This window comes from Epinephelus fuscoguttatus, linkage group LG6 (assembly GCF_011397635.1).
Source record: "Epinephelus fuscoguttatus linkage group LG6, E.fuscoguttatus.final_Chr_v1".
In the NCBI taxonomy this organism is placed as follows: domain Eukaryota; kingdom Metazoa; phylum Chordata; class Actinopteri; order Perciformes; family Serranidae; genus Epinephelus; species Epinephelus fuscoguttatus.
In genome coordinates this window covers 40,089,456-40,160,744 of record NC_064757.1, presented here as the reverse complement: position 1 = coordinate 40,160,744, position 71,289 = coordinate 40,089,456, and the positions used below count along the sequence as shown (strand labels likewise).

General features: G+C 39.6%; 7 protein-coding genes and 1 long non-coding RNA gene across 10 annotated transcripts in view; 1 reads left to right on the top strand and 7 right to left on the bottom strand.

The window, feature by feature from the left end:
- mapk1 (mitogen-activated protein kinase 1) overlaps window positions 1–26,600 on the bottom strand; it is a 36,896-nt gene extending 10,296 nt beyond the window's left edge. The window contains exons 1-2 of the mRNA XM_049578609.1: window positions 26,191–26,600; window positions 2,345–2,527 (exon numbers count right to left, since the gene is read on the bottom strand). Coding sequence (XP_049434566.1) covers window positions 2,345–2,527; window positions 26,191–26,336 — 329 coding nt within the window. The 5' untranslated portion in view covers window positions 26,337–26,600. The remainder of the gene's footprint in view (window positions 1–2,344; window positions 2,528–26,190) is intronic.
- Window positions 26,601–34,236: 7,636 nt separating this feature from the next.
- On the bottom strand, window positions 34,237–35,676 carry LOC125890166 (uncharacterized). Its single transcript, XR_007449512.1, has 3 exons — window positions 35,379–35,676; window positions 34,629–34,715; window positions 34,237–34,514 (listed from the first exon to the last, which is right to left on the bottom strand). It is a non-coding gene; the product is annotated as an uncharacterized LOC125890166 (long non-coding RNA).
- Window positions 35,677–36,777: 1,101 nt separating this feature from the next.
- Window positions 36,778–39,269, top strand: LOC125889683 (UDP-glucuronosyltransferase 2B20-like). The gene is made up of 2 exons (XM_049577726.1): window positions 36,778–36,833; window positions 38,747–39,269. Exons 1-2 carry the CDS (start codon window positions 36,778–36,780, stop codon window positions 39,267–39,269), a joined length of 579 nt encoding a protein of 192 aa, XP_049433683.1.
- Window positions 39,270–39,389: 120 nt separating this feature from the next.
- On the bottom strand, window positions 39,390–47,892 carry LOC125890104 (nuclear factor 7, brain-like). Its single transcript, XM_049578580.1, has 2 exons — window positions 46,191–47,892; window positions 39,390–40,345 (listed from the first exon to the last, which is right to left on the bottom strand). Exon 1 carries the CDS (start codon window positions 47,754–47,756, stop codon window positions 46,332–46,334), a length of 1,425 nt encoding a protein of 474 aa, XP_049434537.1. The 5' UTR covers window positions 47,757–47,892; the 3' UTR covers window positions 39,390–40,345; window positions 46,191–46,331.
- Window positions 40,334–42,041, bottom strand: LOC125890100 (nuclear factor 7, brain-like). Its single transcript, XM_049578576.1, has one exon. The coding sequence runs from the start codon at window positions 41,915–41,917 to the stop codon at window positions 40,487–40,489; it is 1,431 nt and encodes a 476-aa protein (XP_049434533.1). The 5' UTR covers window positions 41,918–42,041; the 3' UTR covers window positions 40,334–40,486.
- A 3,409-nt stretch (window positions 47,893–51,301) lies between the features above and the next one.
- On the bottom strand, window positions 51,302–64,847 carry LOC125890098 (gastrula zinc finger protein XlCGF57.1-like). Of its 3 annotated transcripts, XM_049578574.1 has the most exons (3): window positions 64,570–64,847; window positions 64,379–64,419; window positions 51,302–52,817 (listed from the first exon to the last, which is right to left on the bottom strand). In XM_049578574.1, the coding sequence occupies exons 1-3, from the start codon at window positions 64,739–64,741 to the stop codon at window positions 52,617–52,619; spliced, it is 414 nt and encodes a 137-aa protein (XP_049434531.1). In that variant the 5' UTR covers window positions 64,742–64,847; the 3' UTR covers window positions 51,302–52,616. The 3 variants fall into 3 exon arrangements, with proteins under 3 accessions (XP_049434531.1, XP_049434532.1, XP_049434530.1); XM_049578575.1 differs by lacking the exons at window positions 64,379–64,419; window positions 64,570–64,847 and adding an exon at window positions 53,127–53,392 and having other exon boundaries at window positions 51,302–52,849; XM_049578573.1 differs by lacking the exon at window positions 51,302–52,817 and having other exon boundaries at window positions 61,904–64,419.
- Window positions 56,809–59,445, bottom strand: LOC125890123 (zinc finger protein 286A-like). Its single transcript, XM_049578607.1, has 2 exons — window positions 59,163–59,445; window positions 56,809–59,001 (listed from the first exon to the last, which is right to left on the bottom strand). Exons 1-2 carry the CDS (start codon window positions 59,332–59,334, stop codon window positions 57,980–57,982), a joined length of 1,194 nt encoding a protein of 397 aa, XP_049434564.1. The 5' UTR covers window positions 59,335–59,445; the 3' UTR covers window positions 56,809–57,979.
- A 2,010-nt stretch (window positions 64,848–66,857) lies between the features above and the next one.
- LOC125890114 (zinc finger and SCAN domain-containing protein 2-like) lies at window positions 66,858–71,025 on the bottom strand. Its single transcript, XM_049578592.1, has 2 exons — window positions 70,667–71,025; window positions 66,858–70,506 (listed from the first exon to the last, which is right to left on the bottom strand). Exons 1-2 carry the CDS (start codon window positions 70,836–70,838, stop codon window positions 69,320–69,322), a joined length of 1,359 nt encoding a protein of 452 aa, XP_049434549.1. The 5' UTR covers window positions 70,839–71,025; the 3' UTR covers window positions 66,858–69,319.
- Window positions 71,026–71,289: the final 264 nt, after the last annotated feature.

The window sequence follows — 71,289 nt, the reverse complement described above, 5'->3', positions numbered from 1 at the left end:
GCAGATAAGCGTGCCATCCCTTCTGTTAAAGCCTCATGTAATGACAAAAAATCCTGCAAAGAAGGTTGCTATTCCAGCATTGGCAACCACTGCTTAAACTGCAAAGCAACCCAAAAACAGAAGATGGACTTATCAAAAAAAGACTGACAAAAAAAAACGCAATAAAATGTGTCAATATTGGCAAAGCATTTTAGAGATGGAGAGATAATGTTGCTCATAGTTTAGCCTTTTGCTAACTGCAGCAGCTTCATGTTTATGTAGCCAGCGTTAGATAGAGCCACAAATCATAGTTTGTCATCTAAAAAGGGCTTCTTATGAAATCGCTGCTATATAACGTCATCATGATCACTATCACAACCGGGATGACTGAAACCAATGAATAGCACTCATACAGGTTTCTGCATGAACTGTGGGCACATGCCCATGCTCATTGATGGGATGGACTTAGGACAGAAGAGAGTCTATTTTCAAATTCTGAGTTATTAGGGTTTTGGTTTTTTTTTAGCCTTTTCCAGATAAATGCCATCGCAAGATTTAAATGAGCTGGTGCTCTTGTAGCTACAATGTAGTGAGACCATGTTTGGCCTTCCCTAAATAACTAGGTGACAGAAAGCTTGTCTCTGTGTAAGAGAGATATTTTATCTTGAAGGGTTTATTGTTTTGTTTGGGTGAATGCTCATCTGATCTGGCAAGCAGGAAGCAGTGAGCTGAGTAGCTGCAGGCTTCGGCAACAGCCATTTCTTTTAACTGAGGCAGAGTGTAAAACTACACACACGGCGTTATGAAACTGACAGTAACTATCCACTCTACCAGTTTGCTACTGTTGCTACTGGGCTACAGTGAAGAGCGTCTCTGCCAAATATATGGTGACAGGTGGTTATTATGTAATGAAACACAACGAAAACCTCTACTCAACTACAAATGCTGGAGTGTAAGACCAACTTCACTGGTAACACAAAAAGTAATTTTAAATGTTGGAAGTATATTAGAATCAATGCACAAATATCTGTGGAAATACAAATACTTGCGAACATGTTATAAACAACCTCAAAATGGCAAGAAAAGACTATTAATGCCATTATGGACTAACCTGAAGATGAAAAATTAAACTGCAGACACAAGGAAATACTTTCTTTTGTGCACCAGACCGTCGTGATGAAGAAGGAGCTGAGTCAGAAGGCCAAGTTTCAGATTTATCAGTCAATCTACACTCCAACCCTCACCTATGGTCATGTGCTTGGGGTAGCGAACAAATGAATGAATGAAATCGCAGATCCAAGCAGACGAAATTAGTTTCTTCCACAAGGCGGCTGGGCTCAGCCTTAGAGAAAGAGTGAGTAGAGTCGCTGCTCCTTTGCAATGAAAGGAGCCAGTTGAGGTGGTTCAGGCGCAGGCACGTCCAACTGGTAGGAGGCCCTTGGGCAGACCCAGAACATGCTGGAGGGATTATGTATCTTATCTGGCCTGGAAACGCCTTGAAATCCTCCTGGAGGAGCTGTAAAGCATTACTGTGGGGAGAGGGATGTCTGGAGTACTTGGGGCAGCAGGCCGAGCAAACGACATGGCCCCAGATACATGGATGAAAATGGATGAATGGACGGATATAATTTTCACTGCACCATTTTCACTGCACCATTATCTGTTTTATGACAGTTTAAATATGTTATAATGTAATTTGAGCTGACTTGCCCTTTAATTTTCTCAAGAACTGAACAGTACAATTATTTTGAATTTCATATGGTCAGTCGGGGTCAGATTACATTAAAATTCTTAGCGAACCTCTGAAAGAAAATATTATTAATTTAATATAAGAGACTTTAAAAATGAGGACATACAATATCATTTGAGCTAAATTCTCTGTACAGTATTGTGCAGTAAAAATACTTCAAATTTTATACATTCATAGAAGCATTTTGTACAGCTTCTCAGCAAGCCTTACATGGAAACATGTTTATCATATGAGGACTTCTTTGCTGATGTTAATATATGATGTGTTTTTGGCCACTCTAACTATCGGTATCATAACAGCACAAATAGACACGCCTCAAAATTAAAACAGTGGCTGGCTTGACTGGGTGCTGTTTTATTTGTTATTCTACTGCGTGCATGAGAAACCTAGGGGTGTCTGAGTGCTCTCATCTGAGACTATGAGGGGTGGCAGCCCTGAACAACATATTTTCTGTACTGAGTTACGTGCACCGATGCATGTAGACTTGAGAACTAGGTGCACAGCTCAAATTTTGCATGCACTACTTTACATATGCATGTGGTATCTTGAGGCTTGCACATAAAATACATTGGAACACATCTAAATCAATCAAGGGAAGTGTACATAAAAGGATACACGTCCTTCATCTGGTCAATCGTTGGTGTGCGGATGATGTCGTTGATGCTGATGATGTTCTCATGTTTGAAGCGGAGAAGGATTTTGATCTCTCTCAGGGTGCGTTGGCAGTATGTCTGGTGCTCAAAAGGGCTGATCTTCTTAATGGCCACACGGATCTTGTTGTCCCGGTCATAAGCAGAGCTGTATGATCAAAAAAACAAAAGACAAAAGCAATCAATCAGACATGAATGTTGAAGGAGCAAAATACTTAAAAACCATTAAAACGCCGTCAGTACAGCATTATCAAAACTAAATTTTTCCCCATTCAATCTAGTGTCTCCTCCTCTGAACCAGGAACAGTGATACTTAAGTTTTAAATTCCTGTTCTGTGTATTTTTACTCATCTGCACAGCTGAAGCCTGTCTCACTAATACCCACAATCCTTGCTCCAGATATCTCTTCAATAGGTGCCAATAATGTCAGTTTCCATGTGGTTCGGGTACTACTCCGAGCTGCATCATGAGCAAATGTGCTAACTGCTTCAAGTCAAGTCCATAAAACAAAGAAAGGTGCACCAAAAGTTGCTAAGTTTCATGACATTTTGGAGCTTCTCTGATTTATACAAACTGCAATAAGCACTCGTGGCAGTTCCTTCTTTCACTATGACCCTTCGTAATATGTTTAAATGATCCACTGAATTGAAAAGACCAGAAAAAATAAATAATATCTTCCTGTGCAGACAAAGTTTTACTGAGCAGCAGCAGTCGGGCAGCTTCCTGTGGTTTGCCAGTGGAAAGCTTTTAATGTGAAGAAGCAACGGCAGGAAATGTTCGGGTTGCATTAGCAGTATCTTAACACTACAAATAAACCTCTGATACAGTGTGGAGTGTTAGAAGAGAAATAAAAGTAGGAATGTAGCAGTCAAACAAAACTCCCATCCGTAAAATCTTATTCTACGGAAGAGCTAATCAAGTACTGATACCTGAAAATTTAGCACACAAATTCATGACACACAGCTCAGTTAAGTTTAGAGATCATTCCGGCTTGATCCAGTTACCAAGCATGTCCACAATATTGCAGATCAGCTGAGAGGATGCAGTGAAATAACTTTGGATCAAGCCGTGCCACTGCTCAACACACCATAGTACATCTAAAGTGTGCTGCACTGTGTCAGAGGGAAAGAGACAAAGGAGCTTGATCAAGATAAGCTCACCTCACTCTGGTTTCCCACACCTTTTATGAGTCCATGTGCAAAGTATGACGCAACGTAAAACTGTAGTTGTGACAATGGATCATACTTTGTTTGGACTGGAGCTTAAGAGGTAACATTTGAAAATAATGTGTTTCTAAATGTGACTATTTTAAATGTATGCTCAAACAAAAAGACAGAAGTATCTGGTAAATCTATATCAATTGCAGATATTCTTTATCAATATCGCTCTCAGTAATGCCAGTGACAATTCATCTGGTTGATTGAGTATGAATGTTAGCAGGCAGCTCATCTCCAATTTGCGATATTGGCATCTGTAATCACATACAGGATATAAAGTATGTTTGCATGCATGGGATGCCTGAGTCGGGTGGATCTCACACTAAAGCCAGACCGGCAGAAGGGGCAATAAGTTAATGCACAGAGCTGAGGAGGTATGTGCCTTCCACATCACGCACACTGCACAACAGAGGTGATTTATAGTCAATCAACCCTTTTCAAAAGCTGAGAGTGGTGTTATATATACACTACTAAAAGAGTAAAAGAAAAGGTTTAGTTTATTATAAAAACTAAAAAAGTGGATTAGTTTCAGTCTACATCCAGGCTGGAAAAACACATATTTGCTAATCTTTTCTACTTGCCCACTGAGCCCACCATCATTTTGCTTTTTTTTGTTTTAATCAATACTTAGATGAAAGTATCTGCTTTGTACAGCAGCAGCAGAGTCCCAGCACAGATAGCAGGAGTCAGATTTTGCTTGTCATGTGACCAGAGCAATGCAAACAACACACCAAGCATTGTAGTGCCGTACAGTGTCTATGGAAAGCTGCGGCGGCTGCTCCAAACTGCGGCCTTTTGATTCTGCAGTGAGACGCGGCCAAACTAAAAGTTGGGATAGTTAATTTTGAGCTGCAAATTTCTGCCAGAGAATACCCATTTCCAATTCCTCCGTCCACATAAAAATGTAATTGTTGCGGTGAGCTGCTGCTTGGTGTGTTTATGGCGTAAGGAAAGCTGACCTAAAAGGCAATGGCGTTTTATAAATATTTCAGATTTAAACATCAATACTAATAGGGAACCTCACAATGTTAACAATGGAAAAGGAACTGGTTAAATTGCAAGAAGTTGGAGGTGAGCAGCTCTTCATCTAATAGTTCAATGTGGCTGCTTCTTGTTCCTTTACTCACTGCAGGTTTCAAACTGATCCACTGCCCAAAAAAATGCTAGAAATGGCCACTATCTTATTTTGCAGATGCATTTTTGATAAACGATGGCAGTAGTGCTAACATTAGTGACAAACACACTGCATTTTATGAGTACTACATAGTAAAAGTAAAATATTATGCATGTTTCGCCAGTTAAATGCTTTTACTGTGAAGCTGCAGCAGTATGAAATGTTGGGGTTGCAGTAGCATAACTTTATACAGCGATCTACTGACACTGAGCGTCATCAACAAACATTTTTTCTTGTAAAATGTCCAGTGTGATCGGTAACACCGATGGGAAAAGGTCCTCACACTGGCATCCCTAGAATGTGATTTAAAAAGACTATCAAGATAAAGGGTATTATGGCATTTTGACACAGACAAAACTCGTGTGTATGATCAGAGGTATACAGGAAGAAAAATTCCAGCATGCCCTTTGGCATTAAGAGGAGGCATAAATCAAACTGCCTGCTGGTCCTTCCTTTTACTAATTTGCATCAACAAGTTTTAACGTGTTCCATGATCCCTAAGGTCTTTTGAGAGCATTAGATTTTTGTTTACTCTGCTTGCTTTTAATTGTTTTCTGTTGTGCCACCGTGCTGAGCCGGCATTTTCTTTTTTAGCAGCTGGCAGGTTCAGGTGCATGATGGGAGCTTGGGAATGATGATTACGTTACTGTTGTACAAAACCATGTTGTTCAAATTAATGATTCCAAGCAAACTGCAATAAAAGCTAACAAAAGGAGTCACTGTCTGAGTGTGTCTACACCCAGCAGACTAATTGTTCAATTCCACTTTGAAATCTTGGCCCTGCCTGTGGTGAGACACCTCCTCCACACCATCCCAGGTACAGACATGTCCACTGTTGAATTTCTGGCTCTTTTCACTGGCTTAATGGCCGTCTCAACTTCCCCACACTCACTGAGCCTGAGATATTTTAAATTCCCGCACTAGGGTCGCCTAAACCGGCATCCTGCCTGCCAACTTTAACTCCCAAAAGCCATCATCTTGGTATTGTTTTTAAATCCAATAAAATGGGAATAAAAACATGCCTGGGTGTTGCATTCAAGTGCTGTGTGACTAACGCATTCATATCCTTTTTAGTTATTTTTACAGTTTCATGAAAATATTGGGTTCTTGATCATTAAAGAACATTGAGGTTTTTATGCAATGACAGGAATTCAGTCCACCTATTTGGAAGTCTGTCACAAAGAATGACAATTTATATTGTAGTCTGTTGTTGGGTAGGCAAACTGGCCAGACATCTTCAGAGCACAGGAACTGACACATCAAAACCAAGTCCAAACACACCACGTTCTGCCAAGAAATGCAAATTACGGCTTCCAGCTTCCAAGATTTTCTGGATTTCTAAGTCAGCTGCTCTCTCACTGTTGCAAGTTAGCTGCCACTCGGTACCATCATAAAACCAAAATTGCCCAATAAAGCCGTAGCTTCAGGATAACAAATTTAGAAGACCATAAGTTCTCTAACTTCATCATTTACATCTACAGCCAAGAGTGATTTTATTTCTGCACATTACAAACAACAGAGATGACTGAAAAACACCCACGTAGTATGACAAAATAAGAAAATGAGTTGCTATAGTGATGGGGGTGTAGGGACTGAAATGTAAACACAAGTGTGCCAGTCTTCTGCGAGGGAAATATGAGTGACCTTCCTTTCCACTTGTGAGAGGAATGTGTGTGTGTGTGTGTGTGTGTGTGTGTGTGTGTGTGTACGTGTGGGAGGAAATAGCTCTCCATATTACTGTTCTACACCAGCAGATACCCTCGTGTAAGAGAAGCAGGGAGCTACAAGACTTATTCATCAAAGCTAAAATCTGATCCAGGGCAGCAGAGCCAGTTTTGCACAGACATATCCTCAGATTGTTTTTAGAACAGTCAGTGGTACACAGTAGCCTCCACCAATTTTTGACACAGCACAATATTTTCTCATGCACGATGTAAACTCACAAGCAGAACGTCTCTGCAACACTATACTAATTCCACATATATGAAAAGAAGAATGCAATTTAGGTACATTTATTTCTGCATAATTTAAAAAAGTTAAAGATAAAATGTGTGCCTAATTTGGCTTGTACACAGCACTGTGCATTAGGGCTGCAACTAACAATTATTTTCATTGTTGACTAATCTGTCGATTATTTCTTCTATTAGTCGACTAATCATTGTATCGTAAAATGTGTTAAAATGTTGAAAAATGTCGGCCTGTCTCTCCCAAACCTCAAAATTATGTCATCTAATGTCTTGTTTCGTACTCACGCCAAAGGGTTTTAGTTCACCGTCATGGGAGAGGGTGTAAAGTTGCCAATATCTGAACATAAGAAGCTGCCATAAGAGTATTTTGGGGTACTTTAATATTAGTTTTCTATGAAAAATGACTCAAACCGATTAGTGGACTACTAAAATAGTCACCGATTATTTTAATAGTCGATTAGTCATCGATAAGTCTACTAATCATTGCAGCCTTACTGTGCACCAGTTGCAAAAATGTCGGTATTTTTTGGCATGTTTTGTGCTGAAACGATCAGTTATCAATCAACAAAATTTATAATCGATTGACTGTTCTGTCACATGTGATGATTGGCTGATTTTGACTTTTTGGGATTGGACCAGGACATCACGATACAGGACAAATGTATATCAATACTTTGAAAACTCCTCTAAACTACTGTAGACTACTTAAATACCAAACGACGAAATAACCTACTGTTACAATTAAGCTAAAATGCTGTTACAATAAAGTTGAAAAAAGTCCTATTATAATGAAATAAAGCTAAACCACTGGTGCTTTTATTCTGAAGCAGCCGGCTCTACTCGGGCCAGAGGCGTGATGTTTTTGCTGTGAACTTGAAAGCTTCTAGTCAACGCTTAGCAGTTAGCAATAAGTTAAACCATTACAGTGTCTAAACGTGGTTTATTCTCTGTGAGCGGGAAACAAACTAAAAGCTCTCCAGTTCATATATTATTAATATTTTCAAGTCACACTGGTGCTCCGTGGTCACAAAATGCCACTAAATGCTCGCGGTCTGGAGCCCTGCAGATACAAGAACACATGCCTCGCTTCACACACTATCACCCAGGAGAGAGAGGTCTGGATGGGCGACAGATCGGTGACGCACCATGTTTGTGAGACTTATCTTTTATTTTGTGTCTTTGACAGGGTGAGAGCACGAGAACTGAAACACCAAAGCGAGTCCTATGCCAATGGCTTAAAAAGTTGACCTGATTATTTGTACTTGATGTTTGTGATATAGTTATTTTCTCCCAAGTCGAACAAGCCGCAATACATTGAGTGTAACTGATATATCACCCACCCCTAGGTCAGACTGGCGGTCAGAGAACTAAGACGAGATGATGTCTTGGGCTTGGGGAGAAGTTAATTGACAATTTTTGTTTTTTTCTTACTTTCTTTGTGTTAGAGAGCAAATAAACACACAGATTAACTGACAATAAATAACAGTTATTAGTTGCAGCCCTACGCTAGTCATTTATCAAGCAACAATGACAAATATTCTCTGGTTCAAGCTCTTCAAATGCATGGGTTTGCTGCCAATAACAAAAAATATCCTTGGGTTTTATGACTGTTGGCTGGATGCAACCCTGTGCTTGGGGAAACTGACACTTTTTTTCATTCTATAGTTTGCAAATAATGAAAAAATAATTGTTAAATCCCTAGCTGAGGCCCTATTTATAAACACTTTAAAATACTCTTAATGTGTATTATGGTATCTGTCTTATGGTAATGCACATTAAATCAAGTCTGTCATTTTACCACACATCTCTGTGTAAGGCTGAATGAGAGAGCTTTTCTCTGGGATCAAGGTGCAACATAAATAACACTATATACAATGCCAATATATAATGGCACTTTCTGATGTGCTGCAAAATCGTAACACTTAAGATGAAGTGCTTGCATGTTACACAAGGAAATCAGTAGCTGTGTTTTTTGCAGCGATTCGCGAGGACAATCTTAGTTCACACTACATTTCATTATGTTTACTGAGGCCAAGCCCATCAGTTCCTTGTCAGTTTGTCCAGGTGTGTAACAGAAGGAACTTACTGAGGAAGTACAAAGTACACTGAGCTGAGTGTGTAGGATTAAAGTGCTCGCCTCAGTGTACAGTGAGAGTCTTGACCTGCTCAGCCTTATCACTGAAGGCCTGACTTTCATTTCTGAGAATTGCGCTTTCAGGCACACAGGAGTTTTGAACTCCAACTTCATGCATGGTTTTGAATTTTACTGATGTGAATTTGCTATGTCTGGTGAGAAGTTAAACCAAACCTGGGTTAATGCTCATAACCGGCTGCACCTGTCTAACACAGCTGACTGTAACTCCTCACTGTGAAAACACAAGCAAAGCTCTACTTAGCAGCTTGATCCAGTAGGATGCAGCATGCAAACTGTTGCTGAAGAGAGAGCTAAGAGAAAGTTAATCAGCCACAATCAGTTAATCTTTGACGCCATTTTAAATCAAAACTTCACCCAAAATTCAGTGGGTCCAGCTTCACAAATGTGAATACTTTCTGGTTTTCTATGACAGAAAATGAATTACATTCAGGTTCTGGACGAGAAGTAAGTATAGAGCGGTGCAAGGGTGACATTTATTTGTAGTTAACTTCGCTCTGGTTCCCTCGACAAAAAGCCAATGGGATTTTTCCAGTGGATTCAGAAGTTGGGTATTTACTCACGCAATTAATGTCGTATTAAAAGCGTTAAAATCTCTTATGCTTGTGTTAATCAGGCATCCATCCAAAACCCATTCAAAAATCCTGTGGACTTCCAAGACGGGAGAACCATAAGTGCAAACATGCTAACTCATTTCCCATTTTAAGGACTCATTCCTGCAGTACTCTATATGTCCACTTGAGCTTTAGAGAATTTAAACTTTTAACTATTTGCTGTCATTCTATTGACCAGGGGTCTCATTTATAAAACAACACGTAGGATCTATACTAAAAATGTATGTACGGACAAAGCCAAAAAATATTCAACAATTTCTACAATCAGGCGTCTACCTCACCATCTGTTTCTCAGTTTCCTGTCTCCAAAATGTTTGATGCACAATGTCTATAAATGAGACCCCCAGACGATTTGAAAAGAACAGATTAATGGTAATGTATTACTTGCAGCCCAAGTTGAAGGCTAGATTTTTTTTTCAAAATGCTGAAATTGCCTGATAAATCAAAAGCAAAACTTTAACAAATACGGGCCTAAAGTATTTCTGATCCCCCAGTTAACTGTCATTAAATTAACTTTTACTCACATTTTTGTAAATATATGGTCTGTCATTAAATGTAGACACAATGCCTTCTCTTATCTTAATAAAGATGCTCTGGTGACAATAAGAGCTGCAGGCTCTTATATGAGAATCTGCTCTGAGTTGCTTTTCCTGTTTCCTCTGCTTCTGTATTGTTTTCTGGGCATGCTCAGTGCCCAGGAAGGAGCGCAGAGAGAAGAAGGGAGGGGGTGAAGAGAGAGGAGGGGGGCTCTGTTTCCAAGGAGATGGGAATACAAGGCTTTACACTGCAGCCGCTGTGTTATGCAATAGGGCTGTTACCATGACGATGTTCAAGGGGTTGGGTTGAAGGAAGAAGGGGAAAAGCTCACAATGCTTAAGGGTGACGCGTACCGAGAAAGTGCAGATTCGAACGTCCGTGCACAAACTACACAGACGGCTTTAAAAGGCAGCACGACATGAAGCGGCAGGTTGTAGGGACGAGCTTCAAATGCTCACAGGCTGACAGTGCTAAACCGTTGGTACTGTAGGAATAGAGGGTCTTTGCATTATGTTGTTTACAGTAATCTCCACGTTTACCAATCTAGAGATCTGACACCAAGTCATGATGTCAATGATGTGTTGTTATTAAGGATGGAAATTAATAAGCCATTACTGATGCTGCTTATCGGTCAGATTCTTGATTGATTTCCTTATGAATTCCTGATTGATTTTATGTGCAAAAAAATCATCTTTGTTCGTAAAATGAGGCCATGCTTTGGAACATTTCCTCCTCTCCACCATGTCCAGGGTGCCAACCAAATTAAATCAGTACTGCCAAGTACCGATTCACATTAATCCATCAGTGCCAAATGTTGGTACCTCAGAGCACATCTGGGTGAGAGCTGGGTTAAGAAAAGAGGTGGAAGTGCCGTGAAGCACCAAGAAGCCTGGAAAAAAAGCCACGGAGCTCCAAGGCCAGCAACAGAGCTCAGCAGTGCTGTCGGGTTCAACTTCAGACAGGAGGCGGAAGCACTCTGAAGCCAGGAAGCCAACCACAAAGCTTCGCGGCAGCTCTGTCAGCTTCCCGAACCAAAGCCATGACTGCGGCACCGATCTCCTGCAATAGATTTGGTGTCTAGTCTATTTTCTTTTTTTATATTATTTAAGTAACAGTGCAGTATTTCTGCTAGACAAGCAGGCACACACAAGCAGAGAGACGGTGACACAAGATTACTATGGTCATAACTTTGACCATGACTCCTTTTTTTTTTTTTTTTTTTTTTTTTTTTGCAAGTTTCCGACATAGACACATAAGTTTCATGCACAAGCTTGAATGCATACGATGGATCGGACAAATAGGATCTGGTTCTCAACTGCCATCCTTCATTACAATGATGACAAGTGTTCATTAGCCTATCATCCTTTCAGATCTTTACTTCCACTTTTGATGTCATGATATACAAATACTGATGATACCAATACTAATTTCTGAGATCTACAGTACTGATAAAATGCAAATACAAAAATCACAGATGACGGTATTATAAAAAACAAAAATCACTTTATATTATTTGAAAGAATTATGTCCCATCACGTTCTGTTCGCGTTTTTACAATTCCTTTAACGCTAAAATTATAAGCTGATAACTTACTGTCAGACAGTATCTCGGAAACCATTTTCAATTTTGTCTGGAGTCAGCTTCTCTGATGTGAGGATTTGACATTTAAAAGACATCACTTTATCCTTTGTTAAGCTGTGATGGGGATTTTTAATACATATTTTACACATCAAATGAATGAATTATTAATGGAAAAAAAATCAGCAGCAGATTGAAAGTAGTTGCAGCCCTAAAAATCTAGATTAGGTAACTTTTCCTCTTACATTCCCATCTTTCTGTCCCATATTTCCCAACTAATAATATACTTATTTGCTTTTTCCTTAGACTTATCATTTTTTTTTAAAATGTATTGGAATCCACGCTACGTTTTGTTTCTGCACAGAGATCAATTAAGTTCAATCTTTTTCTTAGAGCTGATGTGCATCATTTGCTGTCTCTGAGAGGTTTCAGTAGTAAAGCCTCAGGCTTCACTATCGCCTACGAGAGTTCACACATCATGGCTTTCTTATCTGAGTGTAGAAAAAAAAGATGTCTGTCATGGGGATCTTTAGACAAATAAAATCACAATTTGATAACACACACAAAAATCCATTCTGATTTATATATTTTGTCACTCAAGGATTGATCCTTTAACTTTTACAGAACTATTACAAATTTAGCTGCATCTTTTTTGCTCATCAAAATGCACTTCCTGTTTCTGTGTGTGCTAACCACAAAAACTGTTTAAGAAGGTGACTATGACGTGTTTGTGTTTCCCAGAGCTTTTTGGCTAAACTTACATGGCTGTATGATAAAGTGACCTCTGTATGATGAACTAAATCTGTAATGAACTGGAAACCTGCTATGTTTTCCTGCCTTCTGTTCGATTCCAACCTGTGACCCTTTGTTGCACATCATCCCCTCTCCTTCTCTGACCTTTCGTGTCTATCTTAGCTGTCCTATCGATAAAGGCAAAAATCACCCCCCAAAAACAACAACGAATCTTGGAATACGCTGAGCATTACTTTTCTACTACACTAAACACTGTCAAGTTTTGTTTAACTACAGGAAACTTCATTGTTGTAAGTGATCACCTGTACATATTACATGCAAAAAGAAAACTTTGAGGAAGTGACTTTGAGGAAGCTATTTCTCCCTCCTTGCACTCCGCACACAGTACCTCTTAAGCCCTGATGTCAATCTACAAAGATCCTCATTGTGGGATGTAGCTCTTTGTCACAGGCTTTACATCAAGGTATCTTATATTTATAGCTGAGGTGGGCCACCTCACCTAAAAACAAACACCACCTCTGCTAACACCATAAAAACAACAATACACTAACATTAACCATACGAGACAAAGAGCTGAGGCGCTATTTCCCACAGCAAATGCCATATATTTACCTGAAGAGTTTAGAGACATCTTTTGTTTTCATGCATTTTACTGCCAATAGTTTCACACTGTTCCACTAATTTAGAGATGGCAATAGCGTGCCAAGACATGCTGCAAAGCACTAATTAGGGCAAAGAAAACTTTAAAAATATTATGAGGAAGGACATACATCCAATTTGTTAGACCTCAAGGTGGCACCATGCATTTAATGTTAACAAATGCAGCCTACATGAAAACCCCACAAGGCACCTTTAATAACAGGGTTCCTACATCTTAACGCAAGGTAGATTTCAGACTTTGAGACTTTTCAGCGCCCTCAGAATTAAATTTAAGACCAATTTTAAAATAACCAAAATTGAGGAGGGAAAAAAAAACAGAAGAACAGACATCAGTTACTTCTGGTTAGGGACAACTGTGCCCAACTGTAACCTAAAACATGACTTTTTTGCCTCATGGTGGAGCGAGGGTAGAACTTGAGTTAGTTTGCAAGTTTTTTTGGCAATTTTATTTTTTCTCACTCTGCATGTGGGACTCCACTAGGGCTGCCACTAACGATTATTTTCATTGTCGACTAATCTGTCAATTATTTCTTCGATTGGTCGACTAATCATTTCATCGAAAAATGTGTTAAAATGTTGAAAAATATCGGTATATCTCGCCCAAACCCCAAAATTACGTCATCTAATGTCTTGTTTCCTACTCACGCCGAAGGGTTTTAGTTCACTGTCACAGGAGAGTGTGTAAAGCTGCCAATATTTCAACGTAAGAAGCTGCAATAAGAGTATTTTGGGGTACTTTTATAATACTTTTCTATGAAAAATGACTCAAACCGATTAGTCGACTACTAAAATAGTCACCGATTATTTTAATAGTCAATTAGTCATCGATTAGTCGACTAATCGTGGCAGCCCTAGACTCCACTGCCTCCACTGTGCTGAAATTGAAAAACTTAGAGCATAAAAGCCGCATTTACATTTGTCTTGCACAGCTCTCAGCCATGCTGCAAAATCTTGGTTAAATCATTTTGGTCATTGTCATCCAAGGTACACTGACAGCTAGCTAGCAGACCGTGGATCCTAAACTTAAAAAAAAATCAAAAAAAATCAAATGTTATGAAGCAACATAAAAAAAAAAATAAAAACCTTAATCCAAAAAATTTTAATACAAATTAAGGCCTTATTTTTAGATTAATGAATTCAGCAGCTTTAAAGATCTGCAGGAACCCTGGATATACAACATAATAGTGCATAAGATAATGGAATTTCTAACTTCAATAAAATACTATTTTCGATGCCACTGAGAAAACTGACATTGAGGGCATATAAAAAAAATCTATTTTTTTAATAAAATATAAATATGACCAGGCCATAACATGACAATAACGATTTTTATTTCTTGGTTTGTAGCAGAGAAATCATTAACAATAAGAGAGAGTGAGAAAGCGCAGCTGGCACTGGTGTATCGATACTGTGAAAACTGAGTACTGAAATCATTTCAAATATTCAGAATCAGTATGTAACACCTTTGTATAATATACGAACAAAAACTTGATCATGACACAAGATGCATCAGGATTCAGGCTGCCTACCACCTTGACTAAACAATTTCCTGGAGAAAAGCCGTAATATTTATGTTAGTAATACAACTACCTGAACAAAGAATACAAAATTTCAGTGTTGCTGCAGTTGTCTGATGTAAGCTGTATTTCAACCACTTGCAGCCAAGTAGTCAAAGTAACTACAAAACATTTGTTAACAACCTTAGTGAAATTAAAATTGTTGACTCTCATTTGCGGCATGACAGAAGATGGAGTCATTTTAATACTGTTATTTCTTAAAAAACAACAACTATATCACACACCAGGTTTAACAGAGACTCAATTAAAACACAATCAGGCTAGATACAGATGACTATCATTACCAAATAAATGCATTTGTTCACACGTGTTCATATATTTGAGAACATTATCAAAGTAACTAGTACAAATGTATGTAGATCATTTACCTCAAAACCGAAAGTGAACTTCCACACACTCAGCTGAATTACATAACAACACTGTAAATACTGTGCAATCTAAACTGAAGTAGAGCAGCCCTCCTACAAAACGCACTTTTCTTTTTTCAAATTTCTCCTCTCTATCAGCACACCGTCACTCCCTCATACAATATATAACTGCTGTATAACTTCCAGCTCTCAGGTGCCGACCAAACACGCGGACCTTGGTATCTCTGTTTGAGCATGTTATCTGCAAGGTCGTAGATTCAACCAGCAGTCCAGTCTCTACATTCAACCAGACTCAGATGATGTATTTTGCATAAATAAAAATTATGCCAATTAAATGAAGCACCCTCTTCTAACCCTGAATGAGGAAAACCAATTAACACAAGAGCCAATAGGACAGCACTTTTTTCAGCAGTATCCATAAATCAGGATTTAATCTGAACAAAGCAAGAAATTTGTCCCTGGATTAGAGTCAAACTGTCATCTCATCACCTTCACCTGCATTTGATCAAATAAAAGTCATGTGTTTTTTTTTATGTAATATAAAACAAACCATTAAAGGAGCTATATGTAAGAAATCTAAAGCAAATAGTTGTAAAATCCTCATAATATGTCACAGAGACTAAGGAATAATGTTCATGTAACATATTGATCTCACCGACAACGACACTACAGCCAGAATATTCGCATTTAAAAAAAAAAAAATTACGGTCTGCAAATCATGTTTATGTTTTGAATTTGTGTTTTGGCCTGTTGCGCCACCCACCGCCATCTACCAGTACGCAGTCAGTGGAGTCTCAGCATCAGTTACGGTTACGACTGAGTTACAGCAGCACGGCAAGCAGCATTAGCAGTGTCCCAGGACATAGCATTAGCAGTCTCCTCAGCTGTATCCCGGCAGCAGCGTTAGCAGCAGAGAAGCCGGACTTGCTCGAACGGTCCGCTGGAAAACCGAAGATCAAGGACGCAGCGACGCGGCCCTGCCACGGCAGCCGTCCATGGGCAAACAAATCAGTCTCCAGCGTGCTGCTGTCCAGCAACCTCGAATCTGTAGGGGAGGGGGGGCGGACACGACTCGTGGCAGAATTTTGAATTTGAGTGCAGTAACCGTTTTGGCCGCATTCTTACATACAGCACCTTTAAACAATTATTCGATCAACAGAAAATAAATCAGCTATTTTGTTAATCAATTTAAGACACACAATGGCAGACTCCAGCTTTTTAACTATGAGGATTTGCTTTTGCTTTTCTTCATCTTATTTAACAGTAAACTTCATATATTTTAGTTTTACACTGCTGACTGGACAAAAGTCAACATGTAAAGATGTCACTAGGGTTTTTGTAAATTGTTAAAAGGTGTTCATCACTGTCTCATAACATCTTATAGACCAGTTGATTAAAAGAGAAAATAATTTTAAGTTTATTTAATAGTTTGTTGCAGCTCTATATGAGCTGTTCATAAAATGGGAGTTGGAATTTGGAGTTCGTGGGATTCTTGGGGCAGACAAAACAAAACATTAAAATCTCACCATGGGCATTTTTCTCTTTATTTTGGCATTTCATAGACCAAACCATCATTGAAAAATATCGTCAGATAATAATGAAATCTAAAGATCTATCAAAAACAAAAAACAAAATGTTATGTTCAGGTGATGATACAAAATAATATATTCAATTTCTGCCAATTGATGCCCCTAAATCCTACACACTGGACCTTTAATACCATAAAAGATCCAGAGAAAACTGCCACAACTGTTTATTTCTGTGCACGTTTTCAACAACACTGCAGGAAAATCGACCACATCTCTTTGTTGACTCTCAACCTGTTTATTAAACCACACTGGTGATTTGTAACTTAGGCTAGTAATTTGCAGTATTAGCTAAATGGGTGGTACCAAATGCAAAACTCTTTGTTTTACATGCAAATATACGGCTAGTCTTGTCTGTGCTTCAATGTTGCACAGGAGTCAAGGTGCACCTGAGGTTGTCAGTGATGTAAATTTAACATTCTTGCTCTGTGTTTACAGTAGCATGACTGCACTTAAAAGATGAGTCAAAACCTCTACTTATGTGTCATGTGTGCTGATTTCAATGTAACTTCAACTGCTGACAGCATACTCTGATATACAAATGAGGCCAAGAGATACCATCAATGCTGTCTGACCACTTCTGCAAATTTCAGTTTGCATAGAACTAGCAATGTTGTCTCACCCTCACAGGACACAACAGTCATATCTTTGTGCATATTTGAATTAGTGATTTCTTGAGAAATATGTGGATGCAACAGCAGTGCAGTAATAAAATGCATCTGTCGTGCACTGATGATGAAAATCAATACCACCTTCAGTGCAACAAGCCGAAGTGTGCACGAATGTTTTACGTTTGTTGAACCAGAAGTCATCGTGCTCGTCCTGGCAGTCGTAATCACACAAATTACACAAATTACATCTCCTTCAGAATTGCACAACAGGATTTCAGTGAGTGTCAAGGCTCTCATTCTCTCCCTCCCTCTCCCATTGGCTGTGGAGTGGTGGTACTGATGTCAGAGGCAGAGGGGTTGCCATGGAGACGGGCGCCACGGTGGCATTTCAAGAGGACGGCGGCTCATGGCAGAATGAAGCAGAGCATCAGCAACGGCTAAGAATGAGGCGGGTCAAGGAGTTGAGATCAAAATTCGAGGATGTCACCAGGAGGAGGAAAAGACATTTAATTTCAATCCAAATGTTTATGAGATATGTGTTGACTATATATAAAATGTGCATCATCTCTTTGATAAATGAACTTTGGAGCAAAGAGATACACTCTATTTATCTACAACTAGTTAGATCTAAATGCTATCGAATTAAATCCAAATAAAAAGCTTTGTCTGAACTCTCCACATGCTTACTACAAGACTACACATCCGGATTTATTGCATATATTATAGTACAGACTTATTTAACAATGGGATTTCAATAATGCTTTTTTTCAATTGAGTAAAAACAAAAATGAGGGCTGGGAAAAAAACAAAACAACAACAAAAAAAAAAACAACCTGGTCGATTAATTCCAAACTTTCATTGTTTGCCACTTCTCAAAAGTAAAGGTTTTCTAGTTTACTCTGTTTTATCATTTTAAATTTAACATTTCAGTTTTGGGCTGTTGGTCGGGCAAAATGAGTTTTCTGAAGACACGGAGCTCTGGGAAACTGTGACAGGCATTTTACAATATTCTTTTTAGACTACTCGGAAAATAATAAACTGATAGGAAAATTCAAACTAATTGTTGGTTGCAAAGAAAAAGAAAAAGATTAGAGGCAGTTACTATTAGCCAGTAGGCAAGCTCCAGGCTTCAGCTGGGTTTAATTCAGCTTCTAACAGTCTTTACAACTTTACCTCTTAGGCAAAATGGTTTTATATCAAATAAAGCTTAACACTAGTTCTAATAAAGTGTGTCATGCCAGATTCACTACAACAATGAGTTGTGGACTACCAAATACTGCTCACATCAAGTATTCTTTTGCCGTCATTCAATGTCTTTCAATTGCCATTACAACTCGAACAAATGTGTTAAAATAAGCACCAAATATGGAGTCAAATCCATGGATAATAGGACCCTGTCATCAGGAAACAATTAAATGCTTTTACAGTCACTCAACTTGGGATGCACCCATCTGATGCGCTGGGTCATATCTGCAAAGTTTCTTTGTCCATTTCATTATAAAATTCAGTATTTCCTTTACTGATGACATTCATTCCACATGGTGCGGTATACAGATTTTAAATTTGGGGGAAAAGACAGCACTGGTACTGGATCAGTACCCCATAGATACCCTGAGTGAGATATCAGACTTGATTGTAGGGATGCATTGATCCAGCTTTTCTCTCATATATAGATGCAACAGAGGGTTGTACCCTCAGAATTTTGTCAGTCAAATCCAATTCGGCTGTTAATTAGACTTCTAAACAGAGTTCGGCGGGATGTTCAGGGTGACATAAACTTTCACGTAATATAGTAAAAAACCAAGTCAGCCCTCCGAGATAATGTAATAAAATCTATCAAAGACAACAATGAACAAACAACAAGAAATGTCTCTAAGTTGAAGCAATGAGATGTCGTGCCATGAACATGACCAACCACCACTTAGATATAAAACTTTTTTTATTAACAGGAGCCACTTCAGCAGCATCCCCCCATGATCTAACTGCTCATGTGGGCGTGTTGAAAAGGCAGAGTATGCCTAGGCTTCTGAATATCATAACAGAGGGAGATACAGTATCTTGTGCAAGCCCGACGATGTGCACGAACTGAAGCTTGTGTTAAGAGGCTCCGTGCACTGTCAATCTGCGCAGCCCTCAGCCACTGGAAAGCCCTGACATGCAACAAGCCTTACAGTCAAGGAGAGGCTATTGAAAACAAAAATAGGCCTACTCTGAAAATGACACAGACATGCCTCACAGTCAACCGCCCTCTTACCATACAGTCAAACACAACCACGTTTCATAATAGTGTATCCTGGCACAAACTCAAAATCCTGCACAATAACATACTGATTACCAGGTCTTTCTTTGTACAACTTGTAAAAACTCCCAGAGTGATTTTAATCCTCTATGCCATCCTGTTCTATTAAGGTTCACACAATCACTGGAAAAACATCAGTAGGACGTACTAACAACTACAACTTTGATTAAATTTTAATAGGGTACCTACGGCTTAAAATTCGAACAAAATAATAGTTTCATCTTGGCGAAATGCTCAAATTCCACTTTCTACTGCATTAGTCAATAACTGCTTTTGCTTGGAGTCTGGATGCTTCGGCTTCTCCACAACCCAGATAAAAGGAACACTTAATGAGAAATTGCATGGGTAACCAAAAGCTTGTTGAACAGTGGACTTCAGATCAACTGTTGGTGACAAAACAAATTACCGCAGAAGTCTGCAAAAGGAAAGCTGCAGCTGTGATACCTTACTAAAAAGTGAGTATCACATGAAAGAGGGGAAAACAGTTTCAGAACATAACATATCAAAGTCGTAGATATATTATCATCATCCTATAGATCAGACATGAGACACAGATGAAGGGTGGTCCATCCAAGCTCTCTATACAAGGCATACATTCCCATATGAGTCACATCTTTCTTTAATAAATCCCATGATCGACTATAAATGCTCTGCCACTAAGTTTGCATCTTTGACACGTCACATTTGCTATCTCTGCAGGATCTTTTGTGTGCTAAAATGCTTAAGGACTGCACATTGACAACAAAAGCAGGAGACAGCAGGACATGGAGACGGCAGAGAAAGCTGTTGTCATGGCAAATGTGAACAGTATCTTAGTGTAAGGTTTCAGTATGAATCTGTTGGTTTTATAAAGTGCTTTCAGCATGTCTAGGAGTAAATCTTGGGTGCACTTCAGTTGGAGACGTTTACATGGCTGTTTCTTTCGTACTTCGCACGAACATGAACATATTTTCTTTGTTTCAAAGCAGTCTCCCAACAGGAAGATGGATTGACCGATTAGCTTGTTTGACTGACATGGTTGCACGACATAATATTTTGGAGGCTTGCATGGCTGCTCCTCTGAAAGCATCTGCAACCTACAGTCACAAAATTGAAGTTATAGCATGACCTCTTTGTAGATCTGTAGAGATGTTTCATCACATCTCTGCAGAAAAATAATTCCAGCTTTAAGAGTTAAGTTTCACCAAGTTGTAATTTGGTGAAAATCACTCGCTCTTGTAAATTATACATGTTAATTTTTCATCAAAAATGTTCCAATTTTCTTAAAAACCTCTGAGTGTGAAACGTGCTTATGAGTAAAATGTATATGATAGAATATGAGCATTAGTTCAGCTTCATTTTGACTCATGGCACTTGATGAACGCAGCCTAAGGGAAGCCATTTACAAAGTAGTAACACCAGTATTCAGTGGTGCACTGCCACCACAAAGAGCCTGACAAAGTGCAACTTCCTGATACAAAAATACTTAAGATGCAAACCAAGGGCTGTCTATGAAGTACATGCTGCACCACTTTCCCTGGCTGCTGCACATCAAAGCAACATGACCAACTGACTCAAAACTACAGGTCTCAAAGAAGAACGCAGCAAGACAGCAAGTGCAAGGAGGCTGAGGCTGACACATCGCCCACTCCAACGCCAAAGATACATAAACAACACCAAAGTAAAGAACTGGGCTTTTACATGGACATGAGCGAAGAATACTGAACTGTCTCTATAGCTTTTGCTGATGGTATATGGTAGAGTAATTTAAGGGCTGCAAGATGAAACAGTCTTTGAGTTCATAAAGGGAAGTGCTCTCAAAAATCACCTAAAATAATCTGTATTTCTCCTTGAAAACCTAAAATGACTCAAAATATCCTGTGATAATATATAGACAAACAGTTTGTGGTATTGCATATTTAGTCTCACAGGACCCATTTACAAGTGAGAAGCGATTGTACACAAAACAAAACGGTCACACTTGATGAACACAAAGTTCTTGTAACTCATCATTTTGCCATCTTAGAGATACTGGCATCACTGTAAGTCAAAACAAATACAGTTATTGTAACTTTAGTCAAGCATGATGGAACTATCTGCGCCTGCTGCTCTAATTTATGATAGCTGATGTCATGGAGTACGACAGATCTCAATATGCGTGTCATCCTCATACTCAAATCATTGTATCTTTGGGTCATTTCTTGTAGATGGGTGATACACTGTATTAATTTCCTTGAAAAAAATCAACCAAACATTTCAACTTATCAAATTATCAATGATCACGCCTTTTGCTCCACAGACAGCATCACCTTCTCATGATTTAAGTCAAAAGTCAGATGTGAGAACAGCAACAAAAAGATGCCTGATCTTAAAGCAAACTATCAAATGAAAAGTCAAAGTTCATGTGAGGGGCTAAAAGTCTTCTTGTGCATCACACATTACTGGTATGACTTGCAATAACATGAAGAAGAAAGCACTGGTGACTAGCATGGGCGAACTGATAACGAAAAGAGCTCCACTTACAGATACTGAAACTTCGTTTAAATAAAGTTCAAGGAATAAGACGTCACGCTGCTGCCCCAAAAGTTGACTGACAGATGGTTCCTGAGAGGTGACGTGCAGAAAAAAACCACAGCAACAAGTTGCCACTTGTTACATGTCATTAATTGTTGGCTAAGACGATGATGTGCCGAGTTTTACTTAACAAAAACAGCTCTTTGTTGTCTTTGTGTGAGCTGAGTTTGAGGTAAGGCACTGCAGACTGTGAAAATATTCTTGACCTAATTTTGCTAATGTTAGCATGTGTAGTGCAAAATTTAACAGCTGTGTTCACTTTTAAGTTGTCCCATGAAAAAATCAAGCTTTCAGAAGGGCCAGTTTGGAGTTTGGAGCAAGTAATTGTGACCAAACTTCCCTTATTAAGACTGAAATATTTCGAAATTTTAGGAGAAAAATGAACATTTTCTGATCAAAAAACCACTGAATCCATCAGTCCAGTCTATCAGTTCAACTATACTTTTAAATTCAGTTATTTGCACCAGTGTAAATGTCCCAACTTCAAAAAACTCCTCAGCTCCTTATGTGAAAGATATAGTCAATAAAAAGGCATTAATATTTAGTATTATTTGTCAGCGTAATTAAAACATAGTTCAGGACACATTAAGACAGTCAGCTGCCACTATCCATATAGATTAATATTTTATCCATGAAGCCGTATATATTGCAAAAACTAATGCCAAATGCCCATTACACATAACCAGAGAGCAAAGTGATGTCCTGAAATGATTTAATTTGTCAGACTAATAGTCAGTTTTGAAGTTACCAACAATATAGAGCAGAAACAAAGCAGCAAATACTCATAATTTTTTAAGTGAATTTCTGAAATTGTTATGATTTGACTTGCAGTTAAGCCGCCCAGCTTCACACCAACCATCAGATTTCAACACTTATTCTGAAGTGCTATTGTCTGTTTTAATGCTAGAGCAAGCTCACATACAAACGCTTTACAACTGAACATCCCTCCAGCATTGAGGCTTTGATGGTAACTGTATTTTAGTATGCTTGCAGTGGGTATGTACTGGTGATTTGTTGATAGGGGATCGTACGAGTATCAACCGAGGCTGTGTGCTTTTGGTGGGTTTTTTCGACTTTGCAGACAGAGAGATGCTGAACAACCTGCTGTGCCTCTGCACTGTAGGCAGGCCATGTGTCAAATCAGTGTTCGCAGAAAACCAAGCTCCTCTCACCACAGAGGAAAAAAAGAACTACACTGCTGTTGTTTGACACAAGGACAATATATTATGTAATACACTACAGTGTGCACATAAGGTCAACTACAGTGCCACGGGCTAAAGAAACAACAAGATTTTGTGTTTTTGAAAGAGGAGAGCACGATTTCACAGTTAAAATTAATTTAGTCATCTTTGGGGTTAATTATCGGAGTGAATCCTACAGATTTACACAATTACAATAACAATCATGCAGTGCAATGGGGTGAAATCTATAAAAACCACAAATAAAACTGTGCATAAATTGAGTTTTGATGTATTTATCTTCCTCCTCACCCCTGATAGCATATCATTCAGGTAAAAAATACTGCTCCCAGAATGGGTCTCACTATAAATTCCTTCACATACAGCGTGTAACAAGCCTTCAGCATCAGCCATAACTAATAACAATTTAACATAGTGTACAGCTACCATGTGTGAGAACACATGGACATTTTTATGACTATATAGTGCAGGAAAAATAACATGTAGTAGCAGGAGATTAGTATGGATTCTGTATTGATATAACATATCTCAATAGTGAACTGTTAAAACAGCAATTGCGCTAGTTTGGGAGATAGAAACCACCACAAAGTCAATTAAAATTATTGTATATTTAAACAGTGCACAGCTACAATGGGTGACACATGGACACTGATATGTTACAGATGAAATAAGATTAAATAGCATGACATTAGTTTAAGTTCTATATTGATTATAACTAAAAACCTCTACATGCAATGGTAGAATATAAACACTAAAGCGATAGTTTGGGAGACAGAAACCATCACAAAGTCAATGAAATCGCTATTTATGTAACCATAGTGTACAGCTACTGTAGAAAAACAAATGGGAATTTTGTGATAATATAGTAGAGGAAAATAGCATGTGGTAGTATCAGATTAACATAAATTCTGTATTGATTATATGGTGACGTATTAAAAAGGGTATTATACTAGTACAGGAGTTAGAAATGACCACAAAGTCAATTAAAATTACTTGAAATTGTGCATTGTGCATAGTCAGCTACAATTGGTGACATATGAAAATTAATATATTAAAGAAAAAAATAAGATGCAGTATCATTAGATTAGTTTAAGTTCTATATTGATTATAACTGAAAACCTGTATAAACAATGGTAGAGTATTAACACTAAAGCAATAGTTTGGGAGTTAGAAATGACCAAAAAGTACAACTACTGTAGAAGAATACATGGGGATTTTATGATAATATAGTAGAGGAAAATTGCATGTGTTAATATCAGATTAATATAAATTCTGTATTTATTATATAGTGAAGTATTGAAAGGGGTATTATATTAGTATGGGAGTTAAAATCGACCACAAAGTCAATTAAAATGACTGTAAATTTAAACAGTGGACACCTACAATGGGTGACACATGGAAACTGATGTGCTAAAGATAGAATAAAATGCAAAGGCATGAGATTAGTATAAATTCTATACTGATTATAACTAAAAACTGTGTATGCAATGGTAGAGCATTAACACTAACGCTATAGCTTGGGAGACAGAAACCACCACAAAGTCAATTAAAATCACTACTACTGTCAACATAGTGTACACTGTAGGAGAACACATGGGAATTTCCTGATAATATAGTGAAGGAAAATAGTATGTGGTAGTATCAGATTAATATAAATTCTGTACTGATTATATAGTGAAGTACTGAAAGGGGTATTATTAGTATGGGAGTTAAAATCGACCACAAAGTCAATTAAAATGACCGTAAATTTAAACAGTGCACAGCTACAATGGGTGACACATGGAAACTTAAATGTTACGGATGAACTAAGAATAAATGGCATGACATTAGTTTAAGTTCTATATTGATTATAATTGAAAACCTGTATAAACAATGGTAGCGTATGAACACTAAAGCGATAGTTTGGGAGACAGAAACCATCAAAAAGTCAATGAAAATCGCTATTTATGTAACCATAGTGTACAGCTACTGTAGAAAAACACATGGGAATAGTATGATAATATAGTAGAGGAAAATAGCATGTGGTAGTATTGAAAGGGATATTATATTAGTATGGGAGTTAGAAACGACCACAAAGTCAATTAAAATTACTGTAAATTTAAACAGTGCGCAGCTACAATGGGTGACACATGAAAATTGATATGTTGCAAATAAAATAAGATGCAATGGCATGACATTAGGTTAAGTTCTATATTGATTATAACAGAAATCCTGTGTATACAATGGAAATGGAATTGACACTTAAGTGATAGTTTGCGAGACTGAAACCACCACAAAGTCAATTAAATTTGCAGTGCACAGCTACTAAAAGTGACAAAACATGGAAATAAATATATTAAAGATAAAAAATAAGATGCAATAGTATGACATTCCTATAATCTATGTTGGTTACAATTGAAAACATGTATGCAACACTAAAGGGCTACTTTGGGAGACAGAAACAACCATCCAGTGTTCTTAAATCACTGTAAATCCATAGTGAAGGATTGCACACACCCTGTTGGGTGATTGCTAAAGAAATAGTATTGCCAAAACATCAGGTTTGCTCATTTTTATAAGATGCGTGCTACGTTTAAGTGTATAAAGGATGCAATACAACCTCAGTTAAAGACGATGCAAATGACATTCAGTGATAATTGTGAGTCACTAATCATTGTTAGCTGTATAGCTGAATAAAATAGACCTCCCGGTTAACTTAAGTGTTTTATCGTTATTAAAACCCACCCAAAGTCAAGCCAGTTCAGCCGCGATTTAATCTTGTCTGTCTTTGTTGAACTAACATCGGTGTAACACTGTTGCTTGCTAGTTTAAAACATGACATTTAGCTAGTTAAGTTGGTTGTTTATAACGGAAAAGATACAACGGTAAGTTACGTTAGCTAACGTGTAGTCGGGGTAAAACAAAAAAAGAAAAGGTGTAAACTGTATATACACTGTAAGTTAAAGAGAGACTTCGGGTACACTCACCACACCATCCCGTAGGCTCCCTCCCCGATGTAGGAGAGGTTGCTGTACCGAGGCCCGACGTCGAAGGCCTGCCCGCGGACCAGCTCCGTTCCCGACCCGGGGCTGGGGCCGCAGCCAGCAGGGGCAGACACCGCAGCTGTCGCCATTATGAGCACTGGCTTTTTTTTTTCTTCTTCTGTTACAAGGCTGTCAAATAAAAAATAAAAAAACAGCGACTAAGATTAGAAAACAACTGTGTGAGTGCTTGTTGTATCCGTCGTCGCTGTGACTGCAGCAGTTGTCGGTGTAGCAGAGGCCTTCAGTTGGTGTGGAGTGTTTTTCTTCTTTCCGTTAATGTGTCGGGAGCGACCACACCGCTGCTGTGCTGTCGCAGGCAGGAGCGAGTAGCGAGCGGAGAGCTTGATGCTGCAGGAAATAACGGAGGCGGTCATGTGATCCGGTGTTTTCTTTTTCTTTTTTTCTTTTTTTTTTTTTACTTTCCCCTCTTTTTTTGGTGGATGACAAGTGTTGCCTTCAGGCACTGCTTCCACCCAGTGGCATAAAACTCAGCCTGACTAACAGTATAATACTCTAAAATATTTTATCACCTGCAGAATTGATCACGGTATTGCTCCACTTTCTGGTCTTCCGAAGAAAAACACAGCTCAATTACAGTTACTGAAAAACTCAGCTGCACGTGTGCTAGTCTCTGCATTGGTTTTAAGATCCTTTTACTGGTTTATAAAGCTCTTAATGGTCTTAGTCCTACCCATTTATCAGATTTGAGAGAGTGTTGATGTTTTAAAAGCAAATTCAAGACCTACCTTTTTAGCCTGGCTTTTATTCTATTTTTTTTTTAAATTTATTCGTTTTTATTTAATCAATTACTATTAATCATTATTGTTATTAATTAAAAATAAAATTGTTTATTTACCATTGTATTTTATTTTTTAATTAATTAATTAATTAATTAATTATTTTTTAATGATTATTGTGTATTTATTCTTATTAGTCTGTCTTTTTAGCTGGCATATTCTTCTATTTATTTATTTATTTATTTATTTATTTATTTATTTATTTATTTATCTATCTATTGACGGATGTAAAATTGATTGATTGACTGACTGATGATTGATAGTAAAATAATATAATATGATATGATATGATATAATATAGTATATAATAGAACATGATATGATATGATATAATATATGATATAAAATGATATAATATAGTATATAATATAATATATAATAGAACATGATATGATATAATATGATAGAACATAATATAATGTAACTGTACCATACGTTTATTATTTCTAAAAGGTGTCATTAGTACTCCTGCTGCTGCTGTACCATTTTGGTCTAGTTTTGTTGGTAACTTCTGCCAGACAAATATCTCCTTACTAATAAGGTAAGGGAAAGATTTATCCTTTAACACCAGTTTATTTTGGAAGGACATTATATATATATAACCAAGGTCACTTAGATAGCTGGGGAAGGTTTATTGAAGCTGAGGAGGTGTGATGAAGAGTGATGGGTCTCTACTCTGATCTCTTCAACAACGCCTTGTATTTTCTTAAATTTTTCTTTTTCTTTTTCTTTTGTCAACTTGTGCTTCATGCAGTTTAGCTAGTTTGGAATATTGTTATGCCAATGTGAAATTTCTGGTGTATGACTGTTTGTCCCTGTGTTGTATGAGGTACTGTGTTTAGTTGTTGTCAGTTGTTTTGTTTTATAATGACATTTATTTAACTGCATTTATAATAACGATTTTTGTGTAGGTATTTTAATAACTTTTGTTGTATATGACGGAATTGTTTGATCTAGTATAGATAAATTGCTGCTTGTGTTTTTTTAACAGTGTCTTGTAAGGTGTCCTCCAGTGCTTTGAAAAGCACCTATAAATAAAAGTGCATTATAATTATTATCCACCCATCCATTTTCATAACTGCTTATCCTCTTGAGGGTCGCGGGGGGGCTGGAGCCTATCCCAGCTGACATTGGGCGAGAGGCAGGGTACACCCTGGACAGGTCACCAGACTATCACAGGGCTGACACATAGAGACAGACAACCATTCACACTCACATTCACACCTACGGACAATTTAGAGTCACCATATGAAAAGCATGGCTTCCATCTGTATGTCTTACAGTACACCATCAGGTACCTCAGGGATCAGCCTCAGGGAACTCTGGATTTCAGTTAGGTGAGGTTAGGTTAATTTTAGAATCACATTTTCTTAAAGATATATTATAAATATAATTCAATCTGAATAATGTCTTTGAGATTATTTGACTAAATTGGTGCCTGATGAAGCAACAACATCAGGAGCCACAGCAGTGATGTAATCTCAGATACTCTGGACATACAGTATGTCTGACAAACACAATGAGGTTTTTGTGAAGGACAAAAGAAAAAACTGCCAAGAGGAGCTACTGTTGATCAAACTGTGCATGTAAATAAGTGACAGAAATCAAATGTTCAGTGTTCAAAATGAGCAGGCTGTGAACAACATATGGACTTTGTCTCCATCTTGTGACGTTTACAGGAAGTAAAATGTGTCCATGCAATCACACCCTTTCAGCATGTTGTCCCTGAAAACTGCAATAAGGTTAACCAGAAAAAGATTCATGTGCTCAATACTCAAACTGCATTACATCATCAGGTTATAAACTCTCATACAGGTACAGATCAATTTATTAACCTGGTTATCATCATCTTGTGTTTAATCAGATCATAATATAACAAACACTGTATCCACTTCTCCAAATACTTTGTCTACAGCTTTGTGATTCTTCACTTTTATTGTAATCAGTTTTTAAAAGTTGTTTTTCTTAACTGTCTGAAATTATTTATGTGAAGTGGGTTTCTGCTTTGTTTTTTGTTTTCATGCAACTGTGTCATGAAGAATTTAGTTATATTGTCTTAAGCCAAAATGTATAAACATGATGAGTCCTGCTTTTGATATTCTGCTTAATTTTTCAGGGATCTGAAATAAATATTTGGCTCATGTTGTTTTGTAAATACTCTGATTGTATGATGCAGCTTTCTTGTCTTTTAAGAAACAGCTGAAAACATGTGAGGAATAAAGCATGGCATATTGAAGAAGAGTTGTGCCGCTTGTTTCATTATGAAGGAGTTGTATTGATTCTCACGCTGGTCTGTACCTCACTGTGTGTGTGTGTGTGTGTGTGTGTGTGTGTGTGTGTGTGTGTGTGTTCCTAAAATTAGAAACAGTCAGTGTTATGGCTGTATGTGTTCCTGTGCTGTTGTTCTTGTCTCCTCTCCTGTAGCTCCGCCCAGGTGTGCTGTATTACCTAAGGAGGTGCAGCTGGCCCGAGAAGGAGGAGCTGAGGAGCTCCTGTGGCAGCAGCAGAGGAGGAGTGGATTTATGTTTATGAATCCCTTTGGTTTGATTGTTTTAATGGTGTCTTATGTGGCTGATTTGGGTCAGTGGTAAAGTGTTGTTCACCCCACGAGTGGGACATAACACTCAGATATCACATTTAAAAGATGGTCAAACTTTACCCTCCTACAACTTTACTGCGTCATTATAAAGTCTGAAAAGTTCAGTTCAGAGTTCAGCAAAAGAGTCAAAGATAATAATTTACCATAATCTCAAGAAATATTTATTGATTCACTTTCCTAATAAATCAAACCAGCAGAATCATCACAGCTGTTGATGAGCTTTGTGATTTGAAGTTGTAACAGTGTGTTGATACTCAAGTCTGTTACAGACAGCCTCACTGAAGAGAGGGAGCACTGAGGGTTATTCACACACAGATGTAGTGATGGGTGTCTAAAGTTATTTGCTCTGAAGGAGAATTAAGATTTTCACCAAAGATTTGTTTCTTTAAACACGTTGAGTCAGTCAGCAGGACTGTATAATGCTGACACAGTGTATGAAGGGTGCAGAGATGGAGAAGCATTTCCAAGAAGACAACATGGTTTAAGAAATGTTTTCACTATTATATTTTATTAATTATATGACCTACTTAATGCAGTTTTCAGGGACAACATGCTCACATGTGCATAATGTCATCAACATTATTAAATGTACAGTATGTATACAGGATGTGATTGCATGGACACATTTTGTTCACAGCCTGCTCATTTTGAACACTGAACATTTGATTGCTGTCACTTATTTACATGCATATTATTGTTTACAGCACAGTTTGATCAACAGTAGCTCCTCTTTGCAGTTTCTGATAGATTTTTCTTTTAAGACACACCCTTTATCAACACACTTCCATCACTGCTGTGGCTCCTGATGTTGTTGCTGCTTCATCAGGCACCAATTTAGTCAAATAATCTCAAAGACATTATTCAGATTGAATTATATTTATAAGATATCTTTAAGAAAATGAGAACCTAAAATCAACCTCACCTCACTGAACTTCAGAGTTCCCTGAGGCTGATCCCTGAGGTACCTGATGGTGTACTGTAAGACATACAGATGGGAGCCATGCTTTTCATATGGTGACTCTAAATTGTCCGTAGGTGTGAATGTGAGCGTGAATGGTTGTCTGTCTCTATGTGTCAGCCCTGTGATAGTCTGGTGACCTGTCCAGGGTGTACCCTGCCTCTCGCCCAATGTCAGCTGGGATAGGCTCCAGCCCCCCCGCGACCCTCAAGAGGATAAGCAGTTATGAAAATGGATGCGTGGATAATAATTATAATGCACTTTTATTTATAGGTGCCTTTCAAAGCACTGGAGGACACCTTCACTGTAAAAAAACAAAACAAAAAAAAAAACAAGCAGCAATTTATCTATAATAGATCAAACAATTCCGTCATATACAACAAAAGTTAATAAAATACCTACACAAAAATCCTTATTATAAATGCCGTTAAAAAATATTATAAAACAAAACAACTGACAAAACCCAAACACAGTACCTCATACAACACAGGGACAGTCATACACCAGAAATTTCACATTGGCATAACAATATTCCAAACTAGCTAAACTGCATGAAGCACAAGTTGACAAAAGAAAAAGAAAAATTTAAGAAAATACAAGGCATTGTTGAAGAGATCAGAGTAGAGACCCATCACTCTTCATCACCCCTCCTCAGCTTCAATAAACCTTCCCCAGCTATCTAAGTGACCTTGGTTATATATATATAATGTCCTTCCAAAATAAACTGGTGTTCAAGGAAGCCCTCAAATCTTTCCCTTACCTTATTAGTAAGGAGATATTTGTCTGGCAGAAGTTACCAACAAAACTAGACCAAAATGGTACAGCAGCAGCAGGAGTACTAATGACACCTTTTAGAAATAATAAACGTATGGTACAGTTACATTATATTATGTTCTATTATATTATATTACATTATTAATCAATCAATCAATCAAACTTTATTTATATAACACTTTTCATACCTCCTCAGATGCATAAATTACACAAAGACCCAAAATCTTGCACCTCCAATAAAAAGAACCATGAATATTAAGGTGTTTTATGGTTACTTTCTTTTCACACCACACATAGTTCTACTTCAATCAATCATTTATTTGTCACACAGAATCATACAAGGTACAAATCACATGGTGATTCCATCAGCTTCTTTAACTTGCACTGTAATTTAGTCTTCTTACACTGTTGGCTGCTGCGTAATAATTGTCTGTGTTTCCTGATGGTTCTGGTAATCCATGGTTTATATAGCAGTGAAGTCTCAGGGCTGCTGTGAAACTGTGCATACTTAGGGCAACAAAAAGGTTGATCTTGGGTGTGTGGGTACAATGGACAACCAGGGCCGGCCCAAGCCTCCATGGGGCCCTAAGCAAAATTTGATTTTGGGGCCCTTTATTACTGCCAATAATACTGATTATTGATCATTCACACACCTACTTTAAGTTATTTCATGTTCTACTTGGTCATCACTTGTAAAACTAGATGTGAGAACTTTTTGTTGTAGTTAGATTGTAATCCACAGTGATTAAGGCCATGGAAGCAGACAACAGATTTGCAAACTTGCAGAAAAATCTTTCTATTAATATTTGGCAAAGTCAGCAACTCCCCCTACTGGTCACACAGAGAATCAATACATAAAACCTCAAAGAGCAGCCTGGCATGTTTTACCCGTCTATGGTTTTTAATCTGAAATGGTAGCAAATTCAGCTACAAGAGCAGCCTGGGGTTAATTTACACTTAATATTCAAAGTGATATAGTACTAAGTGGGATACCAAATGTCATCTAGGCCAACTAAAAGTAACAAAATAAACCAGTCTTTACTGTAAACACAATCTGCTTTATTTTTATTTTTTGTTTCAAATAAACTGCAACAGCAAATGTACAAAAACAGACAGTATTAAATAAAATTTAAAAAAAAATATCAAACAAATACTTAAATAATGATGTAAATGAACAGTGGTACCTGAAACAAGGTAACAAAAATGGTTTATAAATAAAATAAAATTACAAAGGCTGTTTTGTTGTTAACTTACCAGGTAGAGCTGAGGTTGTAGCAGACACAGAGGGGACAGTGGGCACAGAGGATGGGCCAGAGGATGGAGATGGATCTAAGATGAAAAACAACAACAACAACAACAAAAGCTAGCCATGTTAGATGTCATATTACACTTGAAAATTATGCTGCTTATTTTCTAAATAAATAAGCAGTAAAATATAGGGAAATTAAATTAATATTTTTGGACAAAATGATTCATCTCAGAATGTTCTGCAGTACACTGAGCAATTACAAAGGCTGTTTTGTTGTTAACTTACCAGGGGCCTGTGTCACGAAGCAGGATTAATGTCTCAGCGAGGTAACTTCAGGGTTAACCCTGGGTTTTCGGTCTCACGAAGCCGGTTCAGTTCTTATCGGGGTAGATCACCATGGTAACTTACTCTGAACGGCTATCCTGCTCCAGAGCAGGGTAAGTTCAGGGTTGAATCTGATCCTATAAAAAGCACCACCCACTGGCCAATCAGCTGTTCGGAAAAACATGACTCCGCTGACAGAAATGCAGCCCAGGCATGACGGGAAGTTTAATTCATTTGATTGATTTTGATATGAAAGTTTATTTTGAACATTAAAAAAGACAAGAAAGCAACAACAACAGACAATGAAAAGATTGTTCACAAAGGAGTGGAAAGAAGTCAAAATTTCATCCCACCCCTTCATAAGAAAGAAACTGATCATTTGCGGACACTTAATAGCACCATTAATTAGTGCCAACATTTTGTTTTGTTGGAGGAAATGATCCCTGTTAAAGATAATGGGCCTAATTGACAGCTTTGCTGCTGGAAATGTGGAAAGTAGCCTATCATGTCTACACTTCATGGTGTTTGAGGATTTTCCTTTTTGTTTTTAAAGAGGGAGACTAGGTATATTTTTGTGCAGCTGTTAATTTCTAACACAGCTCAATATCAGGATGATTTTATTCAGACTATCAATTTGGTGTTGATATGATTTAATTGTGGCGTCAGCTTTAAGCTTTATTGTAGCATATATAACGTTATGACAAAAGACCAATTTATCAGACGCAATGATGTTAGACGATAATTGTAATACACGCAATTCATCTGCGCAGCATTGATTTCATGGGATTCAAGGGCGTGATCAGTGTCAGATGTACAGGTACAGGTACTGTAGCTACTTGAACCAGTGATGAGTAATTTAACCTACACATCATTTTATTTGCTGCCTTGTGTTGTCTTGATTTTTCCCTCTCTCCTCCTCTATTTCTTCTTTCCTGACCCGTTTTTTTTCTTCTCTATTATGTGATTTCATTGATGTTTTGACAGGGGAATTTCTTTGATAAGCTTTTAGTGGCTTCTAACCTCTCCGGCACTTTTCTTTTTTTAATCTTGGTAATTTATTGTCTGTTTTTAACATCATGTGTAAATAAACTAATCTAAACTAAAACTAAACATTATTCATCCCGTTATGCGTTGCCACGCATGTTTCCTCCTCCTGCAGCTGCCACGGTGTTGGCCTTTTCTGTAATATTGCTTTTCTCCTTCCTTATATTTTAGTAGAGTTAATCTCTGATCCTCACGAGAAATACTCAAGTTTTTTCCCTCACATACGGCGCTTTGTGACGCTCAGTGACGCTGCGCTTCTCTCATGATTGTGATTGGTCCGCTGCGTGCGCGTTCACGGCTCTTGATAAAGCAACCCTGGGTTGAGTTACCGAGTTGATATCCAGCGTCGTGATACCGATTATCCTGATTGCCATTGTTAGGGTTAGTCAACCCAGGATAGGTCTGGGTAACCCAGGAAAGGTTGATCTCGCTTCGTGATACAGGCCCCAGGTAGAGCTGAGGTTGCAGCAGACACAGAGGAGACAGTGGGCACAGAGGATGGGTCAGAGGATGGAGATGGATCTAAGATGAAAAACATGTCCCTTGTCATATGATTATGTCTTGTTATATTAGTATATCTTAATGAGATAATTTGACTAGAAATTAAATATATATGGTGACGGTTTTTCCCCTCACCTGTTTAATTAGCCTTGGCTGAGCCTGAGGAGGTGGACTGCCCCTGGACTGAGTCAGTGCCTCCTCCAAAATACTTTAACAGTGCTCCTGGGGAAGTTTCATATAACTCGTGAAAATAACAGAGAGTTGATGTAAAAGGAATGTGTTTATTTACTCACATAAATTACTATGCTCTTCAGCAAACATATCTCAAACTATAAGTTAATTCATTAATGCAAAAACATATCGCTAGCAAACGTCACCGCGTCTGTATTTAATGTTAGTTGTTATTAAACATTTGCTTTCAAACGTTGTTATCAAAAACGAAAAATCAAAAAAATAAAAAAATAAAAAAATAAAATATATATATATATATATATATATATATATAATTAAGCAATATCACACTCGAGCTCGTGATGTTGTACTGTGATATCGTCACGGCTGTGATTCGGTCGTACAACATCACTCCCTCTCGTGTGATATTGCTTAAATATACACCGAGAATCAACTTATTCATATACAAACACAAAAACGTTAGCTTGAATAGTAAGCTATCTAACCTTCCAGTTAAAAGAGAAGTTTCTCTGGCTTTGAACTAACGTTAGCTAGCTAGCTAGCTAGCTAGCTAACGTTAGCTAAAATTTGCTATTATAGGCTAATATAGTTGGAACAAAATATCAACAATAATTAGGGACTTTCCTAATTTGAGGAAACTTTTCAAAATCTCCGTGACACCAAACGTTACATTACCAAGACATACAAACATACCTTTATCTTGTTGTCTTTTCTCCTCTTCCTCTTTCTTTCTTTTTCTTTTTTCTGCCCCTGAAGGGTATGTCCTTTGTTGCAACACTAGGTTCGTTTGAGATGAGCCAGGCCTGCGCAGATTCGATCACGGGCGATCGGCGCACAATGCATGCTGGTTAGTTTTGTGTCCGACTTCATCCCGACTTGCTCTGACGTATTACAAAAGTGGACGGCGATAAAACCACAAGAGCGAGGCGGCCGCAGTTTTTAGAGCCATGCGCTGCAGTTGCTCTCCACCGACTGCACCGCCTGGCTCTCACCTGATCTAACAGCTGATTGGTTCAGATGTCGACTCAACAATATGACGTTTTAGATAAACTTTTCATTTTTGTTGAATTTTAGAGATTGAGATTGTATTTGTCTGACCTGAAGGTTTATTCTGTGACAGAAAACATGTTGTGTGACTGATGGTGAAAACAAACTGGTATATGGGTCTGATCACTTTTTTAATGAATTGACATCATTCCAGACAGGATGTTAGTGTGTCTGTGACTTCCTGTACGGACTGAAGGCTGCTGGAAACTGTCGGGAAACTGTCCGACTTCACCGCAGCTTTTTGTCACCGCCCCCCGCTGCGGCCGCCTGCTCTCGTCTACTTTCCAGGCGAGGCGCAGTTCATCTTGAACGAGCCTATTATTAGCCACCTGCTCCTAGCTCCGTGGATGCGCAGTGCGCACTGCACGGCTGGATGCCCACCTTACTAGCAGAGCTCTGACATTTAGTCTAGAGCAGGCAGGCAGAGGCAGTAGGAAACTACACTCTGTTAACATGATATTGTCTTTTTGCACAAGAACGTACAATTGATAATATATGAATCATCATCACTCACACATGGAAAAAAAAAATATATATATATATATATATTTTTTTTCTTTTTTGAAGTTAATTGCTCTTGGGGGCCCCCTAGTGGTCATGGGGCCCTAAGCAGGTGCTGAGTTCGCTTATGCCTTGGGCCGGCTCTGCCTATCATACGCTGGTGTTTGAGGATGTTGAGAATAGTACAGTACTCAAAGGACAGGTCATTCCTCGGGGCTGATCTCATTTAATTAGTGGAATCTGTCTGTGTCTGTATGTGTTCTGTGAAGCTCCCCTTTCAGTGGCACTGATCAAAGTTTTGCTGCTGTTTTTAACCCTTCTCCTTGTGCATGGATGTCCTAAATAAACTGAATTTTGTTTGCACTGGTCTCAGCCTGTGAACCTTTTTTGTGGCTGTCCGGCCCAGTTGCATTGGTGTGCAGGTATCTCCTCTGCCGTCCTGTCCTGGTTGCCCATTGTACCCACACACCCAAGATCAACCTTTTTGTTGCTCTAAGTATGCACAGTTTCACAGCAGCCCTGAGACTTCACTGCTATATAAACCATGGATTACCACAACCATCAGGAAACACAGACAATTATTACGCAGCAGCCAACAGTGTAAGAAGACTAAATTACAGTGCACAAGTTAAAGGAACTGATGGGATCACCATCACCAAAACATGTTTGCTGTGTGGCGTGGGGCCAGACCCACATGAGCAAAATGTAAAGTTTCAACTTATCTTTTTTTTTAAAGAAATTTTTTGTAGCATTTTTAGCCTTTAGTAGATTGGACACACAAGTGTGAGGTGGGGGAGAGGGGGAGTGACATGCAGCAAAGGGCCACAGGCTGGAGTTGAACCCAGGCCGCTGCAGCAACAGCCTTGTACATGGGGCACCTGCTCTACCACTAAGCCACCGATGCCCCAAGTTTCAACTTATCTGATACAAATGACGTTACAAATCTGTGGTTTGCAGAAACATACAACACCAACATTTATTCTGGTGACTGGGTCGCTCTGTTCTGTCACTCGTTTCAATAAATGAGCTGAAGTGTCAAAGCTGCAGTGAAACACAAAGTGATTTTTCTTTATTCCTCCAGTGAGGACTGAACACTTCAACAGGCTCACTGACACTAAACCAGCTGAAGAACATATTTGTTTTGCAGCCAACAGGAAACATGTTCTGCCAACACATCAGTATGACTGTGTTTATTACAAGTAGTTTGATTAAATGTGTCGTACTCCATTAAAATACAGCTACATGATTAGTTTTAAATTCAACCCTCAAGTCAAGTTAAATCAATATTCTATAAATAACCTAATATCACAAATCACAAATCTTCCCAGGGGGCTTCACAATCTGTGCAGCTTATGCCACCCTCTGTCCTGAGATGAATCAGATCAGGAAAAACTCCTGAAAAGAATCATAACCAGGACAAAATGAGAGAAACCTCAGTTCGAGCGACTGAGGAGGGAGCCCTCTCCTGGGACACACAGAGGTTACTCCAGAGGACGGGGGCCTGATAGGAAAGGGCCCTGTGACCTGATGATTTCTTTTTAACTGTGGGGACAGACAGGAGTCCTGTATTCTGAGAACTGACAGTCCTCATTGAAATGTAACATCTCAGCTCTGTTCAACAGTGTCAGAAAAGAATTTGTACTCAGCTCTGTCACAGGGTGAATTATTAGGAGGAAATGCTGCTTTGTCATTTCATCACCAGCTGATGGTGTCAGGATGTTTTTCAACTGTACAATACAAAGCAAATTCTTTGCACATGAATCTGTAGGAAAACAAAAGGACATCATCTAAATAATGTGGGGTATTTTCTATGTCTACTTACTAAAGAATTTAATTTCTACAGCTCATGAAAACACCATAAACATGAAACAGGGAACTGAACATCTCAACAGGCTGACTGACACTAAACCAGTTAAACAACAGGATCATGCAACAGGAAACATGCTCTGCTAACACATCAGTGTGACTGTGTTTATTTCGTCCACTTTGATTAAATGTTGAATAGTCCATTAAGATACAGCCACGTGGTCAGCTTTCAGTTCAGTTCTCTTCCAACATGGCAGCACGTCTCTTATAACCATCAGGAAATGTTCTTCAAACTCTCACTAACATGTCTCTGTTTGGTCACTTGTTTCAATAAATGTAGTGAAATGTTCAAGCTGCGTCTCAGCTCTGTTCAACAGTGTCAGAAAAGAATTTGTACTCAGCTCTGTCACAGAGTGAATTATTAGGAGGAAATGCTGCTTTGTCATTTCATCACCAGCAGATGGCGTCAGGATGTTTTTCAACTGTACAATACAGAGCAAATTCTTTGCACATGTATCTGTAGGAAAACAAACAAAAGGACATCATCTAAATAATGTGGGATATTTTCTATGTCTACTTACTAAAGAATTTAATTTCAACAGCTCATAAAAACATGAGCATCACACAAACACAAACATCTGCTGCTGCTTGTCAGACAAAAGCTGCACACACTGTTAATCTACTGAACAACATCTTTCCACTGTAAGAAGCCGACATGATTTTGCCCAGTTACCTCATAAGGTCATCTGGAGGCTTACTGGGAAGAGACCGTCCACCCTGGGCAACAACACCTTGCTGCTGGACTGGCTGCCCCAAAATGACCTCTTAGGACACCCAAAGACCAGAGTGTTTGTGGCCCACGGAGGCACCAATGGACTTCAAGAGGCCATCTACCATGGAGTTCCCATCATCTGCCTTCCTCTGATGTTTGACCAGGATGATAACCTGTTCAGGATGACAGTGAGGGGCGTTGGCAAAGTGCTGGACATTGGCACGCTGAACACAGACAACTTCCTGGAGGCGGTGAAGGCGGTGCTTTATGAGGTGTCCTACAGGGAGAAGATGCAGGAGCTCTCCAGGCTGCACAGAGACCAGCCCATGAAGCCTCTGGACCGAGCCATGTTCTGGATCCAGTTTGTCATGAGACACAAGGGAGCCGCTCACTTAAAGACCGACTCCTACAAGATGTCCTGGATTCAGTACCACTCCACTGATGTGATCGCACTGTAACCAGTGTCGGTCATGATGATGTCACTGCTTTGTTTTTTAACAGTGAAATGTTTGTGTTGTGAAGTGTTTAATGGGAGGAAAGAAAAACTGGACTAATACAGATACTCATGTTGCCCTGTTTGTACTTCTGTTCTGAGTTTTATTGAGCAGTTGAGTTTTTCTGCGACACCAGCAGAAAATACAAGAAGGAAAAACAAAAGTTGCACAAAATGAAACATGTTGAAATTAAGTGTGAATCTGTATCTTGGATCTTGATGATGGTACAGCAGCACAAAATAAATGTTGGGCTCTTAAGAGCTGAAAAGACTCATGTTAGAGATATATTTCAATGTGAATAATGTTGTTGAGATGATTTGACTAAGCTGGTGCCTGATGAAGCAACAACAACATCAGGAGCCACAGCAGTGATGGAAGTGTATTGACAAGGGCGTGTCTTACAATAAGTGACAGAAATCAAATGTTCAGTGTTCAAAATGAGCAGGCTGTGAACAACATGTGGACTTTGTCTCCATATTGTGACGTTTACGGGAAGTAAAATGTGTCCATGCAATCACATCCTGTATACATACTGCACATTCAACAATGTTGATGACATTATGCACATGTGAGCATGTTGTCCCTGAAAACTGCATTAAGTACTTTATATAATTATTAAAATATAATAGTAAAAGAATTTCTGAAACAAATTTGTTTTCTCCATCTCTGCACCCTTCAAGCTGCAGAAGTGGACCTCAGAGTATTTACAAAACAACATGAACCAAATACTTATTAAAAATCCCTAAAAAATTAAGCAGAATATCAAAAGCAGGACTCATCATGTTTATACATTTTGGCGAAAGACAATATAACTAAATTCATTATGACATGGTTGCACGAAAACAATCAACAATTCATTTCAGACAGTTGAGAAAAACAACTTTTACAAACTGATTACTGTCAAAGTGAAGAATCACAAAGCTGTAAACAAAGTATTTGGTGAAGTGGATACAGTGTTTGTTATATTATGATCTGATTAAACACAAGATGATGATAACCAGGTTAATAAATTGATCTGTACCTGTATGAGAGTTTATAACCTGATGATGTAATGCAGTTTGAGTATTGAGCACATGAATCTTTTTCTGCTTTAACTGTTGATTGTCTTGATTATTTCAGTGAGATCTGGACAGACAGTGAAGTCAGAGTAAAGTCTTCACTAACACCAACATGTCTGAACATCACAGAGAAATTTCATTTTGACACATTTTGATATCAGCAGTTTGAGCATCACCAGCCTTTCCAATACTGATATATGGGAAGAGTTTCTCAGTGAAAGTGTCTCTGTGAGTGTAGATGTGAGTCATGTCTTCAGGGTCGTAGAAGGACACCTCCCCCCTGTCATAGTCCAGCTGGACTCTGATCCTCTGGAGACTCTTCTTCACTGTGACAGTCTTACCAAGACCATTATTGTATTTTCCATCACCGTGCCATAAACACCAGATTCCATATTTTGGTGTAGCTTTTGCCTCTCCCTTCCTGTCAACTGACTCTTTGGCCAAACCCACATTCCAGACAGGATGGTCTCCCACCTCCACCTCCCAGCTGTGTTTCCCTGAGCTGAAGCCCTCAGAGCCCAGAACATTTACATACTTAGTGTGTCTCTCTGGATTGTCAAGAAGCTGCTGCTTTGTGTCTCCATGTCTCACACTGGTCAGATCATCAGACAGATAGAGACGGGGGTTTGCAGTGTTTGGGTCCAGAATGACAGGACTGAAGTGGACCTTGTCCTTCATCTTCTCCCAGACTCTGAAGGACAGGTTGCCCAGGTGTTTGGCCACATCTATCAGCGCTCCTGAGACCAGCTGTGGATCTGACAGTGAGCACTGGACTCTGGCTCTGCTCTGAGTGGCTTTATAACTGCTGAGGAATGGCACCTTGTGTTTCTGCAGCTCTTCTTCAACAGCACAGATACTGTGTGACAGAGAGGAGATCTGCTCCTCAATCATCTTCATCTCTCTGCTGATAGTCTTCCCCTTCTGCTCCTCTTCCTCCCTCAGAGCTGTCAGTCTGGACTCCTCTTCCTCTTTCAGGAACTGGCGGAGCTTGTTGAACTCTGCTCTGATCTGCCTCTCTGTGGACAACAGCTGCTTCTTGGAGTGTTCAATCACTTCATTGTATGTTTCCTCCACTTGTTTGTATTTGTCCCTCTTGTCCTGCAGAGACTTTAAGTCACATTTCAGCTGGTCCTTCAGCTCACTGACTGCTTGTTCTATAGGAACCACCTTGTGACTCTGGTGGAGAGAAAACTCACAGACAGGACACACAGCTCTATCTTCATCCATACAGAACAATTTAGGATCTTTTTGATGTTTACTACACACCACCTCCTCCTTCTTCTTCTCTCCTTTTTCTGTCTCAGATGATCCAGCTTTCTGTCTCCCAGCAAAGGAGTCAGCCAGTTGCCTCAGTGCAAAGTTCACTGCTAGATCTTCTTTTGAGGATTTTCTTTTACAAATGGGACAGTTTTTGTTTTTAGCTTGTTCCCAGAATTTCTGCAGGCAGCTTGAACAGAAGCTGTGGTTGCAGCTCAGAGACACAGGATCTCTGAAAATCTCTGAACACACATGGCAGCTCAGGAAACTTTCAACAAGAGCAGTTTTCTCAGCCATTTGTCTCAATATCTAAATAGTCTTTCAAAATCAAGACTCACCAAGTTACTGTCTCTTTGTCTGCCCTCTTTAAATACTCCAAATGTGTGTTTTCGAGCAGAGATCTCACACCCTGTAATGGCATCTCAGCTCTGATCAACAGTGTCAAAATCTACTTTCATTTTCACTTGTGTCTGTCACAGGGAAATGCTGCAATGTACATTAGTCACCAGCAGATGGAGCTGTGATGATGTGTTTCAGAGCTGAATATTTTCTTCCTGATAGAGGATAGTTTCTCTGTATGGGTACACTGCAAAATGTGTAAAAATCATTACTTTGCATGTTTTGTTTCACTAAATAAAGAACAGAGATGTTCACAAAATGCCACAAACAAGCAGAGGACTGTAGTGTTTTAGTCTACAGAGGAATGAACATTTCAACAGGCTGAGTGACACTAAACCAGTTTTACAACATTTATTATTTTTCAGCCAACAAGAAATTAACTGTGTTCATTTCATTCAGTTGGTCTAAATATATAGCACTCTTCACCTGCACTGACAGGAATCACAGTTTTCAAAATTTGGGACTGTGAGATGCTGTCCCATTCCTGCATTCCTGGATCACTGCTATAGGCTTCTTTTCTCATCACCATTACACTTCCTGCCAAAATAACAAGACAGCCAACACTTTTGTCAGTCATATCAACAAAAAACAAAACAGGATTATGAGGCTTATTACTTGTCGTTCCACTAACGTTATTTACCTTCTTTCATGTCCCTGTGGTCTGCAATATAAAGGCAAAACCAGCCAGTAAGTCAGAACCAGAATCAGTGAACACTGAAGATCTATTCATGGAGCGGATCCAAAATCCCCTGAAGCTACACACTTCAGGAGGCCAAACATCCAGCCACTGCACTCAGTGTCTGTGGCACTGATGCAGTTAACCCTGGCTGCACACATACAGATCTGGCAACTAAACTCTTGCAGTCTGAAAGTAGATGAATCTTTCGTCTTAAAACTGAACAGCCTTTAGGCCTCAATGAAACACTTAATTTGTCCTGCTGTTATAGACATCTGCATGTACCAGCATGGCCTTTTGGATATGTTGTGTCATGTGTTGTACTTTGTTCTTTTTGTTATTCTGTGTATAGTTGTGTATTTTGTACATTTGTAAAGGCTCTGCTGTCATACACTGGTGTTTGAAGATGTTGAGAATAGTACAATACTCAAAGGACAGGTCATTCCTCAGGGTTGATCTCATTTAATTAGTGGTATCAGCTGGCTGATTCACCACACCTGATAGTAATCTGTCTGTGTCTGTATGTGTTCTGTGAAGCTCTCCTTTCAGTGGCACTGATCAAAGTTTTGCTGCTGTTTTTAACCCTTCTCCTTGTGCATGAACGTCCTAAATAAACTGAATCTTGTTTGCACTGGTCTCAAGCCTGTGAATCTTTGTTGTGGCTGTCCGGCCCAGTTGCATTGGTGGGCAGGTATCTCCTCTGCCGTCCTGTCTGTCCTGGTTGTCCATTGTACCCACACACCCAAGATTAACCTTTTTGTTGCCCTAAGTATGCACAGTTTCACAGCAGCCCTGAGACTTCACTGCTATATAAACCATGGATTACCACAACCATCAGGAAACACAGACACTTATTACGCAGCAGCCAACAGTGTAAGAAGACTAAATTACAGTGCACAAGTTAAAGGAACTGATGGGATCACCATGTGAGTTGTACCTTGTATAATTCCATGTGACAAATAAATGATTGATTGAAGTGGAACTATGTGTGGTGTGAAAAGAAAGTAACCATAAAATACCTTAATATTCATGGTTCTTTTTATTGGAAGTGCAAGATTTTGGGTCTGTGTGTAATTTATGCATCTGAGGAGGTATGAAGGGACACAGGTGTCCTCAAGTGCTTTGAAAGGCGCCTATAAATAAAAATGCATTAGTACTATTATTATTAGTAGTAGTATTATTGTATGTTGTTGTTATGATGATGGAGTGATGCTGTTTGTTTGTGTATGAGTTTTGTTGTATGTAATCACCACCTGCCTACACTAAACTCCACTTAAAAGCCGAAAAGTGAAAAAAAGAAAATATTGAATAACCAGCAATAAAAACAAGGAATAAAAGAGAGGAAAAAAAGAGAAAAAGATTAAGGGGAGTTTCCTTCAAACTCATACACAGATACTCTCCCACAAGCCATCATCTCCTTAGCTGTAAAAAAAAAATAAAAGGCATTTGTGTCAGCTGTTGTCCAAACTGGTAGAAAAGATTTCACTTACATCTATGTAATGTTTCACTTTGTTCTTGAAAATACAATAAATAAATCAAATGCAAAATACCTTCATTTTTAATTTTTTTTTGGTATTGTATGAAAAGCATGGCTTCCATCTGTATGTCTTACAGTACACCATCAGGTACCTCAGGGATCAGCATCAGGGAACTCTGGATTTTAGTGAGGTGAGGTTAGGTTAATTTTTGGTTCTCATAAATATAATTCCATGTGAATAATGTTTTTGAGATTATTTGACTAAATTGGTGCCTGATGAAGCAACAACATCAGGAGCCACAGCAGTGATGGAAGTGTATTGACAAGGGTGTGTCTTAAATGGAAAATCTATCAGAAACTGCCAAGAGGAGCTACTGTTGATCAAACTGTGCTGCAAACAATAATATGCATGTAAATAAGTGACAGAAATCAAATGTTCAGTGTTCAAAATGAGCAGGCTGTGAACAACATGTGGACTTTGTCTCCATCTTGTGACGTTTACAGGAAGTAAAATGTGTCCATGCAATCACATCCTGTATACATACTGTACATTCAACAATGTTGATGACATCATGCACATGTGATCATGTTGTCCCTGAAAACTGCATTAAGTAGGTCATATAATTAATAAAATATAATAGTGAAAACATTTCTTAAACCATGTTGTCTTCTTGGAAATGCTTCTCCATCTCTGCACCCTTCATACACTGTGTCAGCATTATACAGTCCTGCTGACTGACTCAACGTGTTTAAAGAAACAAATCTTTGGTGAAAATCTTAATTCTCCTTCAGAGCAAATAACTTTAGACACCCATCACTACATCTGTGTGTGAACAACCCTCAGTGCTCCATCTCTTCGGTGAGGCTGTCTGTAACAGACTTGAGTATCAACACACTGTTACAACTTCAAATCACAAAGCTCATCAACAGCTGTGATGATTCTGCTGGTTTGATTTATTAGGAAAGTGAATCAATAAATATTTCTTGAGATTATGGTAAATTATTATCTTTGACTCTTTTGCTGAACTCTGAACTGAACTTTTCAGACTTTATAATGACGCAGTAAAGTTGTAGGAGGGTAAAGTTTGACCATCTTTTAAATGTGATATCTGAGTGTTATGTCCCACTCGTGGGGTGAACAACACTTTACCACTGACCCAAATCAGCCACATAAGACACCATTAAAACAATCAAACCAAAGGGATTCATAAACATAAATCCACTCCTCCTCTGCTGCTGCCACAGGAGCTCCTCAGCTCCTCCTTCTCTGGCCAGCTGCACCTCCGTAGGTAATACAGCACACCTGGGCGGAGCTACAGGAGAGGAGACAAGAACAACAGCACAGGAACACATACAGCCATAACACTGACTGTTTCTAATTTTAGGAACACACACACACACACACACACACACACACACACACACACACACACACACACACACACACACAGTGAGGTACAGACCAGTGTGAGAATCAATACAACTCCTTCATAATGAAACAAACTGCACAACTCTTCCTCAATATGCCATGCTTTATTCCTCACATGTTTTCAGCTGTTTCTTAAAAGACAAGAAAGCTGCATCATACAATCAGAGTATTTACAAAACAACATGAACCACATATTTATTTCAGATCCCTGAAAAATTAAGCAGAATATCAAAAGCAGGACTCATCATGTTTATACATTTTGGCTTAAGACAATATAACTAAATTCATTATGACATGGTTGCATGAGTTAACAGATGGTTAAGAAACAATTTCTCTGATAATTTCAGATCATTAAAATAATTTCTCATAGTCACCCTCAACAGCAAATCTAAAATTAAAATCATAGTCAGACAAACTGAAATAAATCTGAAAAAACATGACAAATGCTGTCAAAGTGAAGAATCACAAAGCTGTAAACAAAGTATTTGGTGAAGTGGATACAGTGTTTGTTATATCATGATCTGATTAAACACAAGATGATGATAACCAGGTTAATAAATTGATCTGTACCTGTATGAGAGTTTATAACCTGATGATGTAATGCAGTTTGAGTTTTGAGCACATGAATCTTTTTCTGCTTTAACTGTTGATTGTCTTGATTATTTCAGTGAGATCTGGACAGACACTGAAGTCAGAGTAAAGTCTTCACTAACACCAACATGTCTGAACATCACAGAGAAATCTCACTTTGACACATTTTGATATCAGCAGTTTTAGCATCACCAGCCTTTCCAATACTGATATATGGGAAGAGTTTCTCAGTGAAAGTGTCTCTGTGAGTGAAGATGTGAGTCATGTCTTCAGGGTCGTAGAAGGACACCTCCCCCCTGTCATAGTCCAGCTGGACTCTGATCCTCTGGAGACTCTTCTTCACTGTGACAGTCTTACCAGCTGCATCAGTGTATTTTCCATGACCGTGCCATAAACACCAGATTCCATATTTTGGTGAAGCAGATATCTCTCCCTTCCTGTCAACTGACTCTTTGGCCAAACCTACATTCCAGTCAGGATGGTCTCCCACCTCCACCTCCCAGCTGTGTGTCCCTGAGCTGAAGCCCTCAGAGCCCAGAACAATGTTATACTTAGTGTGTCTCTCTGGATTGCCAGGAAGCTGCTGCTCTGTGTCTCCACGTCTCACACTGGTCAGATCATCAGACAGATAGAGACGGGGGTTTGCAGTGTTTGGGTCCAGAATGACAGGACTGAAGTGGACCTTGTCCTTCATCTTCTCCCAGACTCTGAAGGACAGGTTGCCCAGGTGTTTGGCCACATCCATCAGCGCTCCTGAGACCAGCTGTGGATCTGACAGTGAGCACTGGACTCTGGCTCTGCTCTGAGTGGCTTTATAACTGCTGAGGAATGGCACCTTGTGTTTCTGCAGCTCTTCTTCAACAGCACAGATACCGTGTGACAGAGAGGAGATCTGCTCCTCAATCATCTTCATCTCTCTGCTGATAGTCTTCCTCTTCTGCTCCTCTTCCTCCCTCAGAGCTGCCAGTCTGGACTCCTCTTCCTCTCTCAGGAACTGGTGGAGCTTGTTGAACTCTGCTCTGATCTGCCTCTCTGTGGACAACAGCTGCTTCTTGGAGTGTTGAATCACTTCATTGTATGTTTCCTCCACTTGTTTGTATTTGTCCCTCTTGTCCTGCAGAGACTTTAAGTCACATTTCAGCTGGTCCTTCAGCTCACTGACTGCTTGTTCTATAGGAACCACCTTGTGACTCTGGTGGAGAGAAAACTCACAGACAGGACACACAGCTCTATCTTCATCCATACAGAACAATCTAGGCTCCTCTTGATGTTTACTACACACCACCTCCTTCTTCTCTCCTTTTTCTGTCTCAGATGATCCAGCTTTCTGTCTCCCAGCAAAGGAGTCAGCCAGTTCCTTCAGTGTAAAGTTCACATATGGATTATCCTTTGAGGATTTTCTTTTACAAATGGGACAGTTTTTGTCTTTAGCTTGTTCCCAGAATTTCTGCAGGCAGCTTGAACAGAAGCTGTGGTTGCAGCTCAGAGACACAGGATCTCTGAAAGTCTCTGAACACACATGGCAGCTCAGGTAACTTTCAACAAGAGCAATTTTCTCAGCCATTTGTCTTGGTATCTCAATAATCTTTCAAAATCAAGACTCACCAAGTTACTGTCTCTTTGTCTGCCCTCTTTAAATACTCTAAACGTGTGTTTTCCAGCAGAGATCTCACACCCTGTAATGGCGTCTCAGCTCTGATCAACAGTGTCAAAATCTTCTTTCATTTTCACTTGTGTCTGTCACAGGGAAATGCCGAAATGTACATTAGTCACCAGCAGATGGAGGTGTGACGATGTGTTTCAGAGCTAAATATTTCCTTCCTGACACAGGATAGTTGCCTTGTATGGACAGTTGGTGTCTTGGTAAAACCAAAATACCTGGCAAAATGTGTAAAAGATTATGACTTTGCATGTTTTGTTTCACTAAATAAAGAACAGAAATGTTCACAAAATGCCACTAAACCAGTTTTACAACATTTATTATTTTTCAGCCAACAAGAAATTAACTGTGCTCATTTCATTCAGTTGGTCTAAATATATAGCACTCTTCACCTGCACTGACAGGAATCACAGTTTTCAAAATCTTAAGAACACACACAGTGAGGCACAAACAAGTCTGAAAATCAATACAGCTCCATCAAAATGAAACAAGTTGCACAACTCTTCAACAGTATGTAAAACTTTATTACCTCAGCCAACAAGGTTATATCTTCGGTTTGTCTTCAGCCCCTGTTACACTGCCTGTTCAAGGGAGGAATTTTACGCCGTTATTCCGCCTCATTGTGCTTTACAAAAGATATGATTGTGAAATGGGGCGACAGAGATGTCTCGGCATAAGGTCAGCAGCAGATCAGTTTCTGTGTACCAGGACAACCAGCAGGACGGGACAGGTGTAATGTTTTGACAACATTTTGTGTGCAGCCCAGTCCTGGGAGAATTAAAAAGCAGCAAGTCGCAGTTAGCAGCTAACTTAATGGAAAAGAAGAGCGGCTGAAAATGTTAAAAACTAGAGAGACGATGAGGTCTGGGAGCGCCTTATCCTCCGAGCAGAGGACAAGAGAATGAATGAGCCACTTACGAACTTGGAATACAAGTAAAAAAAAACATGGACATAAACACGCTTAAAGTGAAATTATGTACATGTATATCTAGAGTAGTGGTGGAAGACATATTCAGAGCCTTTACTTAAGTAAAAGTACGGGAAGATTGACTGAGATTGGTTTGTTAAATCAAGAGCCTGTAGGCCTCCTGCAAAGAATCTCAGTGTGTGTTATATTATGATTGAAGCGTACATTATTATCAATGCATCAGTCAGTACTTCACTTTACTGAACACATACAGTTATAATTTATGGTACTGCATAGATTACTATAGCACACTGCTTTACGGTGGATAGGGGCTGGTGTGGGATTCTTTTCCTCGTCGCCATTACACTTCCTGCCAAAATAACAAGACAGCCAACACTTTTGTCAGTCATATCAACAAAAAACAAAACAGGATTATGAGACTTATTACTTGTCGTTCCACTAACGTTATTTACCTTCTTTCATGTCCCTGTGGTCTGCAATATAAAGGCAAAACCAGCCAGTAACTCAGAACCAGAATCAATGAACACTGAAGATCTATTCATGGAGCGGATCCAAAATCCCCTGAAGCTACACACTTCAGGAGGTCAAACATCCAGCCACTGCACTCAGTGTCTGTGGCACTGATGTAGTTAACCCTGACTGCAGACATTCAGATCTGGCAACTAAACTCCTAAACTTTTATAGACATCTATAATTACCAGCATGGGCCCTTTGGATATGCTGTGTCATGTTTTGTACTTTCTCCTTTTTGTTATTCTGTGTATAGTTGTGTATTTTGTACATTTGTAAAGGCTCTGCTGTCATACACTGGTGTTTGAAGATGTTGAGAATAGTACAATACTCAAAGGACAGGTCATTCCTCAGGGTTGATCTCATTTAATTAGTGGTACCAGCTGGCTGATTCACCACACCTGGTAGTAATCTGTCTGTGTCTGTATGTGTTCTGTGAAGCTCCCCTTTCAGTGGCACTGATCAAAGTTTTGCTGCTGTTTTTAACCCTTCTCCTTGTGCATGAACGTCCTAAATAAACTGAATCTTGTTTGCCGTCCTGTCTGTCCTGGTTGTCCATTGTACCCACACACCCAAGATTAACCTTTTTGTTGCCCTAAGTATGCACAGTTTCACAGCAGCCCTGAGACTTCACTGCTATATAAACCATGGATTACCACAACCATCAGGAAACACAGACACTTATTACGCAGCAGCCAACAGTGTAAGAAGACTAAATTACAGTGCACAAGTTAAAGGAACTGATGGGATCACCATGTGAGTTGTACCCTGTATAATTCCTTGTGACAAATAAATGATTGATTGAAGTAGAACTATGTGTGGTGTGAAAAGAAAGTAACCATAAAATACCTTAATCGGATTAGGTTGGCAATGATCCTCTCCATGGCCTCCATCATGTTGGAAGTTAGGGCTACCGGTCTGAATTAGCTGGGTTGTCTAGGGTGCACAGTCTTTGGCACAGAAAGTTTTCCACAGGGCTGAAACCTCCTACAGACTAAGGCTCAGATTGAAGATGTGTTTTCTGATTTTAGTGTCAGGCAGACAATGGTAAGCAGCCAAGAACAAGAGAATAAGGATATTTAACATCGTCTCATATCGATCGCAGGCGCCTGAATTAAAGCGAGGTGAAATCATATTGTGACAGACTTTGTGATATCAGCAAATGTCGTATTGCTTTCCGAAGAATTGATATGAATTTGTATCACGATAAAACGTGTGATTTAAAGCCCTCTTGGTGAAAACATCTCCATGGCCACAGCATCTTTTCCGGCAGATCTTGCAGAGGTACGGTTTCTCACCAGTGTGGATTCTTCTAATGTGGACTATCAAGTTCACATCTGAAATCTCTTCCACAGGTGTTGCAATGATATGGCTTCTCACCTGAGTGGGTTCCCATGTGGCGAACTAAGTGAGTGCTAATCCTGAAATCTTTCCAACACATTTTACAAGAATATGGCTTCTCACCTGAGTGAGTTTTCATATGAGCTCGCAATACTGGTCTCTGATTGAAGCTTTTCCCACAGGTGTTGCAAGAATATTTCCTCACACTTGAATGGATTAATATATGAAATGTGTCTGATGTAAAAACACACATTAAATCTCATCGCTGTCACAAATGCTACTGCAAATGTTCGGTCTCTCCAATGATAGTAACAGCCTTTGTGTCTGTCAGGCTGGAGAAACATTCACGGTAATGTGACCAAAAATATTTAAGACGCATCGAATCTGGATTTAAGACTTTTTATGGCCTTATGTTACCCTGAGTACAAAAAAGACATCTGCGCAAATAAATACAAGCATACATTTAAAGACACAGTCCTCTACTAGTTTCCTAAAGCACATTCAAGTTTTACACACCTATTCTATGTAACTTTAACATCCTAACATCTTTTATCTTTTATCTTTTGTCTCGTCTTCTTGTATTCATATTTTTCCACTGTATACCTTGTGTGGAATTGTTATAAAAGGCATTTAGGGTGGAAATCAAGAGAATAATTTCATTGTACAGGAGAACTTGTTTTAATGGTGCACAACAATATACACCTTGACTTGACTACATAAAAAACAGCAGAAGAAAGTTAAGACATTTTAAAAAATAATAAATTAACACACACAATACAGTAGTACCCATGCATTTAAAATGTTAGTAAACACATGACATCACTCTCAGAGAAATGTAGTTTTTAAGTATGAAACATGACAGTACTCATACACATTGGCCCCTGTGTGTTACTGAGGCCATGATGTGTAAATACCATTTTTGGAGCAGCAAGTCCTGGTGAAATTCCCAAGCCAAGTCTATTTAATAATATCTGCCAATATCCCGCCAAGAACATGATTCATGTTAAACTTTTCCTTAAGTGCTGCAACCATGTGGCTCCTCAGTTCTGTAAATTATTGTGTGTTTTTACCATGAACCACGAGAACTGAATCATCTCCCACATATCTAGCAAATACAAGGCTGCTTCCCGTCCTTTTATATGATCTTTTATGCTTTGCCAAATCAGACGAATCACGAATCGCATCTTTTCCCGCAGATCTTACAGAGGTATGGTTTCTCACCAGTGTGGATTCTTCTGACGTGGACTATCAAGTCACCGTTAGGTCCAAAATCTTTCCCACAGGTGGTGCAAGAATATGGCTTCTCATCTGTGTGTGTTCTTGTGTGGCGAATCAAGTAAGTGCTGGAACCAAAATCTTTCCCACATGTTTTGCAGGCATACGGCCTCTCTCCTGTGTGGATTTACATGTGGCGTATCAAGTGAGTGCTAGTTCTGAAATCTTTCCAGCATGTTTTACAAGAATACGGTTTCTCATCTGTGTGGGTTTTCATGTGGCGAATCAGCTGACTGCTAGATCTGAAACCTTTCCAACATGTGTTGCAAGTATACGGCTTCTCACCTGCGTGGATTCTCATGAGGTCCACCAAGCCACTATTACGATTGAATTTTTTTCCACAGGTGTTGCAAGAGTATGGCTTCTCATCTGTGTGTATTATCAGGTGTCTCTTCAGATTTTCTACCACACATGCCACATTTGAAAGGCCTTTTATCTGTGTGAGTATTACCGTAATGACTGTTGCTTTTGTGATGTTGATTCTGTAGTTTTAGCCCTACATTCGTAGGCGACTCTCCATGCTTGTCTCTTTTCTGATCATGGCTCTCAGCCACGTGAGAGTTGTGCAAGAAGATTCTGTGGTCTCCGTTTGGTCTGGATTCTTCACAGTTATCACAGTCAGATTTGTCTTTCAGCCAACTGCTACACACGTTAGCAGAGAGCTCTGTCTGTTCTGCACTCAGACATTTTTCAGGATTAAAATATAGAGTCTAATCTTCACTGTGGTCACTTTGCTCGTCAGTAGGAGTCAACATAAAGGCGTCAGTCTCCTGCTTCAGTGCAAGCTGCTCTCCCTCCTGACTGGTGCAAAGTTCCTCCTGCTCCTCTTTAACCTGTGGAGGCTCTGGCTCCTCTTGGTCCACACTGGTGCTAATCTCCTGAATACAGAGCTGCTGGTCAGAGAGAACCTCCTCCTCCTTACAGACATGATGCTGTGGGAGCTCTGGGGGGACACACAACAAAAGGATCAGGATACTAACGTGATGGTTGAGAAACACATATTATCAAATAAATACAACCAGTGTGTATTTGAACCATTAAGATCTCACACGTCCTGTGTGAGTACTTAAAAGAAAAGGTGCTACACGCCTATCCTACGTAACTTAATTTCGGGTTTCCAAATAGCATATTATTGCCAGTCTATATTTAAACAATCGGGATTATATGTGACTGATTTTTTCTGTTTTGTGTCATTAAATTAACGTTAAAGTTTTACGCACCTATCCTGTGTAATTTTATTTCAGGTTTCCAAATTATATCCAACAGTCTCCGCTGACGGTTGATCTCCTCTTCGTACTCCACGATGATTCTCTTAAAAACTCCGAATATTTCTTTAGCAGCAGTCGTCAGTCGCTCGTTGACAAACTCTCCCAAATACTCAACTGAAGGCATTGTTGCTCGGTTATAAATTAAGGAAATTATCTGCGTTACGACTGCAATATCATCTTGCGGCTAACAGCTACTAGCCTGTGTTGTTTACTTCCGCTGTGTGTCACACTGTTAAGTTCCGGCAGCGGAAGTGAGTTCTTCTTCTGTGGAAATTTACGGCAGCTGGCCGACCTCGCATTGCTGCCACCTTCCGGACGTAGCCCATTACTGCGTCATCTTCGCTTCAGATCGGGTGCGTCAAAGGGTCCAGTCCGGCCAGTAAAACGGACTGAGTATTTACACGGGACTAGGCTTTTAACTTGAATTTAATGGTAGTCGTGTTCTTCAAATTAAATTGTCCTTTTCTTAGGCCTTGTTTACACGGATACTGATACATTTAAAAACAGATTTTTATTCATCCTATAAAAAAAAAAAATTCCAGGTTTACACAGTCAGTTGTGAAAACGATATCCCTGTTTACACGAAAGCACAAAACCGGCAGTTATTGCTGCAATTAGCATGCCAGGCCAGTAGGTCTAACACCATAGAACGTTCTGGGCATGCACACGCAGTGATTTTTTTTCCCTCTTGGCACTACTGTTAAAAACAATGATAAACTATATTTTAACCTTATAGCATAGTTAGCTGCTATGCACTTACTAACATTGGGCACAGCAGACAGCTTTGTGTGCCGATGAAGCGGTGATGTTGATGCAGCAGTGCTAAGTTCATTTGTAAGCTTGTAAGTAGTCCCAAATGTGCTAACAAAACGTAAACAACCCGGCATATATCCGCCATTGTTGTTGTGGTTACCGGGTGCCTAATGAGCATGCGCGAACTGGGTTGCAATGTCATTGTTTTCCAAAATCTCTGTCTATCCTGTTTACACGTCTCCACAGAAACGAATATTTTTAAAAATGTTTGGAAGCCATTTTTGAAAATCTCCGTTTTCCTTGAGAAAAACGCCGGTTACGTGTAAATGATGCGCAAAGATAAATACCCTTTTCATAAATATACTGAACCGTGTAAACAGGTCCTTATTCTGGCCAACCTGACATATCAGAGGCTCACAATCACCTGTCAGTCAAAAGCTTATCAGTTTTTAAATTCAGCTGATCACCTTACAGTAGTAGGAGTCATCAACATTTCAACTAGCTACAGTAGCTATGCTAGCGCTTGCTAGCGTCTGCGTATCAACCCCCTGATTATACTGGAATATGGTAACTTAAACTACTGCTCATTTTAGAGAGGCCACTGCGAGAAAATGTGTTCTTTGTTTAAATTATAGCACAATTAACATACAATGAATCATAGTTGTTTGTTTATGGCTGCCAGCATTAGCTAGCGCAGCTAGCACGCTAACTAAGTCAGCTGAAAAGCTGTCTCAACCTCAAAATGTTGATTGAAAACAGAGGACAATGTTTCATTGTATGATTCTGCTTAAATGCCTCTCTTTTGAACAGCTGTCCTCGCCACCTTTTCATTGCTTTTCATGCCACCTACCCGTCACTACCCCACCTTCTTACACAATTAAGTGCGAGCAAGATTTCATAAACTAGCTCAGGCGACTCTAGGACGCACCAGACCTGATACTCTGATTTGAGACAATGAGTGCCTGCATATGAAGATTTTATGAGGATGAACCTGTTCAAGCTGAACTGTCATTAAAATAGCATACAGCTCCAAGATGTACACATTTAAATAGTTTAAAGTTCTTTTGCTGATCTTGACATTCAGCCCCTGACCTATGTGGCTCCTGTAGCATCAGTTGCTGAAATCTTTGACCCATGTGTGAGGATTAAAAGCCACTCCCTGTACCAGCTGTCCATAAGGCAGTAGTATTAATTTATAAGGTTTACCCATTTATTCTTTACTCTGCCCACATGTAGCTCCAAATCCACTTTTGGGCTCTCTGGCAACCAGATTGTTACTGACAGCCGTAGAACTGCAGAGCAGAACTCCTGACTATGGAGTTGTTTTTTCTTTCTGTTTTAGACGGATGGCATTTTATTCAAATGTAGCACTCTCTTATACTTTTTTTTTCTTTAAGCAAGGTATTTTTTATTTGTAATTCAATAAGGATATACAGAGTATTAATAAACAGACACAGAACCAGTGAGGACAAAAAGACCACCCCACACACCCACCCATCAACCCAGGAACAACCAGAGAAAGCCAGATGAGTCATAGGCATCTGATAGAGAAGACAAAAATAAATAAATAAAAGGGAAACATGACGACAAATTAATTAGCTTGTGTGGCATAAGTAGGGGAGTGTAGCGTGTTAAATTACAGTTTTTCAGCCTCCATATTTGCCACAAAAGTTAAAAGTGGTTACCAGGTGGCAAAGAAGCGTGCCAGTGATAATATAATAAAACAAAAGATTTTCTCCAGTTGTAAATAATACGTAACATCCTTGATCAAATGCCCATATGTTGGAGGTGACGAGTCCTTCCATTTACACAGGATGAGCCCTCTGGACAGAAGTGAGCAGAAAGAGACAACATCCGCTTGGGCTCTACTGAAGTCAACATCTAGAGGAATTTCTCCAAATAATGCTATGTACATAGATGTGACAACCAGCCATCCAAATATTGTTGAAAAAGTTTTTAATATTAAATCCCAGAAATGAAATATTTTCACACATGACCAGAACATGTGACATCAAGTGACTGAAGACTGTTTACACCTGTCGCACGAAGCTTCAGTATGTCTGCTGATCTTAGCCAACTGTGCTCTGGACCAGTGGAGTCGTTGTTTGAACAACAATGTATCTCAGAAAAATAGAAGATGGATAAATTTCTTGAATAGTGTAATGCCTCACCTCATCCAATATCTGCTCTCCAATGTCCTCCTCCCATCACTGCTATAACCTTTGTGCCCTTTTTGGCCAGTTTTTGGCCATTTGAGTTGCTTTAACATATGTAAATTAGTGGTATATGATACAAACAGACATGGAAAGGGTTAATATCCGATTACATAATGATTTAACTTCATTAAAAACAAATTAATGAAAAGAATGAAACAAAAAACCCTGGAGGAACTGATCAAAAAATAATAACTTTTGGGTGGGATGACATCTTTTTTGTCATAGGACGAAATTAAGACTTATTAAAATCTGACATTGCACACAAAACTTAAAAAAAATAAAATGAATAAAAACATTTTAATAAAAAGGAATGAAACAAAAAAACTGGAGGAACTGATCAGAAGTTGAGAGTGTGAAACATATGGTCCTTTGACAATTTGTGGTCGTGGTAAATATGTAGGAAGTATTTATCTTAGCGCAGCACAAAGGTTAAAGAGCCCAAAGCTGCAAGATTATGAGCACTGAGTAATACATAGATTTGACTTTATTACTTTATTACTCAGAATTGTACAGAGTCAGTACCCCTGAAACTGCTCCTGCAATACTAACATTAAAGTACCGTAATACATCAATATTGAACATTAGATTCCAGGCACCTCATCAGCACCACACTCAGAATAACAGGAATGCAGAAGTAAATCATTTAATAATAGCCACAACAAAGATAAGTAAAAGAGATCTGAGTTTATTGAAATAACGGCGATAGTGCATTAAGTATATACAATACAAATGAACACAATCATATCCAGCAGAGTAACTGTTAATAATTGTTTTCACACCACACTACACTGTAAACAGCATCTTCACTGTCCATTTCGAGACAAAAGAAGTCAGAATGAGTTTATATTACGCCTTAAAGCCAGAGCTCAATAAATACACTTAATCGTTAGTTGCCTTCAGGAGTGTCCACTGAACTTCAGCTGGGCTAAGAGAGAGACGAGATTGTATTTTAAATGTAACACAAATATCAATAAAAGAAAAAGATTTGTTAAACTGTAATTTGTTCAAAAAAGATCTGACCCGGCGTTTTTTTTTTTTTAATCATATTCCTGTTAGAGTCAAGGCAGGATGTGTTATTACACAGATAATGTATGTCTTTGTATCCTGAAATTAAATGTGGATCACATAACATGTATGGTGCCATTATTTTCTATAAATAATATTTATGTAAAATAAATGAGAAACACATTAACAATCAAAATAAGTGTGCTACATTAGAGCAATTTAGCATAATTTTTAAACATAATTTTATGTAGTATGGGCAAGTTGGCATGAGAATACTGAGAGAAAAAAACAGTTTTAAACAGTAACATATTTATGGTCCCTTCGTCAACCCCACTGGGTAAGCATGATAAGGTGAGCTAACGTCCTCCTACGGCCAACACATCGTGAATGTGATGTCACTGGATCCTAAGACAATGTGTTAAGAATATCCAACTTAAAATTAACCTCACCACACTCAATGTTATACATAAGTACAGTATTTGAGTACATGTAGTTACATTCCACCGCTCAATATGAGGCATCAAACTACCATACAGTATCATATCATACTTTAACTTAACCTCCAGCCGGTGAGCTGCAACATTAAAACACCTGCATGTTATAACTTAACACTTGGAGAGAAATGTTCTTCACTGTAACTTTTACTTTGGATGTCAGTCACACCCATCTGCAGCTTGATGAACAGAATTAGCTCATATTGAGACATCAGGGTGAATTCAGCATTATATACAAAGTCTTTTCAAAAAAAAAATTGGGAGATTATGATTGTTTTAAAGAAATACTGATCGCAGGAATATGAGTAACGCAATAATACGATGACAAAGATTTAGGTTAGTGCATTCTTCTCATGTGGTCTTTCAAGGTACCACTGAGTCTGAAATTTTTCCCACAGGTTTTGCAAGAATATGGCTTCTCACCAGTGTGGGTTCTGATGTGGCCAATCAGGTGACCAATAAGTCTGAAAGCTCTCCCACATGTTTGGCATGTGTACGGCTTCTCACCTGTGTGAGTTCTCATGTGGACTTTTAAGTGACTGCCTGATCTGAAATCTTTCCCGCATGTTTTGCACAAATGCGGCTTCTCGCCCGTGTGGACTCTGATATGAGCCTTCAGATCAGATGATCGACAGAATCGTTCCCCACAGGTGTTGCAAAGGTACGGCTTCTCGCCTGTGTGGAGTCTTATGTGAGCCTTCAGTATTGACGGCTGGTTGAATCTTTTCCCGCAAGTGTTGCAGGAATACGGCTTCTCACCTGTGTGGATTTTCAGATGTCTCTTCAGATCTGACTTGCACCTAAAAACTTTCTCACACAAGTTACACTTGAAAGACTTTTTACCTGTGTGGGTATTATAGTGAATGGTTGCAATAGTGGGGTCAGTTATATTAATGTAGTAACTGTTGCTTTTGTAATGTTGATTCTGTTGTTTTGACCCTGCAATTCTAGTCGATCCTAAGTCTCCGTGCTCGCCTCTGTCCTGATCTTGGCTCTGAGAGTTGTGAGAGAAGAACCAGCTCCTCTCACTGGTTGGTTCTGGTACCACAGAGCTGTTAACTGAAATGTAGTTAAGAGGCCTGTCCTCCACCACATTCTGAGTTTCATCAATGATAAAGTTCAGACCATGATCGTCACTGTGGTCACTTTCATCATAAGTAGGCGTCAACATAAAGGCGTCAGTCTCCTGCTTCAGTACAAGCTGCTTCTCCTCCTGGGCGCTGCGGGGTTCCTCCTGCTCCTCTTTCACCTGTGGAGGCTCCTGGTCCTCTTGGTCCAGACTGGAGTTGCTCTCCTGAATACAGAGCTGCTGGCTAGGGAGAGCCATTTCCTCCCTATAGGCATGGTGCTGTGGGAGCTCTGGAGGGACACAGAACAAAAGGGAACAGGATGCTAACGTCACTGCTATGGCACAGAAACAGACGTCTGAGCAAATAAATACAACAAGCACGTGTATAGACAATTAGTATCATATCAATCACACTCATCTGATGGTATTTTGACGAACAGGTTTCACACACCAATGCTGTGTAACTTAATTTCAGGCTTCCAGACGATATCCAACAGTCTGCGCTGACGGTCGATCTCTTCTTCGTACTCGACGATGGTCCTTTTAAAAACTCCGAATATTTCGTCAGCAGCAGCAGTTAGTCTCTCGATGACAAACTCTCTCAAATACTCGACTGAAGACATCGTTGTTTAATTAGAAATAAGGAATTATCGGCGCCACGAGACTACAAAATCGCCCTACAGCTCTTCCAGTTGGCAAACCGCAAACGGCTAAAGCTAGCAGCAGTTGGAATGCTGTTTACTTCCGGTGGGTGTCACACTGTTACGCTCCGACAGTGGGAGTGAGTTATTTTCCTTTTCGCTTTCAACGCGTGGTATTTTATTAAAACCTTGTGCGCTAAAAACCAAGGGTAAAAATAAACAAATTACTTCGGTGGAACTTATACTTTTAACTAGAATGACTGTCACTTTGTGGACAACAATTTTGCAAAAATAAAAGTTGTAATTCTCTCCTAAAAACATACCTCTATTGGAAAGCATATCCTGACTGTATGTCTGCCTATTTTATTGCTATCTTATTGATTTTAATGTCCATTTATTATCTTGATTTTAGCTTTGGTGTTCCTTATTTTAACTTTTCTAGGTGATATTTTATGACGTGCTTTATGTTTTATTCTTCTTGTGTTTAGTTTTATTGTACAGCACACTGTAACTGTGTTTTGAAAGATGCTATATAAATAAAGCTTCTTATTATCATTTATTATTATTTATTTTAGCACACTGTTTTTTTATATGTCTTCTTTGATTATTTTTCTTGACATTATCTGGTATTATCATCGGTTGTTGCATTATTTTATTTTTGTATTATTCTAACCGTTTGATGTGCAACCTACATGCTTATCTGCTTCAGTGATGGTATTTTATCTTTATTGTTATTGTTCTTTGTATTGTAATTTTTTTGTGTTAACCTAGGATCAACCATGTAAAGCACTTTGTTTTGAAAAGCGGTCTATTAAAAAAAAAAAAGGTTGTATTATTATCATAATTATTATTAAAGTAGAAATACCACCGTGTAATTCATGATGTACTCAAAATGTTACTCCAGTAAAAGTACATGAGCATTATTTGCAAAGTATATATATGTGTTAAGCAGCTGGACCAACTGGAGCTCACTTTACAGCCGCAGGGCTTCCTTTCTGGTGTCACCTTCTTAAGTGTTTTTGTCACTTTGCAGATAATGGTTTAGCACCAAAAAAAAAACAGCGAGAACAACAGCTACAAAAACAAGAACAACAAACAACAAAAAAGCATTGGTGGAGGAATTCATGGTATGTGAAGTGTTACAAGCAAAAATGCTTAAAGAAAGAGGCACTCATAATTAGGCAGAATGTGTAACATGCATGTGCACAGATAGACTCCAAGTGGTGCCCAAGCGCCTGCCCTTTTGCTTTTTGACTAGGTAAGTGCTTTTTTGCAACTTGTTTTGCTTGTGTTTATTTTGTACCTTGTGGCAGCTGCATGCAAATTGTGCATCCTGCAGAGCAGCGTCATGTCTGTCTCCCTTGATGTGTACCATTTGCATGTGGCAGTTGTTGAGCTCAGTTTTTCACATGGCAGCAGGGGGCCCTCTCCCTGTGTCAACATCCGGCTCCTCCCAGGTGGTCTGCTCGGGCCAGGGATGCATGGTTTTCCGTGTCAGCCCTGTCAATCAGTACCCTCGACCATGGCTGGGAAGGTTATTTTTTGAAATATAACAGGCTACGTATTTGATAGTAACCCTGTTGAAAACTTATACTACACTAATAGGAGCTGATCAGAGTTACAGAGGAATAGAAGTAACTAATAGAGTAATGTTTGAGTTAGATACGTGGTGGCTGGATGACTCTTACTGAGCAATAACAGCAACATGGAGACGGCTAACTTTCTTCAGCATCATTTTACTCTTCTACACATTTGTCAGCTTCACAACACCTCCTGAACATGCTACTGGGCAAACCAATCAGACGCTGGTAAGACTTTATCTGAAGTAAAACAACAGCGGCAGATTCAGCAGATTATTGTAACAGTTTTAACGTCACTGTTGAAAGTATTTACACGTCATTAATTAACTGTAAGCATAAACATATAAATACTTGTATGAACATTGGTCATATTAACTTCACACCTGGGCCCTGTTTTAGAAAGTGGGTTTAGTACCCTGAGAAAACAGAAGGTAGGAGATTAAGCAGATTTCATCCATCGATCCATTTCCATCCGCTTATCCGGGGCCGGGTCGCGGGGGCAGCAGGCCAAGCAAAGCACCCCAGATGTCCCTCTCCCCAGCAAAGCTTTCCAGCTCCTCCTGGGGGACCCCAAGGTGTTCCCAGGCCAGATGAGATATGTAATCCCTCCAGCATGATCTGGGTCTGCCCCGGGGCCTCCAACCAGTGGGACGTGCCAGGAACACCTCTAAAGGGTAGCACCCAGGAGGATCCTGATCAGATGCCCGAACCACCTCGAATGACCCCTTTCGACATTAAGGAGCAGCGGCTCTACCCCGAGCTCCTTACCCTATCTCTAAGGCTGAGCCCAGCCACGCCACAGAGGAAACTCATGACCATAGGTGAGGGTTGGGACCAGTAAATTAAAAGATTTGCCTTCTGACTCAGCGCTCTCTTCACCACGATGGTCCAGCGCAGCGCCTGCATCACTGCAGACGCTGCACCAAACTGTGTATTCATCTATTACTCCATTCTACCCTCAATCATGAACAAGACCACAAGATAGTTGAACTCCTTTGCTTGAGGCAGCAACTCTCCCACTTTATTGACACAATGACCAAAGTACAGTAATTACACAGCTCCACCGATCAAATAAAAACACAGCATCAAATCATACTTTAAAGTCCCATTTCCACCAAACACTTTCGGTATGGTACTTTTGGAACAAAAAGTAATCTTTTAGATTGTAGATGGTGCCTAGGCCCTCGGTCTACTTCGGGTTGCCACCACAAACAGTCCTCTTAAATGTGGGCGGGGTTGTTGTCACTCACTGCTCCGTCCAGCACTCGCTGTATTTCCTCATCAGCGGTGACACAGATTGAAGTCTGCACCTTGTTTATCATCCACAGCACGAGACTGCATGATGACATTTTCAGAACAAAATGAAACAGGCTGCAGTGAGAGTCTCTCTCCATGGGATATTTAAAAATAGCGGGTTTGTGCATTTAGTCCTTCTCAGGCAAGCTTTTTTTTTGTCCAAGTGAGGATTGGGATATATGACGTTTCGGTTGAAATTAATTAGAGCTCGGAGAAGAGGTGTGTTGCATGATTTATGCTGTCAACTCATGCATTGAGTGACATTGCAAGGTAATGTTCCACCTTAAAAGGTGCCGGCAGTCAGCCTAGTGAGTTTAACTATTTTTTTTCTCAGTCTCCAGCTGCTGTGAGAGGCAGCAAAACATCCTTTCATTTTATAGTTACAGTTTACTAATAAAACTCTCCACAGTATGAACAGTGGTTACATGAGCCTCAAAACCAGACACAATTCAGCCCTGAGCAGAGTGACCGTCCACTACTGACCAATCAGACTGCAGTGTTCACAGCCCCACCTTTCAGTACCAGATCTGTGTGCTAGGTACCCCAACAGAGGAAGGACCAAACATGGGGACGGTTAGTAACAGTTCCATCGGTACCATCCACTACTTTTCACAGTGGAAACGGAAAACAAGCACACCGGACTGAGCTGTACAGTACTGCTCGGTGGAAACGGGGCTTAAGTTAACCTCTAAAACACCTGCATGTTTTAACTTGACTCTGAAAAGAACTGTTCATCACTCATTTTTGATGTCAGTCACATCCATCTGCAGCCTTGATGAACAGAATTTGCTCATAGTTGAAACTTCAGGATGAAATTTGTTTTATATACAAAGTCTTTTCGAAGATTTGGGAGATTTTCTTTGTTTCAAAGAAATACTGTTAACAGAAATATGAGTACTGCAGTAATCATAAAATATATGAGGTTAATGATTTCTTCTCGTGTGGACTCTCAACTCATAGTTACGTCTGAAGTCTTTCCCACAGATGTTGCAGGAAAATGGCTTCTCGCCTGTGTGGATTTTCGTGTGGCTGATCAAGTTAGTACTGAAACTGAAAGCTCTCCCACACGTTAAACATGTATATGGCTTCTCACCTGTGTGAGTACTCATGTGGAGTTTCAAGGCACTTTTAAGTCTGAAAACTTTCCCACATGTTTTGCATGAATACGGCCTCTCTCCCGTATGGATTCTTGTATGAGCCGTCAACAATGATGGCCAACCGAATCTCTTCCCACAGGCACTACAAGAATACGGCTTCTCGCCTGTGTGGGTTCTCAGGTGGCGTGTCATCTGACCGCTCGTTCTGAAATTTTTCCCACAGGTGGTGCAAGTATGTGGCTTCATATCTGCATGGATTCTCATGTGGACCAACAAGCAACTGTGGCGAGCAAATGCTTTTCCACACATTTTGCAAGAATATGGCCTCTCACCTGTATGGACTCTTACGTGGTTTTTCAGATCTGATATCCGAAGAAATCTTTTCCCACAGGTGATGCAAGAATGTGGCTTCTCACCTGTGTGGACTCTTGTATGAGCCTTCAGTATTGATGTCTGACTGAATCTTTTCCCACAGGTGTTGCAAGAATACGGCTTCTCACCTGTGTGGGTTAAAAGGTGTCTCTGCAAATATGACTTGCACCTAAAAGTTTTCCCGCATGTGCCACATTTTACAGACTTTTTACCTGTTTGAATATCGCAGTGAAATGTTACCATGGTAGGATTAGTTGTATTGTTAGTGTGACTGTTGCTATTGTGATGTTGAGTGTGTAGCACTGCCTCTGCATTTCTAGTCGGTCCGGAGTCTCCGTGCTCCTGATCCTGATCTTGGCTCTGAGAGTTTTGAAAGAGGAGCAGGTGGTCACTGTTTGGTTCTTGCACTACAGAGCTGTTAACTGAAATGTAGTTTAGGTGCTTTTCTTTCACCACACTCTGAGTTTCATCCAAACTAAAGTTCAGAGCTTCGCCGTAGTCACTTTCCTCATCAGTAGAAGTCACCATAAAAGCATCAGTCTCCTGCTTCAGCACAAGCTGCTCTCCCTCCTGACTGGTGCACAGTTCATCCTGCTCCTCTTTAATATGTGGAAGCTCGTTGTCCTCTTGGTCCAGACTGGAGTTAATCTCCTGAACACAGAGCTGCTGGTCAGAGAGAACCTCCTCCTCCTCCTCCTTACAGACATGTTGCTGTGGGAGCTCTGGAGGGACAGAGGACAAAAAGGAACAGGATGCTAACGTAACGGTGGAGAACAAAATGTAGATGTGAAATAATTTTTAACAGTCTGCATTTAAGCAATTCTAAGTGAAATAACGGGTTTGTATTGTTAAATAAATATAGTTTTACTCACCTATTCTGTGTAGCTTTATATCGGGTTTCCAAACGATATCCAACAGTCTGCGCTGACGGTCGATCTCTTCCTCATACTCGACGATGGTCCTTTTAAAAACTCCGAATATTTCTTCGGCAGCAGCAGTTAGTCTCTCGTTAACAAACTCTCTTAAATACTCAACTGAAGACATCGTTGTTTAATTATAAAATAAATAATTATCCAGGTCTGGGATTCATCACCGTCTTCAAGCTAACTCAAATCGTCCGCACGGCTAACTGTAGCAGCGCCTGTGTTGTTTACTTCCGGTGGGTGTCCCACTATCTAATTCCGACAGCGGAAGTGGAATAATTTTCCTTTCCGCTTTCGGCATTTTATTAAAAATTCGTGTGTTTAACATTAGTAAGAGTGAACATCAGTTTATACCTTAAAGAACTATGGTGCTCTTTACCGACACGCATTTGTCACTGTACTTATTAGTGAAAGGGTGAATTAAGGGGGGATTGAGACAGTTTTTGAATTTCCTTCCTCTGCATGCTTTCTTGCCATTAATTACAAAAAAATGTAGCCCAATAAATTAGACATTCCTGTTATACTTAAGTTGCCTATTCATTTGATTAGTAAAGACAGTTATATAATATGTCAAGGAGGCATCGCATATCCTTTTTAGTAAACTGACCCCCAAACTTCAGGACATTTTATCACTGATTTAGGCTTGTATAAGCATATTTATTTCATCATTTATTTCATACCTTGATATAATCTCTCATGCACATTTTTATTTTCATAAATGAATTAAGACTCCATGTGCATTTCTATTAAACTTCATTTCTGTCCACACACAATTCATATAAAGCAATATAAAGCTGTCTTTGCTCACTGTCCTCTCCACATCCTCCCTTAATTTTCTCCCACCAAATTTCATTGGACACATTTAGTTGAGGTGTAAAAAAATATATAAACGGATTAGACAAAAATGTTTAAGATTAAAAAACTGAATGCATTTGGTTGAGGTTAAAAGGAAGAGTTTGGGTCGGTCCATCAGCACTGGCGCCCCCCTGGGGTGTGTCCTCTCCCCACTGCTCTTCTCCCTGTATACCAACGACTGCACCTCAAGGGACCCTTCTGTGAAACTCTGAAATTTGCGGACAACACCACTGTCAATACGGGATTGTGATGAGTCTGCATACAGACAGGAGGTGGAGCAGATGGTCGTCTGGTATGCTCAGAACCACCTGGAGCTGAACCCGCTCAAGACTGTGGAGATGACAGTGGACTTCAGGAGAAGCCCCCCCGACTCTGCCCCGCCTCACTATCCTCAACAGCACAGTGTCTGCTGTGGACACCTTCAGGTTTCTGGGTACCACAGTCTCCACTGGGACCTGAGGTGGACCTCCCACATAGACACTGTCTGGAAAAAGGCCCAGCAGAAGCTGTACTTCTTGCGACAGCTCAAGAAGCTCAACCTGCCTCAGGACCTGCCGATCACTTTCTACACAGCCATAATCCAGTCTGTTATCTGCAAATCCATCATCGTCTGGTTTGGATCTGCCACCAAACTGGACAGGAACAGACTGAAAAGGACAATCAGGTGCGCAGAGAGGATTATTGGGACTGATCTTCCTTCCATCAAGGACCTGTACAGGTCAAGGGTCAGGAAACGAGCAGGAAACATCCCTGCAGACCCCTCACACCCCGGACACAATCTCTTTAAAGTCCTCCCCTCCGGTAGGTGCAACAGAGCACTGTTGGCCAAAACCACCTGTCACAAAGACAGTTTCTTCCCCCAGGCAGTTGCTCTGATGAACTCCTAACAGTCACAGAGTGGCAGGTCAAACAACACTGCATCCTTGTACATTGGATTTTTTTTAAGTATTTTTTTTATATTTGAAGTATAGTTTTGTTGTATATTGTATATTCTGTATATTCCACTTGCCTAAATTTGAGTACTAATGTCAATTCTGGTACACTGAGAGCAAGTCGACCGGAGTCAACTTCCTTGTATGTACACATGTACTTGGCGAATAAAGCTGATTCTGATTCTGATTAAGAGGTCAAGGCTGAGTGGTGCTTTTTGCTAGCTGGCTCTGTAGCACTATCTACAGGTAGATTGGCTGCAGAGTAAATGATGATAGGGTGTGGGAGGCTTAAGCTCTTGGAGCTGTTATTAAAACTATCAACAGGTGGGTTGAAACAGAAGCTTTAATTGTGTGTTACAGGACAGCAAAGACAGACTGTGCTCCCAGTAAAGTGCAAGTAAAGAAACTGGTTATCATCAATGACAACAATACTTTCAGACTGCATATGAACCATTTACAGTGACATTCACAATCATATAGTAAACTTGGGCCCAGGTGGTTTAACATCTTGAAGAACACTGTAAGAAAATGACTTACTGCTAATCCTCCAGTTGCATTCATTTGACATGCAGAGCTCAAACTAATGACTCTTTTCATGACCAATTACTCTCATTTAATTGAGCACCCACTCTCAAAGAAAATGTGATTAAACTGTATTTCATTCCAAAAGAAAATTGAACTGGCTTTTGTTGTTCATCATAGTCCCATCAGTCATATTGCACAGCTCATTTTTGTCTTCATATCCTAAAGTCAACTGTACCTCTTTTCCAGTGTCCTGATACACTCTGTTATTGATTAAGAGGCACTGGATCACATGACATGTTAGCGGCCATTATTCTATATAGAAATATTCCTGTAAAATAAATTAATTACACATTAACAATCAAAATAATTGAGCTACATCAGACCAAGGTAGTGCATATTTTTATTCATAGTTTTCACTAATATGGGCAAGTCAGCATGAGAATACTGAATAAACAGTTTTTAAACAGTAACATATTTATGGTCCCTTAAGCCTAGTTCACATTACACGATTTTCACCACGATTTTGACGTCGCAGAGGATCTTGAGAGCCACCTTGGGTCGGAGCTGAGTCGGCAGATAGTCTGCCATGATGAGTCCTCATGTGTGAACAAGCCTACGAGCAAGTCACCCCCACGTCTGAGACTGGGACTGGATATCTGGCATGCTAGAAAACTGGAGAAGTCTGACACGACTGACAAAGAGCATCAGCCAATGAGAGGCGGGATACGCTTACAAATACTGGTAGTCGGGTTGCGTTTTTTTGGGTTTGTTTCTAAAGTGGAGTTGCTTATTTGGGCTTGTTCTCTAAACGTTGCCTTTCCCTCTATATATATCCGTCGCTTCTTTTGGGCTTGTTTCCATAGCCCTGGTTGCTTGTTTCTCTCCCAAGATCTGGCAACACTGACAAGCCGGCAAGCAACAACAACAATGGCGGCGTCCACAGGATGACGGGGAGCGCGTTGTGTTTGGACCCAGGCCCTGGAGGCAGATCTGATTCAACACTGGGAAGAATATCCATGCCTTTACAATGTGTCGTCTCCAAGTTTGGTGACGTCATTGCGTTATCTGGGGCTCTGTCGGCGAGGGCTCGGTGGAGAAATCTTGTGGTGTGCACACACAGGCCATAACGCAGTTGCCAAGACTCCCGATGACAGGAACACATGTCGCCAGGTATGAACACTCAAAAAATTATGATAGTCTCCGCGACGCAAAATCAGGGTGAAAATCGTGTAATGTTAACTAGCTAGCTACTACATGATGAGGCCATCACCTTGAAAATCTGACATCGCTGGACCCCAAGTGAATGTGATGAATATCCAACTTAAAGTTAACCTCACCGCAGTCAATGTTCTACATAAGTACAGTATTCTAGTATATAGTTACACTCCACCACTCAATATGAGGCATCTCCACTGATCAAACTATGAAACAGTATCGCATCATACTTTAACTTAACCTCCAGCTGGTGAGCTGCAACATTAAAACACCTGCATGTTATAACTCTGAGAGAAATGTTCTTCACTATGACTACTTTCATTTTTGGGGTGTTTTCACGCTTGGACCTTTTTAGCTTTCTAACCGACTCAGAGCAGAGACTCAGCATTTTTTTGCACATATGTGAACACCCCAAGAGAACTCAGACCCCTTTAAAGCGAACCATACTCAGACCACCTGAGTACGGTTCACTTAACCTGTGCCTTGTCAACACAAAGCGCTCCAGGTTCACGTTGCTCTTTGCCATTTTATTTAGCCCTCTAGATCACATACTGTTGACCTGGGACGCCTGAAAAAACAGACAAAACCATGTCGGCCTGTAACGCTTGCAAGAACACAGGATGAGGAGTAGTTTCATCCACGGAAGATACTGCACGTCCCCAGATGTTGAGTGTAGAATTCATCAAACAGCAACAGTCTACAGCACAGACACACCAAGGTTTTCCTACAATTATAAGTTCACCTGAAAGTGAGGGGCTTCATAACCACACTGCAGTGCCACGTCAAATTAAAAACAAAACTATATCAATAGATATTATATGTAGTGTGAACAGAAAGAGGACTGAGGCCCCATTATAGGTGAAGTTGACCAGAAAGGAACGACAATGTGAACACAGAAAGAACTGAGTCCCTTTTCTGTTGGTCCGCTTTTTGGTGCACTTTAAGAGGACTGAGTTTGATTTGCTTAAAAAGGACTACATGTGAAAACACCCCTAATGTCAGTCACACCCACCTGCAGGCCTTAGACTTCAGGGTAAGGCTGGGCAGTCAATCCGTGATATGAGACTGGATATCGCAACTGTTGTCTTTTCTTGGTTTTAAAGGCTGCATTATTATTTACTGTACAGTACATTATTTGCGATAAATACAGTAATACAGAGAAAAATATCAGGTTAGTGGTTTCTTCTCACGTGGCCAATCAACTGACTGCTAGATCTGAAATCTTTCCCACAGGTTTTGCAGGAATACGGCTTCTCACCTGTGTGGATTCTTATATGAGCCTTCAATATTGACATCTGATTGAATTTCTTCCCGCAGGTGTTGCAAGAATACGGCTTCTCCCCTGTGTGTGTTCTCGTATGAATTTTCAAATCGGATGTCCGACAGAATTTTTTCCCACAGGTGTTGCAAGAATACGGCTTCTCCCCTGTGTGTGTTCTCATGTGAGCCTTCAATACCGTCGGGCGACAGAATCTTTTCCCACAGGTGCTGCAAGAATACGGCTTCTCACCTGTGTGGGTTCTCAAGTGGACTTTGAAGTTGTAGCCAGATCTGAAATGTTTTCCACATACTTTGCAAGAAAACGGCTTCTCACCTGAGTGGATCCTTGTGTGTGCTTTCAAATCTGATGCCCGACAGAATCTCCTCCCACAGGTGTTGCATGAATGTGGCTTCTCGCCTGTGTGGAGCCTAGCATGAGCCTTCAGAATTGATTTCTGATTGAATCTTTTCCCACAGGTGTTGCATGAATACGGCTTCTCACCTGTGTGAATTAAGAGATGTCTACGCAAATCTGATTTACACGTAAAGGCTTTCTCACATGTGTCACATTTGAAAGACTTTTTAACTGCGCAAGTACTACACTGAGGTGTAGACACAGTAGGGCTAGTTACATTAGTAGTGTGACTGTTGCTATTGTGTTGTTGAGTGTGTAGCACTGCCTCAGCATTTCTAGTCGATCCTGAGTCTCCATGTTCTCCTCCGTCCTGATCTGGGCTCTGACAGTTGTGAGAGAGGAGCTGGTGGTCACTGTTTGGTTCTGGTGCCACAGAGCTGTTAACTGAAATGTAGTTAAGAGGCCTGTCCTCCACCACATTCTGAGTTTCATCAGTGATAAAGTTCAGAGCATGATCGTCACTGTGGTCACTTTCCTCATAAGCAGGAGTCAACATAAAGGCGTCAGTCTCCTGCTTCAGTACAAACTGCTCTCCCTCCTGACTGGTGCACAGTTCCTCCTCTTCCTCTTTAATCTGTGGAGGCTCTGGCTCCTCTTGGTCCACACTGGAGTTCCTCTCCTGAACACAGAGATGCTGCTCAGAGAGAACCTCCTCCTCCTTACAGACATGTTGCTGTGGGAGCTCTGGAGGGACACACAACAAAAGGAACAGGATGCTAACGTCACTGTGATGGTAGCTACACAGACATCTGAGCATATCAATAAAACAAGTGTGCATTAAGACTGTAATGACCCTATATGTCATACTCATATGTTAGTATTGTAAAGAACAAGTTCTACGCACCAATGCTGTGTAACTTTATTTGAGGTTTCCAGACGATATCCAACAGTCTCCTCTGACGGTCGATCTCTTCTTCATACTCGACGATAGTTTTTTGGAAAACTCCGAATATTTCTTCAGCAGCTGCAGTTAGTCTCTCGTTTATAAACTCTCTCAAATACTCAACTGAAGACATTGTTATTTAATAAGAATTTAAATAATCATCTGCGGTACGACTACAATATCATCTTCAAGCTAATACATCCATAAAGCTAGCGCTGACAGCGGGTGTGTTGTTTACTTCCGCTATGTGTCACACTTTTAAGCTCCGACAGTGGAAGTGATTTATTTTTTCTTTCCGCTTTCAGTTGATGGCTTTCTATCTATTCAAAAGGTGTTAAACCACATCGGTTAATTCCACAACATAATTTGGTACTCTTTCATTGATATTGTTTCCATGCACACATCACATACATACAATATATGTCATAGTGTGTGAAGCAAAGTTTGCACCTCGACTTTATCTGTGTGAGTATAATGTAGACAATTATTACTACTATTTTTCATTCCCTTTTTTACATTTCATTTTTTCCTAATCAGTGGGTTTGACTATTTACACGCTGAAGTGGATGTCTGTGCTGTTTTCT

What these genes read in the sequence shown, in the direction of transcription:
- LOC125889683 (XM_049577726.1), top strand. Translation starts at nt 36,778, where the DNA reads ATGGATTACCACAACCATCAGGAAACACAGACAATTATTACGCAGCAG. An exon ending in ATTACGCAGCAGCCAACAGT is followed by an intron (nt 36,834 to 38,746) that starts GTAAGAAGACTA and finishes TTCCACTGTAAG; the next exon opens with AAGCCGACATGATTTTGCCC.
- LOC125890100 (XM_049578576.1), bottom strand. Translation starts at nt 41,917, where the DNA reads ATGGCTGAGAAAACTGCTCTTGTTGAAAGTTTCCTGAGCTGCCATGTG.
- LOC125890104 (XM_049578580.1), bottom strand. Translation starts at nt 47,756, where the DNA reads ATGGCTGAGAAAATTGCTCTTGTTGAAAGTTACCTGAGCTGCCATGTG.
- LOC125890123 (XM_049578607.1), bottom strand. Translation starts at nt 59,334, where the DNA reads ATGTCTTCAGTCGAGTATTTGAGAGAGTTTGTCATCGAGAGACTAACT. An exon ending in AATTAAGTTACACAGCATTG is followed by an intron (nt 59,002 to 59,162) that starts GTGTGTGAAACC and finishes GTGTCCCTCCAG; the next exon opens with AGCTCCCACAGCACCATGCC.
- LOC125890098 (XM_049578573.1), bottom strand. Translation starts at nt 64,741, where the DNA reads ATGTCTTCAGTTGAGTATTTAAGAGAGTTTGTTAACGAGAGACTAACT. An exon ending in TATAAAGCTACACAGAATAG is followed by an intron (nt 64,420 to 64,569) that starts GTGAGTAAAACT and finishes CTGTCCCTCCAG; the next exon opens with AGCTCCCACAGCAACATGTC.
- LOC125890114 (XM_049578592.1), bottom strand. Translation starts at nt 70,838, where the DNA reads ATGTCTTCAGTTGAGTATTTGAGAGAGTTTATAAACGAGAGACTAACT. An exon ending in AATAAAGTTACACAGCATTG is followed by an intron (nt 70,507 to 70,666) that starts GTGCGTAGAACT and finishes GTGTCCCTCCAG; the next exon opens with AGCTCCCACAGCAACATGTC.